The 54,921-nt window shown below is 43.7% G+C and overlaps 1 protein-coding gene across 1 annotated transcript; it reads right to left on the bottom strand.

Moving 5' to 3' along the window:
- Nucleotides 1–7,566: 7,566 nt before the first annotated feature.
- LOC119432756 (neprilysin-4-like) lies at nucleotides 7,567–49,694 on the bottom strand. Its single transcript, XM_037699912.2, has 19 exons — nucleotides 49,599–49,694; nucleotides 46,167–46,328; nucleotides 42,208–42,288; nucleotides 41,759–41,958; nucleotides 38,720–38,914; nucleotides 37,934–38,020; nucleotides 36,052–36,182; nucleotides 34,478–34,703; nucleotides 33,168–33,266; nucleotides 28,122–28,199; nucleotides 26,808–26,917; nucleotides 26,197–26,255; nucleotides 25,028–25,079; nucleotides 21,116–21,183; nucleotides 19,651–19,781; nucleotides 15,868–15,933; nucleotides 10,822–10,908; nucleotides 10,201–10,277; nucleotides 7,567–7,764 (listed from the first exon to the last, which is right to left on the bottom strand). Exons 1-19 carry the CDS (start codon nucleotides 49,651–49,653, stop codon nucleotides 7,659–7,661), a joined length of 2,070 nt encoding a protein of 689 aa, XP_037555840.1. The 5' UTR covers nucleotides 49,654–49,694; the 3' UTR covers nucleotides 7,567–7,658.
- Between the last annotated feature and the right edge of the window lie 5,227 nt (nucleotides 49,695–54,921).

The raw sequence follows: 54,921 nt of genomic DNA, 5'->3' as shown, positions 1-54,921 counted from the left end.
TCAAGCGGCATTATGTATTTACGTACGAAGTAAACAAATTCATACTTGAGTTAAAGCGCAATAAACACAGGCCAGATCATAAAGGCCTGTGTCAGAGACTGTTTCTATAACTTTTCCGCTTTCGGAGCTTTCCGTTTGTTGTTTTTCTGAGCATAGCCACATGACGGTTAACTTTTACAACTTTCTTAAAAACAGTGGGGGGAGGAGGGGGGGGGGGTGGAGCTTACGCAATGATTCACTTTGCTTTTGATCTGTGTCGACTGATAAATATGCCGTGTTTTTTCGAGAATAAACTTTACTTTGAAGTAGCGCTCGTCGTGTTTCATTTTCCTTCTGTGTCCCCGTTTTTTGCGCTTTAGGTCAAGTATGAATTGTGAAAAACTCACCCAAATTTCAGATAAGCAAACAAATTTGCAGCCACTAGCAGATTGAATCCGAAAGCCTATTGCGCATGTTGTCGTTTATCTGGAGACAGCCTTGGAGAATTTCTGAGAGGGTACATTAAAATGATATCTTGAATAATCTTCTCTCGGCAACCCTCTTTGTATACGCCATACAGCAGCCTTATATAGCCGAACGAAGCTACTATGTAATGGTTTCTGTTATGTTTGGGTAACGTTTCATGGGAGCGGTGTGCGCCAGCGTGAAACAAGAAAAAAATAACTAGGAGCCTATTCATAAAGAAAGTGGCAGTTTCACCCGAAAGGCGAAGCATTGCGGGCGAAACTGCCACTTTGCGATAGCAAATTATCAGACAGCTATACGAAGTATTCATAGTAGCTTTATCGGCCGTATAAACTCGTGAACACTCGTTTGAGAACTAAATTAGCAAGCATGGTGTCATGGGCGCACAAGCACACATGAATACATATGACTCGATGACCGCGGACACTCGCTTTCAAAACGCTGAAGTGAGGAAAAAGCGAGACAGCAGCAGCGAACGAATTGACCATGGTGCTGTCTCTCGCTTCAACGCGAACAAAGCGGCTAAAACACAGAGCTGAGTGCTGATAGCTTCGTGTGCACTATGTCCCTATATCGCAGATCGACTTGATGATAGGGCCTGCGCGGCCGTGCCATTCTCAGCAGCCGCCGGTGTATAACCCCCCCCCCCCCTTCTTCTCCTCCCCCCGATGCCTTCCGCGCGACGGAAGATGGCGCGCTTCATCCTCACTTCCCCCCCTCACGCACGCGAGATTGAGCCGCCATCGTTGACACACCCTTGCACGCTTTCACTCGCACATTCAGCGTACGGCGCGCGGCGACGATCTTATCGCCCTTGGACTTCATGCGGAACATTACGGCGACGTCAACGGCGATGGCAGGAATGCGCCTTGAGTGTCGATATAATTGCTATCGCAATAAAACATAAGGAAATGGGCCCTCACCACGTGACATGATAGGCAAGCGGTAATTTCAAGCCGATGAGCGCGCGGAGACTGGAGCGGAGAGATCTGTGGAGGGCGCTTGAAGAGGGCCTATCGCAACTACCGCATATCTAAAGGCTACCACGGCGCAAAAGTTGCCTTGGAAGGTCAAGAAACCATAGAGCGGCTTTTTCCCAAGAGTCGATGCTCGCATAGACCCCGAAGAAGAGGATACGTGGTGCCCTAGGCAGTTTCTTTGCCGAAACATACTGTAGGACGGCATATCATCATCATCATCATCATCATCATCAGCCTATATTTATGTCCACTGCAGGACGAAGGCCTCTCCCTGCGATCTCCAATTACCCCTGTCTTGCGCTAGCGTATTCCAACTTGCGCCTGCGAATTTCATACGCATATGCATATGCTATGCATATGCATGCATATGCATATGCATATGCAGGACGGCATATGCTCCCTCCCAATTCTTTTCAGAAACATGGTGTACTGAGCGAGTTGGGATTACATTCTTAATACAAGTAGTGCGCGATAGTTTAACTCGATTTGAGGAGCAAGCTCCAACTATTTTTCTCCCTTCGTATAACAAACTTATTCGCGATAGTTGCCTCGAGTAGTACTTACCTCTCCCCTTGGGGCGCCAGCAGGGCCACAGAAGGGGGAACGCTGCCTTCTTTCTAAAGCTTCCACATAAGACTGTGCGAGGTAATGTAAACATCATCCAAACCGTAAAAACGATTCAAATGACCGTTTCGATTGAGTAGTTACAGAGCTGAATGAGATCGAGAAAAAAAATTTGCCGCGTATCTGCGTGCTTCGCTGCAAATGTCGTCGAAGGACGATAGTCTTCTGCCGGCCGTACTACATGAGTGCTGGTCTGATCCGCGGCCACCCGTGATGCTGTTCTCGTACCATTTCCGTCCTGGCATGAAGGTTTGTTTGAACAGATTTCATTTTACCGCATTATTTCATCAAGCGGCCATTTATGTTTTTCCCTGCCTCAGACAGCGCTTCCTTTATGTTGAATCGGCCGCATCTGGCTGGCATTGATAAAATTGAGGAGGCGCTGCGCGAGACATGGACGCCATCTGGCAATACATCGGGAAACATGAGCTTGTGCAGAGGGTTTCCTTCCTCCATGGCAGAGGGCGCTCGTCGGCGCGCAGTCGGGGAACGTCGTTCGTCGGCGCGCATAGCATGGCATTTTCAGCGCAGCTTAAGAAACTAGGGTCTTTAGAGTTACGTATCTATGTATTTTCTATTAAAGGAACACACCTCCTAATACTTACCTAGTGATGTTGCGCCTCAGATATGCGTAATATTTACTTTGTGATCGATAACGTTCATAAGTATGAACAGCCGTACCAGTTTAAGTAGTGTGGGCGGTAAGCAAGTGGTCCAACTTTGGCCGGGTGGCTGAATCGGGTGACAGACAGACAAACCAACAGACAGACAGACAGACAGACAGACCAAATTTTCAGCGTTTAAGTTCCCCAAGAAAGACTATCGTCTTTAAAAATAAAAGATACATCTGCGCATGTCAATATACTTATAGATATATGGTCGAATATTGGGAACTGTACTTTTATAACATGAATCATTCGTCTCTTTATTCGTTGCTTCTACTCGCAGCCGGTTTTCAACTGGTCAAAGTGCCGGCTTTTGCAGCCACTTGCACGTGTGCGGCTCATCTAAAATGATCTATTTAAAATTGTGAATAATGCTCTATTTTGCATAGATCGGTCGTGACTTCCATTTTCTCCCTCTTCACGCGAAATAATGGGAAATATAAGAAGTCTTGATTAAAATCTGAAGGAACTCAAAGAACAAAGTAGAACATACAGTAGGGTCTGTACCTGCAGGTAACGCGCGACAGATAAAGGTAGAGAAAAAACGACAAAACAGGTATGCATTTGTCGCGCTGCCCATTGTAATCGTAAATCTGACCCGAATGGTCAGCCAACACGCGTTAATGAAGCAGTAGTCCTTATACTCACCTCTGATCAATCTCTTTGTAGAGTGCTTTACTACAACTGCTTGTGGAATTGCAAGCACCAGAATTACACCCAGTAATGGAGCGTTCATAATGAACCTGCCAATTTCTCTCCGTAACATTCAAGGCGTCCTGTCCATTCGCCCTTGAACAAAAAACAAAACAACAACACAGTCACAGAAGCTGTATACTAATGACACTTTGAAATTATTTGTGTGTTGGTTGCACTAATCTTTAAAGTTTATTTGGTTTCGCGACAATAAACTTGGCAACATTTTTTCTGTTACTTAAGAAAAGACTGCGGAACGTATTTATCTACAGAAGCTACATAAAACTGCATGAGAGGTTCTGATCAGTTTGCTTGGCTTTTAATTACCTTTTTCACGGGTCGTTTATTCCATCCCTTGCGTTGCAGCTGGTTTACGATGAGATACGCGTGCGTGAAAGCGCTGTCGCCTGCCGGAGATTGTAATGTTATTGTGAACGTCTGTACATTTTGGCGCCCTTTATAGCCATTCTCGCGGTGTAGTCGTATCCAACAGCCACAGCTTTCTTCTTAACGATATTACTATACATGATGCATGACGAATAGCGTATCATCGGACCGTATTATGTGCTTATTAAAACGTAAACCTATTGTTAAACAATTCTTGTTCATTATAAACAATGCTTAGAGATCAAGAATGTCCAGAATGTAGAACACATTACATACCAGGGGCACCTCGTTCAAATCTTGTAGGTGGACTGCTACTAAGATCGATGGAGACTAAAGCGGACCACTCGGCACACTTCGATTGAATTATTGAGAAGGCTAAACGCGCAATAAATATTGATGTAACTGGATATCCGCTATAGCTAACAGCGCCTGAGGGCTCTGAAAACCTGTGTTGCGTGTACTGTGCTTGACATAACACCAGCGTGTAAACGTTTAACAAGGGCCCTTGCAGGGCCTTGAAAAATGCGGCACGATATTAAACGTCCTCAGGTCCATGCCAGTGCTAGCCATTTTTACCTTCCTTGCGAACCAATAGCGACTTGATCCTTCTATACCTTGAGTTACGAGACACGGACGGCGTTTTTTTAACAGGAGTGTTATATTTTGACACTTATGCGGGTGGCTATACGCCGACGCGCTGTTTGTTACTTTTGTAATATTATTGACGGCATCGAGGGGGTGATGCAAAGACGTCTAGATCCTTACCGCCGTTGAGTCTAGGAGGTAGGTGAATGAGTTTGTTGATTGCTCTACGTACTCGTGCGTATTTCAATGCATGATAAAAAGGTACACGAGGTCGGTATTTTAAGGCAATGCTGTCGAACGCGTAGTGGTTTAGCCTAGTCTGAAAAGTGGCGCACAGAACACGTTAAAAAAGGAAGAGACAGAGAGACACGTCTCTTCTTGCTGCTCTTTATTTACAAGAACCTTGGAACATGCTTGCCGTGTTGCCAGTGCATACTAAATTAAGTTAGGTTGACAATGTCGCGGGATTTTTGTTAGCCTGTTTGCGTTTAGAGTAGCAGTCGCGTTATCATAATAGGAATTAAAATCAGACTAAAAGCATAATGCACACGCAGCCCTACACATAATATATATATGGTCATGAAGTTGAAGGGTCGTTGCTTGCTGCATAAACTAATTTAGGAAGGGGAGTATGGTCCATTTAGGCGCTTATGTCTTCCACGTTACGGCCAGAGGAACGGCTTTAGGCGGGTAGCCAAGCCCGTTGTAAGCCTCTCATTTCGAGAGGTGTCATAATGACCTGACCCTATCAGACGCTTGGCGCCTAGCTCGAAAAGCCGCTTCATTATTTCTGCTTTATGACATTTGATATTTTGGGAGTTTCTTTTTCATTGAAATCACAAGCATAGACCTGATAAGGCGTTTGAAGATCTGTTGTAAGTGTGTAAGCAATGCGTGCATATTTGAATGCCTCACAACAAGATGTCGATATTCACAGCAAATGAGGAAAGTAATATAGTAAGTCAAGAGTAGGGATACAGGTGTTCGCTTCCGCGTGACACGTTCCGCCGATTAGGCGTGGGCACCGGCGTCCCGTGAGCGAAAATTTTCCGTATATATTCAGGTATATGTATATGCCACGCCTTGCTATATGACATGAGGTGAATGCGGGTTATATTGCCACACCATTCTATCTCTAAAGTTGCTCACACCTTGTCTTACATTCTTGAAAAAGTTATTCCTCGGTATTTGCAGAATGACAGGCCACAAAACAATGACATGAAACAAAACACTGACATCGCATGCCTTTTATGTTAAACCTTCTCAGACTTGATTATTAAAAGTGCGAAACAGTAACAGAAACCTGAAAATTCACCAGCCCTTCCCCTGTCGACAAAATGGGGGTAAGCGAAGCTTGTCGTGTGTGTATCTAAGCTTCGTCAGGGTAACGTAAAGTTCACGACAGGTCACGGTAATAAAACATAAACGTTTATTAAACGTGTGCATCGAGGGAAGGAAACGTACAACGCAACGGAAGGAAAAGTTGCACGAAAGAGAAACAAATGTAGAAAGAAAGGAAACGAAAAGTACCACGAAAGGGAGCGAAAAGTAGTAGGAAACGGAAGGGAAAGTAGCAGGTCAAGTACACACACGACAACCTTCGCTTACCCCCATTTTCTCAACAGGAGAGGGGCTGGTGATTTTCTTTCTCTCGCTCTCTCTCTTTCTTTCTTTATTTCTCTCTTTCGCTCTCTTTCTCTCTCTCTCCTTCTCTCTTCCTTTCTTTATTTCTTTCTTTGCTTCTCTTTCTCTCTTTCTTCCCTCTCCTTAACGTCCCATGTCAAGGCAACATATGCTCGGCATGGAGATGAGGCGAAGTAGACGGCGCTCCGCTCGGTGGTTGCTAGGCAACGCGTAGAGACGTCATCGCCAGGAGCAGTTTTTGTTCACACTACGCGGCGCAACCAAGAGCAGACGATTAAAGAGACGCACTCAAAAATGCTAGAATGACAAACATGTAAAGAATACCTCAATAAATCAAACAGGCTACGCGACCATTTGTCACCGCCCATTTTCACAGGGGATGCCAGTAAATCATCATCATCAGCAGCAGCAGCATGTTTCCGCAGCGCTTGCTAGATGCTGCGCAAACAAGCCCTATACATGCGTCCTAGCGCCCGAGGATTCACGCGATGTGAGATGTGCGCCGCGTAGTGTTGATGCGTGCACAGTTGCATTGCGGTTGCATATTAATGTACAATGTGACATAGTGTACAATGTGTAGATATGTACAATGTGTACATAGTGTACAAGGTGGCACGCCATGTAGCAGTTGCATAGGTAACGGTACAAGGTACATAGATAAATGATGAGGAAGAAAAGTAAGAATAAGGAGATATATACAAACAATGCTAGAATCAAAAACATGTATAGCATGCATGATTAAATCAGGCAGGCTAGGCGACTGTTTGTCTCCTCCACATTTCAAGAGAGATACTAATAAATCATCACCAGCAGGCAGCTGCAGCGTCGTCTTCGTCTGTGACATGTGCGCCGCGTATTGTCGATACCTGTGTCTACTCTTCCGTATAGGTTATGGCGCCTCCTCGCAAGGTACGAACCGCTGCTGAAGAAGCAAATCGTAGAGCTACACGTGCTGATGCAACCAGGCAATGTCGGGCTGCTGTGCGGAGAGCAGCTCAAGCCAGCAGCTCACCGTCGACGCCGGGTGGACAGTTCGGTTGGTTCTCGTGAAAATGACACAAAGAGACTTTGCAGCGAAGAACCTCTAGGGCGTGCTGCTGCCGAAAATGGCACTGCTCCTACAGCTTACGCTGTTACTGTGCTGCGTGTGCCGCGCAGGCCTCTGACTTTTTTCTCACATAACAATTTATACGTTCTCGCTCGAATATTTCAGCGCCTTCGAATTAAGCGAAAAGTCCAATTAACCAAGGTCGAATTAAAGGGTGTCGATTATATAGAATACCTAACTGTTTGACTGAAACTTCCACTCACATGGTTTCCAACGTGTGCTTTGGATCTGCTGTGTTTATTTTCGTGCACAATAGCTTTCCATGTGCAACATAATTATGAAATATACTCACCCATTCAGCGCTATTGTTCAGTGAAGCCATTTCTGCACGTCGTTACGGTATAAAGTTTTTTTTTCTTTCCTTTTTATTTCCTATAAGTACGTTACAGGCTCAGCATACGACAGACAATTTTATTTGGAGGGAATCAGCTTTTTATTAACGAATTGTACCGCAAGGCTGACGCATTCGTGTTTTAGTCGATAGTACTGCCATGCTTTACATCGTGTTCACCATAAAGTACACGTCTTGTTTCGTTCGGGATGCATCGCGGAACCAACACTGCACTTGAACACTGTGGCGAAAGCTGCCATGTTCTTGAATGGTTCATTTATTCTGCAAAGATAAAAACATTTATCGGAGGAGTTGGTCCAAATATTAGATCTATATTGGGTGATACGGTGATTATGTGACCTCCCCTTCTTCTGCTTCCACATTAAATATTATTCTCACTCGGTACCGTGAAAATTGCTGATTCAAGAAGAGTAGGCGTACGCGAAATTTCTAGCTTACAATTACTGAATCGAATGAAGATGCACAGTTTAACACTCCTAGTTCATAATGTTACGCACAGAAATTGTTTTTTTTTTACGAGTGACGCGACCTAATAACCATTTCGTTTGTACATATAGTGATGAACAGCTGGTGTTGCGGCGTTACGATTGCCGACATGCGGATTAACGTATAGCTCGACTCCACATTCGAATGTAGGCGCACTAACATTCGCGATGCAAAAATAGGAGCTCACGACAAACTTTCGGGATAACTCGCTTGAGTATTCCGGCGTACCTGCACGAAATAAATCTTCGCTGAATAATTGGGCTTCTAGTACAAATAATCAACCGTCAACGGTGGTATCGACTTCTACGGAAGCACCAACAGCGCCCAAATGCAGCGATGTTTTGCGTGGAGATTCACACGGGCCAAATAGGTAGCTTGCGATTCAGCTGCGCGTTTGCGGTGGTAGACTGTGGATAGGCTAGGTAGGCTTTAGAATATGAACAGACTTACAAACTTTGATTGTGACGTTTGGTACGCTGTAGCAGACCTTATAGTTACACGTTTCCAGGTAGAAAAACAAGCCGAACGTTGTTTTGATGGCGAGTGCATTTATAACGAACTCCTGTGATAGCGAATACTTCTCCCACGAGGGTTTTCGTTGTTAGCGGGTTTGACCTTGTAACGCAATCTGACGCCAGTGCTTCTGAAAGTGTAACACTTGTTATAATAATAATAATAATAATAATAATAATAATAATAATAATAATAATAATAATAATAATCATGAATTCTTCGAAAGTAACCATTCACGCTAAATGCAATGCGTGTTCGGCAAAGCAGAGACCAGAAAAAAAAAACGGCACTTAGAAGGGGGAGAGTTGAAAAGAAAGGGAGAAGGCATGGATATGTTAACAAGAATAGCAGCTGGTTGGTTGCCCTACGCTAAGGGAAGGAAATGGGGAAAAAGAAAAATGGCAGAGAGAGAGAGAGAGAGAGGAAAGGAAAGACGTGGTGAAATCGCGCACGTGCGCGGACTGGAAGTCAAATGCCGATTGCAAGCGCCCACATCGAAAGCTGCCTCCAGAAACACGTCAATGCCTTCACAGCCTTGTGGTGCCTTCACAGCGACGGGGACGGTGTCCGAGTAGCTCCTGTACGGACAGCGAGTGGCTGCAATTCGTTAGATAGTGCTTGTCTTTGTGGTTGAAGTCGAAGATACTGGTTAAAAAAATATTGATGTTGTCTTCATGGCCTCAGACATTGCACGCAACCCTGCTGCTCATTGCGATTAGTGTATAGTGAACTCCCAACCACAGCCGACACAGAAACCATGGAGCCGTGCGTGGAGGTCGCAGCTGCAGAGAAGGGTCCAGATCGCGTAGTCTTATATTCCGGGCGTTCCATTCTGCTGACGAGAGTGTGCGTGGCCGGTGGTGAAGTTGCTTTGCAGTCTCTGTCCTGGGAAGTGGAATGGAAATACCGTGGCCTTCCTGAAGTGGCATTCGAGCAGCTTTGTCTGTGTGATCATCCACTGGTCCCGCAAAGGCTAGGTGAGAAAACACTACAAGGGAATACATGATGAAGGCTTGGCTTCGGGTGCTGGTGGTCAAATTCCATCAACATCAAGAGGAAGTTTTGAATGCTGGCTACGAGTTTTAAGAAAAGGCTCTATTCGGGAATAAAGCTTGCGACCCATCAGCGCTGTCCATGAAATAATTTGACAAATATAATGCCCTTCGTACGTTCACAGCTGAATTGTTGAAATGCACGTGTAAGTCGTTTCACAAACATACACATCATCAGCATCACCAGCCTATTTCTATTTCCACTGCAGGACGAAGGCCTCTCCCTGCGATCTCCAATTACCCCTGCATTTCGCTAGCTGATTCGCGCCTGCATTGCAGGGGTTATGAGTGAGGTAGTTTCCGAATACTGCACCAGGGAGGCCAATTTCTGTTCTGGTGAGGGAGTGCCTTTGTTGAAGCTTAGGGGACCTTTCTAACTTGGTTGCATCTAGACCAGTATAGCCCCACTGGCTCTCGGTTTTTTTTTCTTTGCCGATGTCGGGCGCCACTACAAGCCTCAAAATGTAGTGGACTGGAGAAGGATTCGAACCTACGAACATATATACGCACCCGCACACACAAACGCATATATTTGTGTGTGTGTGTGTGTGTGTCTGAAGGCAGCACTGTTAATGAAGTCATAAATAACTTTCCTTGTGACAGTGGCACACATAGTTTTCATATTTCTCTGAAAATTTATACTCGCCTGTACTGGGCTGGGCTGTGTGGATCATACTGTATCTGCATCCTGAGTGAAGCAGGAGTCCGTAGGCTGCACCGGGTCTGGATAAGATAAGTATGAGTTATATATATATATATATATATATATATATATATATATATATATATACATAAAGATGAGAAGCACCACTTTGCTTTTATCTGCGCTTTATTTACCCAACAGCCTCCGTCGGTGCCGACCGACACTTTTCGGGAAATACTCCGAAGATAACCGTGATGTGCTTTTCATCTTTCTAAATACGCTTGGCCCAATGAAAAATTCCGACACGCTATATATATAATAAGAGAAGTGCACGCGCACGTAGAAAAGCAAAAACATTTCATTTCGACGTTGCGGCCGGGGTCCAGCCTTCAACAAGGGCTCTTGATGAAGGCCGGACCCCGGCCGGAACGTCGAATATAAATGTTGTTGCTTTTCTACGTGCGCCTGCACTTCTTTTAATTTATGCAGCACCGGATCCAAAGAACTACTTTCATGATATATATATATATATATATATATATATATATATATATATATATTCATTGTATCAAACTAATAATGTCCACAGACCTCTAGGCTTCATACGAATTCAAGGCTTCATACCATCGCCCGTGAAATAAAGAAAAGCTTCTTTCCCGAAATGTGTTCCAGGCTTTTTAACCGGGTGTCGTTATGCAGAGTGGTATACGCCTGTAAAAAACATTTTGCAATTATTTTCCTAATAATATAAGGGTACAACAAATGTATTTCAATCGTCCGTCCAGGCACGAAGGACTTCATGTTTGATACATTGCCAAGTAATTCAGAAAATATTTGCACTACTACAAAATTTTATACGTTATCTTGAACAAAGGAAAAAAAGGGTATGTTGCTGCCTTGTTAAGACACGATGTCGTGAAAGCCAATACTTTGAATTTCCTGTCATCAAACTATCACGACAATAATTTATTGACAGCAAGGTTCTACAAAACAATGGTGTGGCTTAACGTCAGGAGGAGGAGGAGCAAAGAAAGGGAGGAGAAAGGGATGTTAACTAGAAGCTACACAGAGGCGCAGTACACAAGGGGCGCAGTAAGTGGAAGGCTCCGGATTAATTATGACCATGTTGGGCTCTTTGACTTAAATCAAAGTGCGCGAAAGTTTTTCGATTCTGCCCTTGTGAAAACGCGGCTGCAGCGGCCGCCCAGAGTCGAACACGTGACGTCGAACACATGACGTCGATTGTGGACTACAGTACGACACCATAGCCACTGAGCCGGCGCATCGGGTTCACAGCCGAATTGTTTTCGGGAATAAAGTTTTGGCTATCTTAAGATATCTTTTTTTTTTGTAACGTTGGTCAACAGTTTCTCCTAACATTGGCCAGAATTTATCCGAACGTTGCCCCACGTATAACCGCCGGACGCTGCCCGTAAACGGCTCAGATTCACTCCACCAATTGCTTGTAGTTTTGGTTTCATAAACAAGCTTTTTTAGCGCGCAGATACCACGGGCACAAAAGAGATATGACAAGCACAAACGCTAACTTCCGACTAAAGATTTGTTAGTGAGTACATGTGTTTGAAGATGTGCCTTCCTGGCGGCTGGTTATAACTACCATGCCATCAGTCATAAATCTTTAGCCGCCACTGGTTGATAGGGGCGGCAGGAAAAGGGAAGTCTTGCCCAGGTGCTCGACCACAGCAGGTAAACAAGGTCGATTCTACCTTGAGGTAAATATCCAGGCTCCCAAAAGCCCGCGCGTCTCAGAGCTGTAATAGTTTACTGTGGTTTTTTGGCCGCGACACAGGATGCGTTTGCGGTCTCGGTATGCCAGGCGGTGAGGGCGCGAAGCACGCGTCTACTTAAAACTGTCACTTCTCGGGTTGAATGCCGCCAAGTTTTAACTCTATATTTGTTTCTCTGGATTTCATGTCTATGAAGCTGCTGAACGTACGATAGCATTCTATAGCGTTCTGCATGTGTCACAACGAAGGCGCCTTTCAACCTTTCGCTTTTTTTTTCCCTTTCAATCTACAAACTATTCATCTTACCAGAGCTCTTACTCGGATACGTTATTCGGTTGCGTCACTATATGGCATTGCAGTCCTTATCACTATAACTATCAAGAAGTTGGGGAAATCTACCAGAATGGGGCAAAATGAACCTTTTATAACTCTTGTTGAAGTAAGAAAGAAACTTGATTCATTCGAACTCTAATGCTGGCGTAGAGTGTTGGGAAATCTATGAACGCCCAGGGAAACCAACCTCATGAATCATCATCATCATCATCATCAGCCTATATTTTATGTCCACTGCAGGACGAAGGCCTCTCCCTGCGATCTCCAATTACCCCTGTCTTGCGCTAGCGTATTCCAACTTGTGCAAATTTCCTAACTTCATCATCCCATCTGGTTTTCTGCCGACCTCGACTGCGCTTCCCTTCCCTTCTCTTGGTATCCATTCTGTAACCCTAATGGTCCACCGGTTATCCATCCGCCGCATTACATGGCCTGCCCAGCTCCATTTCTTCCGCTTAATGTCAACTAGAACATCGGCTATCCCCGTTTGTTCTCTGATCCACACCGCTCTCTTCCTGTCTCTTAACGTTAGTCCTAAGATTTTTCGTTCCATCGCTCTTTGTGCGGTCCTTAACTTGTTCTCGAGCTTCTTCTTTGTCTCTAGCTACCTCATGAATCAAGTGTAATCAAATAAAAATATTACTTTTATTTTTTGGCTACCAAACAAAAGCTTGTCCGTTTCTCGGCGGTATTGGCTTTGACCAGCAATGAGCCAGTTAAGTTGGACTTCTGCAGCTCGCACTCAAAAAAAGCTCCTAGGCCGGAATTTTTGGCGTAAGAAAAAAAAAATTGCATTCATTAAGAGCGAAGGTGGCGGCAGAGTTCACTTACAAGCGAAAAGCTTTGGGAATTCAGCCACTGAATACCAAGCTCAATTATTCAGCTAAAATTCAAAAGAAAAAAATGCAGCAGCCCAACGCGCCCTGTTGGAATCTATTTACATCGCAGCTTTCAGTAAATGCATAAGGAGCGCTGAAACGTGCGTTCGTGTTTATTCATTGTAAGTGCAAAGTGAAATCAAACCCTTTATTCATGGTGCCGAAGAATGCAATGCCCCTTTGAACGCTACCAGCGTTATAGAGGTTAAAGGAGGCAAGCTGCCTTTCTGTGCCATTTGTATGAGCTACCCGACCTCCCCTGCGAGGCGCAGATGCGACCGACCAGTGCTTGCCAGGCGGAGCAACGCATGCGCAAGGTGAGGTTATCACCCCCAGTCTCATCGCGGCCACCTCGCCTCTCCATCAGCGGCCAACGACCCGCATGCGCAGGCTGACTTCCCTCTCTACCTTTCATTGCTGCGGGCGAAGTAGTTTGAGCCATCGCTCCTAGACAGCACCGCTATCCCGTAGCCTAACCCACAGCCGAGTAAGAAAAATATTACGTAGAATCGTCTCAGGGAGTCATCTGAATGATGCGTAAGTATTAACGACGGGGTGTTGAGTGCTTACTGCTGGTAATCCTATAGCACTGCTCAGCGGCTGCGGTCGTCTTGGCGCCTTTACGGCAAATGCGACAGCGCTGGGGTGACACGAACTGCTGTGGAAGGCGGCGCAACGTGAACTAATGAGGCAAGCAAACTACTGCAGGTGGCGGCGTCAGGTGCGCTGATAATGTTCCGATCCGAAGCCACGGCTGCTCTACAGTTCTGGCTTACTAAAGGTGTGCCTAGTGCGTGCCTGATTGCACACGTCGCGCGGTCACAGAGACGCGCTCGTGCACTGCTCGCGCATTCGTCGTCCTCTTCTTCCTTCAGCTGGCTCCGATGCCGTTGATCATACCAGCATTCCCATAATGGCCCTCTCGCGCTCGTGCCACTGCTCGCGCGTTCGTCGTCGTATTCTTGCAGAGCTGGCGAAAAGAGTGGAACGCGATAGCATTCAAAGATCCTTGACTGCTTCGCACGCTTCCCGGCAACTGCAGCTAATGTAACCGTAATGTTTACCGGGAAACGCTGGCGGTGAACGCTATATATGCACGAAGGTGCGCGTTCAGGTAGAAACGCTGCCTCTTGCGCGGGCCGATCTTTCGTTATAAAGGCGAAAGCCTTATTGTCTCATCCTTCAGTCGACCTTCAACGTCCTTGAGTGAAAACCATGTCGTCGAAGCAAAATTGTGCACGAATTTGTAATTTACTTACTACACCGACCCGGCATCGTGTCTTACCTATAGACCTTTTCGCTGTTTACAAACATGCGCCCTGGATGGCTTCATGGTTGGCTCAAGTGCCGTAGTCCGCTAACTATGGCGAGCAAGGAAGGCAGTGGTGGTGATATAGATTAGAAGGAGTGCGCTTTGTGATCCGGCACAGTAGACTAATAAGGCCCATGACCGGAAGTTTCTTGGGAGCGCACTATCGCTGCTGTTATCGCGCGAGCGAAATCGTCTATATGCAAACGCTCGCGCAACAATTCTGATAGTGCGCTGGTCACCGTCGTCATCGTCTTCTATGATAAGCAAGCAAGGCTCGAGCAACAATTCTGATAGTGCGCGGGTCACCTTCGTCATCACTTTAATGAGTAAGCAAGCAACGCTCGCGCAACAATTCTGATGGCGCGCGGGTCACCATCGTCACCGTGTTAATTAAGATATAGCTAATCAAGTCACTCGAACCCACCGCTTTTGCCGTTAAGGCGAAGTTAATTAAGGCCCTCCAACCCACGACCGTTGGTGGAAGTAGCACCCACGACCTTTGGTGTTAGTTATGGCAAGGTTAATTAAGACATAGTTCATTAATTAAAGTAGCGACAATTTAGGCACTCTAACCTGCAACCTTTAGTCAGAAAAAACAAGTAATAAGAAGTAACAATGCATTCAAATAAGAATGTCAAGTAATTGAATGAATGTATCTTGAGTGCACAGGCGTTCGCCTTCAGCCTCTTTGCCGTATGCTAAAGTGACCGTAAATTTTTGTTTGGCACTTTTAATATTTAGTTTGAGAAGATTTAACATAAACGGCATGACATTTGTTTCATGTTTTGTTTCATGACATTTGTTTGTGGGCTGCCATTCTCAAAATTCCGAGGAATAACTTTGTTAAGAATGTAAGAGAAAGTGTGAGCAACTTAACTGGTAAAACATTGCTGCTGGCTCTATATTCAAAGAGATCGCCTTGCGCGAAGGACGGACGGACTCTCGGACAGTTTTCTCGTTGGGTAACCATAGAAATGCTTACGCATTTAAAAAATATAGAGATGTATACAAAAATGCTCGAACGAAGAATATGTACAGCATCGCTGAATAAATCAAGCAGGCTAGGTGACTTTTTGTCGCCGCCACGTTTCGAAGGGGATGCCCATAAATCATCATCGAGCGTGAGCTATTCGGCGAGAAAGCACGAACAGCAGCAGGCAGCCACGGTCAGCAAGGGAAGCACAGAGGGATACTTTCGCAAAGAGAGCTTCGTTTTAACAAAATTGCCGATTCCTTTGAAACCACCAATTGGAGTTCATAATTGACGAATGACTGTCGCACTCTAGACAACGTTGCTCTAGACATACTGAGCGTGTAACTAGTTGAACCTATGTGGATTACTTACTTGGCATATTCAGTGAAATCTGAACAGGGGAATTGGTAAGAACATGCAACTTACTTTGAAAGCCATTCTCAAGCCGCCATTGTCGGCGATATTTTCCCCCAGCGTGTTGCTTCCGTCCAGCTGTAATTACAAAATAGCTGTATCATCATCATCATCATCATCATCATCATCATCATCATCAATCATCATCATCATCAGCCTATATTTATGTCCACTGCAGGTCGAAGGCATCTCCCTGCAATCTCCAATTACCTCTGTCTTGCGCTAGCTGATTCCCACTTGCGCCTGCAAATTTCCTAACTTATATATATATATATATATATATATATATATATATATATAGCTGTATAAATAAAGCTGTTTCGCTTTAGCGTTTGTTGAGTCATTGTGTAAACGCTATATTCGGTTGCCATTTAACCTATTGTTGCAAATTATAGGCTTCTAGGGTATAGATTATACCTGCAACCCATCATTCGCCTCCAAAAAAGCTACAGAAATTCTGAGAATTGTCTACTAAAACGTAAGCATTGTTTCGCTCGGCTGTGACTTTGTTTTTGCTTAGTTTTGTTTAGCTTACCTTTCCTAGCTTATGCACGTCTATCCATGGCCTTTCCGTTGGCAAAGAGTGCTTAGGCTTTAGTAGACAATTATCAGATTTGCTCACCACATGCGACCCCTTCAATGCAATTATTCCAACTGAGCCGCAACGCCAGGCACAAGCCCTTCTCGACGGATCAGAACTGTCAAAAGGAAACAAAAGCTGCCAGCAGTAGCGCGTGAGGCTTGCATGAAGGGAGAGTGCATCGCCGCGATGGCATGTCAGCCTCGCTGCTGCTTTCGCAAGCCTGTGTTAAGCGCGCGTTCCTTGTCCACACAAGCTCTCGCCTTCGTTCTGACTACACCTCGGTAAGGCGCAATGAAAACGCGCAAAACGTTTCAACTCGCTCGCTTGCCAGCGAGGTGTTCACAACTCGAAGGACGCTCAGCAGCAGTTCAATTGGACATTGGGCCACCCGAAAATCTCGAGTAGGCCCGCACCCAAATTTAAGTTTGCGCGTGAGGCGTTTGGTGTGCTTAAACCCAGCTTAAGTTGGGTGCCCCAGATTTCAACTTGGCCCATCCCCAAATTTAAGCTGGCCCTGCCCCCAATTACAACTTGGCTCATCCCCAAATATAAGTTTGCCCACCCCCAAATTTTAATTTGGCCCACCCCCAAATTTAAGTTGACCTCACCTCCAAATTTAAGTTTACCCCCCTCAAAATTTCAAGTTAGCCCACCCCCAAATTTGAGTTGGCCCACGTTCAAATTGAACGTTCGACCAACCGGAAACTTAAGTTGGGCCACCCTCATATTTCAAGCGGCCCCACACCCAAATTTGAACGTCCAAGTTTGAAGTAGACCCAACCGCAAGTTTGAAGTTGACCCACCCACTATTTTCATTTGGCCCACCCCTAGTATAAGTTTCCGAATGCATTTTCTTACGAGCCCTTTGTATCTCTATAAGTATGTATTTTCATTTTATTTTATTTTTCTTTAAATTGGGCCTTAATCGCTTAAAAAAGCTACCAATAATCTAGATTTACAATCATAACGACTAAAAGTCTTAACTTTGCAAATTACGCATTTTTGTGCAGATACAAGGCATTAGACGTTTCGCGTGACATGGCTGGGGAGCTCGCCAAAGAAACCTTACGCTTTAAAATAGCCTTGCGAATTATAACGTTCTCTAACCTATACAGTCGAAACAGACCTGTTTTTTAGAACTCTGCATGCAACCATTTCCACGTGTATTTGATTTAAAGGTGCACTGTACCATCCATAGCATCACAAACTACCCTTTAACAATAATCTATTTAAAAATACCAATCTCTAGCACTCGATATGCGAGCAACCTAAATTTCAATCTCCCTGGCACATGTAACATCTATGGTCAGTTCTTGTTGCCATTTTATCGACAGAAAATTTGTAATGCTTTGGCGCTTGACATTAAAGCCATTAGAATTTTGTACTTGCCATGAAATACTTGTTAGCTAGGATGTAATTCCATATGTACTACATTTATCAACGCGCACGTTTCTATTATCTCTTAATCTTTATTGTTTGTGATAAGCGAGTGGCCAATATATGGAAGTAGAGGCCTGCACTAGCTTACGCTATTGGGCCAACAGTTTTGTGATGTATTAATTGTTTTCATTGAACTCAATGAATAAAGTAAATCCCTGAAAATCCCGTGCAGAACATAGCCGACAATCGGAACATGTGCTGGGGCAGTACGACATGATGCTGCATGTTAGACGAGGACGTAGTTTCCTTGAATCAAGTCTGCGGAAGACCTTGAGAAAAAAAAAAACGCGTTTGTCGTAAAACTGTCACTACAAGTATGGGAGGAAGAACATAAAAATTGCTTGGCTGAAACATTTGGTGCAATTTTTTGAAGCATTTTCACCGAAGAAATTTTTCAGCAAGGGACGTGCTCATGCTGCATTAGATACAGTTCTGCAGGTAACGGCCATAAGCGTTGACTGAACGGCTTAATCCTGAATTTTAGGTTATAGTACTCTTTGGGTTGACATGAAACTTTCGTTTATACAAATCCTCCTCGCTTCCAGGGGGCACCATGTAGTATGAACACTGACAAAATACAGAGGATACACATACAGCATTATAAAATATAAAGCGCGTGATTTTTATGCTTGGTTTTGTTTTGGCTGCGATAAATAATAACCTTCGACAACTCATCGAAACAGCAAGCTCGTACAATATCATCCATGTTATTACCCAAATTACGTGCTTTTCGTGCCACTCCAAACATTTGCTACTGTGCCCGCACGTACGGCTCACTACTTTTATATTTCTTGAACATTAAAGGTGGAATATATTTACTCTTCCGGTCTGTCCTGCAGATATCGCTTAGCCATCAAAACTAACAACAAGCACTATGCGTATAAGCTGGTTTAATTTAGAATGCAGACTTTTTTAAGCAATGCAAAAGAAAGCAGGGTCCCTGGTATCCACGATTATGTTGCACACAGTACAGTAATAAGTTGCTATCATTTGAGACAGCTACGTTTTTAAATCGTTATGCCAAGTTTAGCATAAATATCAACACTGCTCCTCGCGACATTTTTTAGACAGTTTTTTTTATGCAATCACTAGGAGTTCTAGTGCATCATTTAGCTCACATTTCTTGCGCGCTTGTTGCGATCTGTTCCTATCCACTGCTGATGGTCTTTGGTCCTTATAAAGTGCACATTTTTTTGCGCGTGATACATTGCATTGTTGCGTGAGTGACCAGTTTGTCCTAGTGACGCGCATTGATTATGTTGTCGAATGGCTTTATCGTCGCCATTTTCCAATTCTAACTTGTGTATTTAATTTTTGCCACTGTGCGTGTGGTGTTTAAACTTGGTATGTTGTACTTCCTAGAGTGAACGCTTTGCTTTATATTTGCCATATCTGCCTTCCTTTTCAAGCACATGTTGCTCTTGCGTCTACTTGCAAAGTTGTTTGCACTCGCCGCCGAACTGTGTGGTGTCCTGAAATATGTCAAGATGCAACCTTTCTGATTTTGCTCCGCAATCCTCATTTTTCTCTTTAATAACATTCATTCATTCCTTCATTCATTCATTCATTCATTTATTCATTCATTCGGTCGTTTGTTTATTCGTTCATTCGTTCTTTCATTCATTCATTTGCAGCTCTCCGGACGTATGGCCAAGCTACAGAGTTACCAGACATTCCTATTCTGTATACAGCTTTGGCCGAAAGGTAAGAAAGGTTGCCTCTCGGATTTGGCGCTTCCGTTCTTCAGAGCATAGGAAGTCAGGGGAACTCACCGTCATATTGGCCGTTTGGTCTCTAATGCGTCCATATTGTTGTACGAAGCAGTTAGCCCTTTTTTCAAACCTTGAGCGCGTTCCATTGTTCCACCATTGCTTCAACTTCCCGTCGGCATCGTACTGACGGCCTTCAGGCGGTTTAAAAAAAGTTCATCGCATTATTATCGAGCTGATATAGGCGAAGCATGCATATCCATTGTAATAACAGTGCTTGTGCCGATTATAGGGTAATACATACAGCCCTCCACTGCCTCTCGCACCCAAAAAAGAACGCGCTACTGTCAAAGCGTTATACGAAAAATGCTGTGAAAGATGATGGATTACTGCAGTGATGTGAGGAGCCTGAGTTATCTCGAAAACCAGTGCAGATCCTCAAGAAGTCAGTTGTGTTGCTCGGGAGTGTGACAGCATATTTAACTTCAGTAATAATAGGTTGGTTACCGCAATCCTAATTAGCAATTATTCCTTAAATAAAGCGTATCGAGGCAATCTTAACATTGTTATATTAAATAGTCACAAGTTAACGTTTAATATTGGCCATCTAAAACATATTGACCCGCCGCGGTTGCATTGTGGTTATGGTGTTGGGCTGCTAAGCATGAAGTCGCGGGATCAAATCCCGGCTTCGGCGGCCCCATTTCGATGGGGCGAAATGCAATAAAACACCCGTGTACTAAGATTTAGGTGCACGTTAAAGAACCCAGGTGGTCCAAATTAATTCGGAGTCCTCCACTACGGCGTGCCTCGTGATCAGATGGTGGTTTTGGTACGTAAAACCCCACAATTAAAAAAAAACATAATGACATGTGTACTTGTTCATCTTTCTCGGGTGACCGCGTTTCACCGCGTAACTAATGTTATCGCTCGGCGTCGAACGCGCCTGCATCTTCGGAAGTTTCTCGAATGTTATCGATGGTTCTATCCGCTGTCTGCTGTCACCGAACCTTGTGTAATCTGATTGCCCGCATGCGCGACGCGAGAATTGTGTAGTACTTTCTGGAAGGCACGCTTAGTTTCTCGAATGTTATCGATGGTTCTATCCGCTGTCTGCTGTCACCGAACCTTGTGTAATCTGATTGCCCGCATGCGCGACGCGAGAATTGTGTAGTACTTTCTGGAAGGCACGCTTGCACCACCGATTACTCTGGAAACTTTGATGACTCATGTATAAAAGCCGACAGGCTTGACCGACAGAGCAGATTTCCGCCGATCGCCGGCTGTGTTCGCTGCTATCGTTGTTCTTTGAGTGCTATAGCTTATTTTTGTGGGCACGAAATCGCCCAATAAAAAGCTAGTTTCGTGATTGACAGTTTTGCTGCTGTTTTCTTCGTCGTCACTACTACGTGACCATGAATTAACATAAAAGAAATTTTAAATGCACTTCCACTATCATGCGTAAACCTTTAAACTACCATGGAGCAAGAAAACATACCGCCGCAAGTTATCTGTTGAATACACTCACCTTCGTCGTCAAAACCATGTGTTATTTCGTGTCCAATTATAGCCCCGATGCTTCCATAGTTTATGGAACTGTGGTAACAATAAGTACCGCATGTTACAAGGATTTAGGGTCACCGTGATAAGAAATGAAGAACGTAACATCATGTTGCGTTGCATCGTTAGAGCCTGCACATTTCAGTTCCCAGGACGAAATAATTTTTAATCATCCATGCACTCTTGTTGACGCTGAAATTTGATTCGGTAGGTTCGCGGAAATAAATTATAATTACGGTTCATAAAAAGCCATGCATTATATGATGAAGGCTGCAATGTTGCGCAATATTTTGAATGTTACGTTTGCTGCTAAACACAACGCGCGTAGCGGATCGAACTGCTGTGTCACTAAATAGACTGTGGAAAGCAGGTTGGTGCAGGTTTTTTGCTTTATCGGGGGCAAGTACTGGGAATGGGGAAATCCTATCTCATTTGCCACCTTACTATCGGTTAATATGATTCATATATGCGCGAGTTTAGGCTTTTTATATATTTATTGACATTGATGTGTGCAAGTTGACTTGCGCGTAAACATGCTTTTCACAAAGATTTCGTCTGCTCTCTTCTCTCCTTTCAGCAGGTTTCACGAAGAGATACATCTCAGATGTCACCTTCCGCCGCTGCGTACTATAAGAAAGATCTGATGAACGCAACACGTGATAATGCTCATGCGCTTTAGGAAAGAACGCTGATACGCACTAAGCGCATTAACTTTAAACCAGACTTCGCCTAAAGTCTAGCCACAGTAGTTACATGGAGCTGTGGAAAACGTTTAAGGATAACACAAAAACTGTAATCATTGTTGAACCTCCGGCTAAATACAAGAAGTTTGATCTTCTCGGTCGCTATAGCAAAATATGCTTATGTAGGCCCTTTTCACCAGCTAGTTCACTCCCTTCAAACATATTGTTCTTCCTCTGCGCCTAGCCATTCGTTGCCTCAAAAACCATCGCGTTGTTTCCGCGACGGTTCGATTCCCCGTGACCGGGGGCGCGCTCCAAAGGAAGCAGAATGCAAAAACGCTCTTATACTTAGATTTAGGTGCAAGCCAAAGAATATCAGATGGTTGAATAGTATCCGGGGCAACAGCACTGCCACGTCACTCATAACCCACTGTGCAATTTGAGAATGCTAAACCGAACATTTTATAAAACCTGCTAAATATAATGAACGCGCACACACTTGAGTAAGGCAGTTTCCTAGTTAGTGGATTGATGACTGGTGCATTCTGACATGGACGTTTGTACTAAAAGCTGATCAGCTTATACTGTTTTGCATTCATAATGTAGAAGCATTGAAAAAAAAATAGACCAGTCGTTAACTTTGCTTCACTGTAGCTATTTGCCTCCCAGGTTTTCTTCCCCTCATTTCTGTGTGCCACACCTCCGGAATAAAATCTCGCAACGTCATCTCACTCAATCAATGTTTTGGAGTGTGCAAGCAATTTGGTGATTATTCTTTATCAAACCGTTGCTGAGAAATTATGATAGCCAGATACCAACCCATCTTTATAGACAATCGTTCGTACGTGCTTGTAAATATTATTCTTTTCGGTCTCCACTAACATCCGGCCCCATTCGCTGAAACTCACTGAGACTCCCGCTGACGTATCAGAAATGAGTGCACTCGTCGGAGGGTATGCCAGCACATAAGTAGTTTACACATTCTACGTAAGAATGTTCGTAGCTCAACGCTTACTCACAAGTCACAGCGTAAACGAGTGACGAATGATATCGCGCCTCTTCTCTAAGCTGCTACAAAACTTCAAAATAAGAACGTTTTATACTAGGAGTGACACATTTACGACTGACACATTCACGAGTGATTACATAGAGAATGAATAAAGTAATAACATAGAATGAAAAAAACCTTGCTGAACCGAACTCACGGCAACCCACCTGTGGCTTCCAAGCCATGGTCAATAAATAAACAAAAAAACGATAAGCGAATGGCAGCAATGCTGGTTTAATATTGCCGCTGAAAGTATATATATATATATATATATATATATATATATATATATTGGCACACAACTTCTAGCCCGGTATGCCTCCGAGTACGCCCACCGTATGGCAGTGGGAGCATCATTTGGACAAGGCGTGATGAGCTCTAAAGGATAAATATGCGACATTTGCATGTCTTCTGAAGCTTTGCCCAAAGTATTGGGTCGTTCGCGCAGTCATTGTTGGCGACAAAGGCTGACAGAGTGGCTTGCTGCGCCGCACAAAATTATAGCGCTGCCGTTCTAAACAGAGGCAGCGGAGGCCAGCCGAGGCAAGCAAAGCACGTGTCCCCACGTGATCAAACATGGCGTAGCCCACAGGAGCCCGGTGAAGTGGAACTATAGCCGTATTTTCGCGTGGTGATCTAGAATATTAGAGCGACTCGAGTTTATATTCCTGGCTCAGAAGGGGGTCTGTGTCAAAGTATTAGTGTACTTACATCCTGTTGTTTGTCCTTATCACGCTCATATTATTACTTTTTGTTCTTTCCGTCTCCTTCCTTCTTAGTAGTGTAGGAGGCTATATGTCTTTTACTTAGTACTGCAGGCTTACTTCAATGCTTTTTGTAAAATGAAATTTCACCTCCCTCTCCATAATACAGGCGATTTGTATGTTCGTAGCTTCGTCCCATTACAACTTAATGGTCATTACTTCCTGCTAAGCACTATAACCAAACCAGAAGAGACGAGCAAGGGCTTACTAACTTCTGCCATCATCTTGCCATCAGTTGATATCTGTGAGCATCATAGTAAGGTTATTCCAGCCGTGTTGTTTCATACACCACTGCACACGCCATTTCTTTTGTCAACTCAATGACTATATTAGTGTTCCATACTTATTCCAAAATTTATCTGACATAAGATTTGCGAAATATGAAGCACGAAGCCAGGTTTCGCATATTGTTCGCTCATTCAGTATGGAATTCATGCATGAAAGAAACACAAATCTCTTATTCCCGGCTGTGCCAAGTACAGCTTGAATAATTTGTGTCACTGAGCATCGTAAAATTTTAATCAATCATGTCTAGCAAAGGAGACAAGGAATGTTTGTCATTGGGCGAATTACAATACTTAAGGATAGCTGATACCGTTATTTTGAGAATTCCGGCAGTAGTCGGGCATAAACGAATAAGCGCGATACGTAATTTTTTCTGTGGAACACGGAAATAAAAAGTCGGCGCATTCTTCAATGCTGTAAAGTCTCTCGACACACGTGCTCTGCTGCGCTTTCTGAAGAACTCGTCTTGACCACTAACCTTATTAAACTATTGAAAATTGTATAGCCTTATTTATTTAACACTTTTGCTGACAATAACAGACAAAATATTACCCGACAATAACGATACTCCCTTAAACGAAAGTTCAGCGTCGCTGTATATGTGTTTTCATTTCGCAATATATTGGTTGGCGCGGACAATCTGTATCGTGCGGCACGTTGCAAATGGTGCGAAGTGTGGGCGCGACTGCCTCGATCATCGGGATATCGCGCGTGGCGGCGGGTGGATGACGCGTGAGCGCGATTCACAGCAGTCGCCGCAGACAGACCTTCGCTCATGCAGCGCTTTGTTTCCATACAGGCGACGCTCGCTACTCTGGCGACATCTCGTGGCCATCGTCGCCGCAATGCCCCTCTTGTGTGGCACTACGCTTTTCTTCGCAAGCTTTCACCAACCTCTACTCCTCCACTTTCCGCCTTATAGTTCCGCTGCACCCTCCTCATCCGCTATCCCCATCTTGCGTCTCCCGCTGCGCTCCGCGTTCGCTTTCCTCCTTCGCTGTGCTCTTTCGTTCGGTTACGAGAGACAACGGTCGACGTCCGCCACAGGAATGGGCGCCTAAGATGTGCGCGTTAAAAATCACGTAGAGAAATAGGCTTACCTTGGAAGACCGTGTTGATAGAAAAGGCCTTGCAGGATTCCTGATGGATAAACTGTAGAGAGCATTATTGGTTACTTTTCACGTGTAGTAAACGGCTTAAATCAAATGCACAGATATTTCTAAGACGAGTGTTCTTGAACCTGTTAGTGCTTCGCTCTTTTATATTCGTGTTGGCTTGTATACGAGCGCCCATGATCAGCTGAAGTTCTAGCGCATGCGCCGATGTAACTGCCGCAGTCCACGAATTTGATTTTAAAACTGAATACTAAAAACATTGTGTCTTGCGGTATACCGCCGTTCTATAGGCTATACCCTTGTGACATGATGCGTGTAATTTCTTTTACTGCAATGCCTACAATTACAACATTACACTGACTTTGGGAGAAGAGATCAAACTGATGTTCTTGTTGGCTTCGTGCTGTTTGTAATCTACACTGTGTAAAAATGAACCCTAATATGGGTAACGTTACTCATTCTTATACTTCCTGGAATGTTTTCCTTATCGAGCCATCTAAACAGGAGAGCAAGCAACCATGGGATAGTGCGGATCGTTCTCGTAGCAAGTTCGGCTGGCCGGAAGTTTCTCTACGTGAACAGGGGCACAATGCAGTGCTCAAAAAGTACTCTGTATATATATATATATATATATATATATATATATATATATATATATATATATATATATATATATAACCAATTTGTCATTCTCTGTGGTGTCTGTGACGTTGCCTCGTTTCTTGCCGTGTCTGCAGTACGGCTAAGCATGACCTTCAAGCCCAGTTTTCACTATTTGCTTTATGCTGTAATGCAAACACCAAGAGGAGCTCAGCCAAAAGAAGTTCAGCATTTTTTTTATAAAGTAAGCAAGTATCAGTGCCCAGTCTTATAAAGAACAATCCGGACAACAAAGTGTCATCTTTCTGCTAAAGGTTGCATAAGAGCAGAGCAGCAGTAATCAGTCTCTCTTTCTCTCTTTTTGTACATTGAGCCGCGAAGAACGCCAGTCTCCGATTTAAAGACCTGACGAATCAGACAGCCTAAACAATGACGGTGATACAATCGCTACCGAATTGCTCGTCCGTGCAATGGAACGAAATAAACTATTTTGGCTATATTATTAGGGAGAGAAGATGGTCTAGCTACGAGAAACAGAAAGCGATGACTCTTACACATGTCATTAGTACTCGGATTGTAAAATGCATTCACAACAGCAGAGCCGACTACCCAGCTGCAATGAAGAGGAGCAAAAAAAGTTGTGTTAGTACGATTTCTAACGCTCAGTCACCACTAAAAACAGTCTCCGCCGCAAGCAGTAAAGCCTCGATATGTGTCTTTAGTGGGTACTGCTTGCAAGTGAGGATTAAAACAACATTGCTATATATATATATATATATATATATATATATATATATATATGTAGCAATGAGTGCAACTCAATCTAAATTGCTAAATTAGCTGCTGTTGCAATTCCGCGCCCATGGCTGATTTATTTATTTGTGCTTTTACAATTTCAGTATTGCTGTCTTATATGCTACCTTAGCTGTCTTATGATTCTGGGAGTGTCCGCGGTGAATTATTATTGATTGTAAGCGCTACTAATGAAAACGATGATAATGTTTTTCATCACATGATAAACCTGCCTAAAATCTCCGTGCGTCCGCGTCCTTCGCGTTTCCTGAGCACACATTTTTCTTTGTCAAGTTCTCGCTTGGTTCCCATCCATATCAAAGGAGATCAATCACTCTAACACATGCAAAGCCAAATTTTTTTTTTCTTTTACCTATTTCTGTCGTACGGTGTGCGTAATTTTTCTAGCTGCTTCCGCTCATTGTTGTCCACGATATATCGCCACATTTCTATAAAATGACTGGAAGTATTCAATTTCGGAATCTGTAGAAAAAGAATTTTAGTGGGGTATGAACATCATTAAAGTCACCGTCATTGTAAGCCCAACGCTAATGCTTGCGCATCAACGTAGTCGCTTAGTAGTCGCTTAGTCATAAACCTACAAAATGTGTGTTTTTTTTATCGCTAACACCTGCACGCGACTATATTGCCACCACCATAGGCGTATATCATTTCATTCAGTGGTATTTTTCTCCTAGTGATCACCGCCCCAGTAATTCTGCGTGTTCCTGAATGTTGCAGTGATAACTTGTTATTTCACTGAGCGTGGTGAACCTCCGGTCAATCTAGTGCTATAGATGGTGAAAGGTAACGTTTGTTTAACAATACGTTCGTTGTATATGGGCTGCAAATTTTAGTAATTCATTATTAAATGCATGTATAAAACATTTTTTCACAATATTCATATTGATAGTGTTACAATGCGCGTAATAATTGTAAAACTGTAGTTCTCTGTCACTGTCAACTTTATATGAATCACGACACCACAATGCTGCTTGGTTTACTTCTAAACTGGTCGAATTTTACAAGTAGAGTAAATAAATACGCATAATTGGTTTATAAAGACAAAGTCCCATATGCAAAAAGTTGTGAACACCCAACCTTTATTTTTATTAAATTTTGCACATGAACAATAAGCACTTTTACGTCACTGCGACCTCATGCATTTGATAGAAGTTTTTTTGTTCGGGTCGTTTTGGGCGCCAGAAAAGGTTTCAAAGTTTTACAGGTATAGCATATGGCTGTTATGCTTTTCGTTTAGACTGAATTTGGATAATTTCACGTGGTACTCGCTCCAGCCTCTTCTAAACCAACCGAAACGTCTCTTCTGCACCCGACAATTTGGACTTGCCACAAGATTCGTTACGTTAAATCAACTGCTAATAGTTAGTGTAGCTCACTTAGCGGAGTGACGTATTCTATAGCATCACTCGTACGTTTTATCCCCGACCTGGGACGGTTTCTTTTTCTATTCTATGAGTCGATGTGCCGAAGACATAATCTGGTTTGTTCAGCATTGTAACGGGCTAATAATTAGTACAACTCGGCTCTAAGTTGAAACTTCATGTGGTTTTAGGCTGTTGCCGACTTTTTAAAGTTCTCGCGGTACTTCTTTTTCCTTTTTTGGCAGCCAGCGCACATCTGACGAGGGGGAAATAAGCTGCCGCTTGTGTCAAGTAGTACTTACATATTTGTATCTCTCCTCAAGATAAGTCATATTCATGATTTCTTCCGGATATCCAATCTTCACGCCCATTTTGTTGAGCTGAAAAAGTAACAATACGATGCCTCAAACTAAGAGAGCTCGGAAACTTTTATTGTGGTAGCAGTTAAACCGACGCGCGAAGTGCATTCGTGTCGCCTTCGCCGTATTGTCCAGGGACCGACGCCGCAGCCGCAGCCCATGCGTGAAAGGTTAGAATGTCTCCAGAGATAGTATGTCTCTAGTACACATAGTATGTGTACTAGACTGATTGGAACAGACAGTAAACGTCACGCTAAAATTAACTAATCAGTTCATTGGGCGCTGATAAACACGGGTGGTTTTTCCGTCGGTCTCATCTCAAGTACCATCGACATTTCCGCCACCCTATCGAGGTACGATGCCCGTAACGCCGCTGCCCGCGTTTCTGGTCGCACAAGTTTTGTGAGGCGCCTGGTGTGTGCCAGGGCGATGTTTCTGTGGCGCAGCAGCAGTTGTCTCGCGTGCTGCGTAAGTCCAACATGTTGACTTCGCGTATGATGAGAACATTACGTGGTTCTCGATCGCAACGTCAAATCCTGCTGTCGCTTTCAATACTTTCATTTGGACCGAAACTGACAATTTTAAAATTTCCCAGCCGAAATTTCATCGTCTCGCCTCGATAAAAAAAAAAAGGAGCGCGAGGTGCAAAGTGGAGAGTGTTCACGTCATTCCAAAGCTAACTAAATGTGGGGAAAAGTGTAAGTAAGATGAAGTCTTTCTACTAGTTTGTCTTGCGCATGAGTTCTCAATTGTCCGCAATCAGGGAGTTCTACAGAGACACGAGCAGTTCGTTTGGGTTCAAGAACCACGAAACCAAGTGGGCACTCTATCGGTTCCGCAATGGGGTCAGGGCACCGTTTTGCCTACCGCTCCCGGGAGGAGCACTGTGTGCACACACAGCAGTATTTCGGCTGAGCAGCTGTGGGCATGCCACAGCGTAGTGCATACTGCAGACCCAGAGGGCAGCGAACAGTACACGTCGAGCAAAAGCTGAAGAATCCTCCCATTGCGCAGTGTCAAACGCCGAGAGTTCACCGTCGGTCCCATCTCATCCACAACCTTCACCGAGCACAGGCAGCGAGCGTGATCGACTCCAGCCTCTGCGAGATGACGTCCGCATCGTTTGCTTACACCCCCGTTACGTAGGCTGAGGAATCTGCCATCACCCTAGCCATAATTTGACACCCCAACCACGATTACCCCATCATCTCGGACTTGCAGGCTGTCGGCAACAACTTACTCGAGGTCGCATCGGCAGCAGCTTCTGACCAACACCTTTCTGCATCCAAGTCTTAATCATGCCATTCACCCCAAATGTCCACATTGCGATGAGTATGCGTCACTGTACCATTCCACATGGGCATGCCCTCATGCAGCTTACATCTCCCCCATCCCCAACCCCGCCAATGAACAGCGGGAGGCCGTGCTTTCCAGTTTGGACCCGCTGGACCAGAAGCAAGTGGTGTGGCGTGCCCAACAGGCCGCCAAGTCCGTAGGGGACCCAGCCAAGGACTCCCTCCCCACGCTGGCGCAAGCCGGAAAGAGAAGGTGACGGCAACTGGCATCATGTTGTTTTGTTTAATGAAGCTTATTCCTCCTTCCCCTCTCTTGCACCATGGAGGTGCAGAAATGGGTGCCTGCGGCCGGCGTTCCTCATCGCGGCAGCGTCGTGAGTCGCCTGGTATCGCAAGTGCACCGTTTTTTCTGAGCAACACTAGCTGCCTGGCGTGCTAGATCGCTTCGACATATCGTTCCTCGTATTGTTAGAGGACCAGGCTGCTCGAGCGCCACGCTAAACTTTGCCATCGCTTGGAATGTTTCGCGCTGAAACTGTCAAATTTTTATTTATTTATTTATTTATTTATTTATTTATTTATTTATTTATTTATTTATTTATTTATTTATTTATTTACTTATTTATTTATTTATTTATTTATTTATTTATTTATTTATTTATTTATTTATTTATTTATTTATTTATTTATTTATTTGGATACCCTAAAGGCCCAGAAGGGCATTACATAGGGGGGGAGGGGGGCTGTTGAAACGGGAATAACAAAGTAATCGCACTGCAGGTGAAAATGGCAATTCAGTAGACACAAGAATGCAAGTCCAAATATAGCATGGTGAACAGAAACTAAAAGCAACAAGGTGTAATACTAACACAGACAAAGGACAAGTCCACATTGTATCCTAAAAAAATACAATGTAAAAATATAAAATATAAAAACAATGTATAATATACAGTCAGTTCAGTGTAAAAAAGAAATGCTTTTCAGGTACGATCATGGCAGCACTTAAAAAACAATGCGAGCATCAGGTGGATAACTTTTGTGTCAGGTGGATTTGTGTCAGTTTCTAATGAAAACGCCAACTCTTACTATATACAAAAACTATTGTGGAATGCCTTGACGTTCAAGAAAGGATTGCAGCGTCGACAGAAAAGATTGAGTATCATTGATAGTGGCAATGCTAGATGGCAATGAATTCCATTGATCTATTGAACATGCGAAGCATCATTTCGCTCTTCCCTGGCACTTTGTGGTAGGTAGATCAGCTTAAGTCTGGCATCACTTCTGCCCTCTTGAAATAATAATAGAGAATTCAAGCATCCAGTGGTTGGACCGAGCATCGATCCCTCAAGCATATTATGGCCCGACAAACGCATAAATTTCTCGTGCCAAAGCGCGCAAGCACGTGCCCATGCGCCACCTTTAATGCGGCAAGAGACTCAAGTATGAAACGCGCGAGTGACAGTAAAACTGACTGTAAACCACTGTCTCTCGCGCGCGTCATGTACGTCGCGCGTCAACAAGTTACTTATAAAAGCAACAGAATGCCGATTTTTGTCATTTTTTCTTCGTAGCAGATAGCACTTTCAGACGCTGTAAGACTGAACCGCCCAGGTCCTAACGACACAGATTTTCACGTTTCTTCTCAATACTGCAAAAAAAAAAGCCTTGATGTGACCGCCGTCGTACTTACGTCGTCACAATTGTCGATTTTTTATTCTGTTGTTTTAACGCACACGCTCGCGTTACACACCTACAAGTGTCTGAAGCAAACAAAACGTTTGTCTAGCTGGTAACGCTTTGCTTTGGTATCAGAACATCAAACCATTTGCATTGTTTGCAGGACCATCAAGCCAAACGCTGCTGGATAGCTAGCTGCCTGCAAAATCAACTGCGTAACGTTGTTTACCACAGTGCGTGGCACCTGCATGATTTATATAGTGATATCATTATAGGTGGACTTAACGCACTTTGTAGGTATCACATGCCTCCGAAAAAAAATATAGGTCGATTCCGAAGGCGGTGCAGTCTAACACAGTGTCTCAATGTGCTAGCGCTGACGAGGGCGGATTGCGAGAGACTTGCACGTGACTCATGCGCCAGTCGTTTCAAATAGCAACTTCGTTCTAGCAATATGCATGCACATCACCCACTTCAGAGATATATAACACGTATCTTAACTTTGGTAGGCCAGTGTGGAATGTAAACCAATGTACCATTACGCGCGCGCGCGCAGCTGGCGAGGCGTCACAATCATCACATTCTAAGTATGTTGTCGCATACTTAAAGAGTTAGCGGTATTAGCTGATCGTTCTTTGTTTTTCTGTCTTTCCCTATTTTTGATGTTCAGATTGTTCTTGCGCTTCTTTAATGCCAATCAGTTCAAATCAAAGCTGTTTTTGACAATAATAAAAATTTTCATAGCTCGTTAAGCTGTACAACGGCCGTGAATGTGGCTCTTTCAAAGGTGTTTGAACCCATTCTGCCATGTCGAAAAAAACAACTATTGTTTGTTATAACTTGAAAGCAGAAACACTCCCCCCCCCTTTTTTTTAATGCTTTTTAAGATTTAGTGGCAAACAGTGATACTATCTCTATGCGAAATACTAACGGGAGATCCGGATCCGAAAAGGAAGTTTCCAGAAGAATAAAATAGGTGTTCACATGCTCCAACCCATCTTTATGCTTCTAGAATATTTCTTATCGTCATCTGGCTCTCCTGATCGGCACCTTACATTTCATGATAAGCAGTCGATGACACAGTAATAACGTGTAACTCACCGTTATTCATGAAAAGGGCCTAATCGTAGCATTCTACAGGCCCTAATATTTTGAAAGAAAAACGGTGGTATGGATTATACAGCAAATGGGCGTGATCGTTATTCTAGTTGAGATTAGCTAGTAGAAAGAAATGGGTTTGGGAAAGCCATCTTACTCTTGGAGCAGATAACCAATGGTCTATTGGAGTAACTAAACGGGTTTTAAGAAAAGGGAAACAAAGTCGGAGACAAGCAGCAGATTACGTGACCTTAAGAAATTATAAAATTGTGCGGGCGTAATCACCTGACGCAAAAAAGAGATAATTTAAGAGCCGATTACAGAACGCGCTAGAAACAATCGAGGGATTCCTCTCCGGCAGGGGGCTCGATCTCTCCCCGTCCAAATCGGAACTCTTGCTGTACAGACAATCTAGGCAGGGAGTCAGAAACCTCGAGCCTCTGGAAAGTCTCCCGATAGTTATCAAAGCCAAAAACGGGCAGCCAATACCGAGGGTAGACTCGGTCAAAATTCTAGGTCTGCTCATCGACGCCAAGGGTTTCAACGCGACAGGCTCTTAATAAGCTCTCTGGTCAGGCTGGAAACGTCATCAGAATGATCACCCACGTCTCCAACCGAAGAGGCGGGCTAAAGGAGGACAATCTTATCAAAGCTTTCCAGGCCTTCTTCCTAAGCCACATTACCTATATAACCCCCTACCTATATAATGGCCACAGACGAAAAATGAACTTCGCATGGCCAATAACGCAATATGCACGGCAGATGAGAACATGCACTGCTTTCTTTTATTTCCCCATAAATAAGGTTAAGTAGACTTACCTAACTTACTTACTTAACTTACTTACTGACTTACTTAACTTACTTAATTAGAGAACATGACTTAGAAGAAACATTCCTTGTTGGTGTTTTGGTTTCATACCTTTTCTCTTGCGGCAGTTTTAGTGCTATTATCCATCCACTGGTTCTTTTCGAGGTTATCACGAAAGACGCCTTTAATTTTTTCAACATACTCCAGTACCTGAAAAGTGAGACTTAGTGCTTGGTCAAGTGATAGAGCTGAGGTATAATAGAGAGGTAGAGCAGCTCCTGTTCACTGTGGACTCTGGCAGTAATCATTTGCTAGCAATATCGAACAGAATTGAGAATACAATAATCATCTCTATTGAAAAATGTTCCGTAGAAATGCGACATTCCGTATATTTGAAGAAGGACTTGCTGGGCTTGTTGGGGTTTGCATAACGACATACTGTAGGGCGAAGGCACACTTACAAAGAAGATACGCAGACACATTGTAATTGTGCCTGCACGCTAGATTGTTAAGCGTATATTTGAAGTCGTGCTTTCGTGCAGCAAGGTTGCTGCATTCTAGGATTGTTATTTTGCTCCAGGGAGTTTGAAGCTGTATGATCGTAGCTTATGTTCGAATTCCCGTTTTCTTCTTTTCTTGTCTTTGCTTTTGACACCAAGTATGACGTATTGTGCGTGAAACTGACGCTGTGACTGACTCTTGCCTGGCGATTACCAATTGACACATCCGGTGTTCCACATCTGGCGTTCCAGAAAGTTATTTCACCACGATGTAGGTTCTTCAGTGAACTATGCACCGTAGCACGCACCACACGTAATGAATGTAGTTTTGGTTTGTTTTCATTCCTTCTTTTTCTCACTAATCTACAATCTAAAGTTGCAGACTTCCTTAGCTATTTATGAAAAAACGAAAACTTTCAAACCCCACTCTACCGTCGCAATGGCATTAGATACTTCTTTCATTCTCATAATCTTATTATTCGCCTCTATCCAGCCTCCGTAGAGCCCTGTTAGATCTTCTGCCAGATTCCCTCCCGTTGGGGAACGCCACCACCAAAGCTTTACAGAGAGTTACGACAGATGCCTTCAGAAAGACAGGCAGACTTGCTGCAATCTTGGTGCCACGAAGAATACCCATATTTGCTCATCTATTGGCGGAACTCGGCGTGTTCGTGCTTCTGTTGTGTGATCGAACATACCGTACACTACCACAGGTAATGGTAGAACAGAAGAGGTAGCTGCGGAATAGATAGCCTACACAAGAATGTTTCCATAGTGTCGTTCAGCCAGGCTGTGAGCTCCGCTTTCTCTCAATTATGTCAGCATCTCTTTCTGAGTGTGCTATCGCGAAGTCAGCAACAAAAACTGGCCACGAGACGTTTCAAACGAAACGCGAGTTTAGTTTGGCTGACGTCGTCTTACCTCTGTTTTAGCTTGGGCGCTAAACTTCTTCTGCACGTAAAGGTTGCCAATAGCGTCACGCATAGCTCTAGTTAAAAAACTCATACACTTTGACCACCTGGGCCACTGAGATTGAACACCCCAAGCCACTTTTGTCAGTTGGAACGAAGCGTTGAGGTAGTCTTTTGAAAGGTCTGTTGCCCAGCTGAGTACGACGCGGAGGCCAGCGTAATTGAATAATGTATTTCTGGAAAGGAAGAAAGAAATATGCGTTTTCTGCACTGTGCATTCGACGAGTTAATCTTGTAATGCCTAAACACAGTTCTGCACTAAGGAAAATAAAACAGCTTGTTATCCTTTTATTTATGGTCATGGCGAGTCCGTTTGCGCAAAAAACGAACTGAAACATTAATTGAGTAAAAACGTCATTAGCACAGTAAATATTTATTTAGGAATCCGATTTCAAAAAACTTCGCTCTAGCGTTTCAGCAATGTCACTGGAGGCTCGGAGTTATGTATTCAGTGCCTAAATCAGTGTTTTCAGGTATCAAACTCTGCGTAACATACATGGCGAGTTAGGAATTACAGGAATAAGCTTCACTAACTGGCCACCACAATAACCAAATGCGTTCATGAGGATCAGATTCAGCAAAGTATGCTGACCATTCCAGAAAAGAAAAGAAAAAAAGGACATAAAATATTCGCATAACATCAGACTCATTACCGATGCATTGAGTTTTGAAGAATTGTTCGTTTTAACTCTCTTGAAATTTGCGTACTTGTATCCGTATCATAGCGCGTGCACTGTCTTGCTTTTTGGCTGCGACGGCTTTTTGACAGGATTTTGAGTTATCGATTTCTCACTCGAGAAGCCACAGAGTCTTTAATTTTGTCGCAGATTCTGCAGCGAAAAAGTCTTAATTGAAAAAGTTTTGGGGTATTACGTGCCGAAACTGCGATTATAATATGAGTTTTTTTATATAAAATATAGATTTTTTGCCTATCTCGGTTAATGTCGCGTTTGCACTATGCACGGTAAAGGAGCGTTTTGGATGTTGCCCCATCGCAAAGCGCTCGCCGTGGCTGGGATTGAACCCGTGACCTCGTGCTCAGCAGTGCGATGCCATCGCCAGTGATAAACTACGGCGGGTGTGAAAGATCCTTTTCTAATCAAATTGCACGTGCGACACGAATGTTGTTGTACAGTGGATTCACGAATGTAGGCGAGCACGTAGATTATACTGTAACATGCTGTGATACCTGTATACATAGCGGACGCCTTTGACTGGTGAGACTAAATTTCGACGACTGTCGACCGTGCTCACCACTATCGTTGTGCTCTGAGTACAGCTTGTGTTTCTAGGCATCTGGTCGCACAACAAAGATTCAAATTCTTAGCTCACTCTCTTGGCACTGTTTGATTTCTCACCGTCCCAGCAACGCAATGTTATGTAACATAGAAAATATCCAGCGAGTAATTTTTTTTACAATGATGATGCCTTTACAATCATGAAATTAAATTTTCGACGTCAGGCTTGTATATAAAAGACATGTATTACAAGTCATAAGAAATTCTAGCTTCATTGCTCACTTACGCGTCAACGGTACGCAAAAGGTCATTCGTTCTGTTGTAGTATTCTAATGCGTACAGCTCCAAAGTTTCATTTTTTCCTAACGTGATGTTTGCCTTAGAGAACTCCTTGTTAAGTAAATTCTGTAGAGGAATCTGAAAAAAAAAACATACTTTTGTGATGACAAATCGTTGTTAGTGGGCATTTCCCGTTGTAATGTTTCATATTAAAGCGAACCTGTCCATGGCTAGGATGCCGGGATTTCTTGGGGGCTTAACGTCGACAGAAGACTATCATTCACAATGGCCTATCCCACTATAATGCAGAGGCTAGAAGCACTCAGCAAAATGAAGCGAACAGTACATACATTCTTTGGAACGACGCATACAACATGCAAAAGAGCATACGTTTCAATAAAGAACAAGCTCAAAACAAGGTTCCGAACCACATAATTGATGATAAGGCACTCGCGATAGCAACGTAAATCACGTAGCGCTCCCCGCATACGTTTCCCGATAAAAATTACTGTTGCGACGTGGGGAGTGATGCCCTTAGCCTTTCGTACATAATATTACAAGGCTATCAAGTGATTTCAATGTTGTGGCAGCACCGGTGTGGGCGGCGGCATCCTATCAAGATTACCATTGCTCCCAGTACTACCATTACTCTAAAATAACATTACTACCATTACTCTAAAACCACAAAGCATTGCATACCTCCATCAGTAGTTGTAGTGATGGTTTGTTGATGAGTAAACATGATGCCTTTTGGTTTGTTATGCACGTAATGTCCGCCTATTCCAGTAATCCGGGTGAGTGAGTAGAATGGCGCTCTCTATGAAAGGCGATAACTCAAAAATTCTGCATTCGGTAAATATATGAACCTAGTGTAACTGTGTGGCAGCCGTACTTACCTGTGATTTAATGGCGGCAGTGCCATAGGCTGTATTGCTGCACGGCTATTTCAGTGATTGCAGTAAGTGTTTCAGGAACGTGGTATAGAGCTATACGGGATGCTTTAGAACAACACAATATGTGGCTTATTCAGTTCGTCTGCCACTTCCACATAAAAGTCTTCTCAAAGGCTATTGACATATTTACCCCACATTATACCCCATATTTGAATGCTTTATGGTGTCAAGCAGCTGTGCACTTCATGCTCGTCTTCTCTGCAGCTTTTGACACTGGGCGGCACCGACATTGGGTAAAAGTTTGGTTGTGTTAAGCGGAACTGCGGAAATTAAGATTGAACAGGCTCATTTGCTACGGATATCGCTCTGCCAAGTACTACAATACAGCATCTCGACACATCAGCTGTAAAGTGCATGATAAAAGTCGCCAGCGAGGATGACATTCCGCCAAGATATTTTAAAAGCATCACCATCATCATTATCATCATCAGCCTATATTTATGTCTACTGCCGGACGAAGGCCCCTCCCTGTGATCTCCAATTGCCCCTGTCCTGCGCTATCTAATTCCAACTTGCGCCTGCAAATTTCCTAACTTCATCACCGCAGCTAGTTTTCTGCCGTCCTCGACTATAGTCCTCTTGGTATCCATTCGGTAACTCTAATGGTCCACCGGCTGTCCATCCTACGCATTACATAGCCTGCCCAGCTCCATTTTTTTCTCTTAATGTCCATTAGAATATCAGCTATCCCAGTTTGATCTCTGATCCGCACCGCTCTCTTCCTGTCTCTCTCTTAACGTTAGGCCTAGCACTTTTTGTTCCATCGCTCTTTGTGTGGTTCTTACCTTGTTCTTGAGCTTTGTTAACCTCCAAGTTTCTGCCCCATATGTTAGCACCGGTAGAATGTAATGATTGTACACTTTTCTTTTCAACTACAGTGGTAAGCATACCCGACGTTATATCTTGATAACACCTCATACGAACAGCTCTACTCACGTTAGGAAACTTGGCTTCGAGTTCCCCAATCGTTACCCTGTGGTATATATCAAATATGTTTCGCCTTTCCTCCGGTGGTGTTGTCAACTGAAAATCAAATGAAAGAAGTTGAATTGAGCTTATACGAATCCGTACACAAGTATATATACTACATGGCGGGCTGGAGCCATATGCTTGGTAGGTAACAGCAACTACTTCAGAAGAATTCACCACGGCATTTGCGTTCTCAGCTGCGCGCTAAATCTGCCCGCCCGCTCCGGCCTTGAACAAATTCAGTTATGTGTCATTGTCGAACAGCTTTTTTCTTGGATGCATGGAGTATGCAAAGAGTTTCGTGGATGCCAGAAAACCCGTCAGAAACCACGTGGTTGAATTGAAATGGCACGTCATCTGTTATTTTATGGTATTCAGCTGCACCCCTTACACATGTTTCAACTGAAAAAATGAACCACTCCTTTTGGGACACAGGCACAAAAGGAAGAAAAGACTGAAGGTTTTCGATTATGCTCAGCACTCGCGATAACTTCACATGACATGTGTTCCTCGAAAATGGCCATTATCGCCTTCTCATGAAAAAGGCTAATAGTTTATTAGCGACATTATCATGCACACTAAATTGATACGTGCAAAGTGATAATATCGGTTTAACAGAATATACTTCCAATACGCACAAAATGCTTTTGTGAATTAATATGTTTGGCTTTAACGAGTGCTTTGTCGAATCGCATTTAGGCCATGCAACGACATAGAAGTTGTACGATTGCCACTGGTAATAAAAGGACTCACACTGGCCAGCTGCTGTTCAAGGAGCAGAACATCAGAGAGAAGTTTCCTTAGCTTCACTCGTTTAATTTTAGGCTTCACGAATTTTACAGCTACTTCAATAAGGTGCTTGTACGCGTCCAGAATTGGCTTGTTCGCCTCGGCGTCCGGATTTGTGAGCTGATTTCGTCCCAGCTTCACGAAGCTTGTTTCATCCAGCTGAAAGAACGGGAACACAAGGAGCATGATTGGTAGTCTCCGTGAAATCGGCGGCCATATGATTACGCTGTAATGGCGGTAAACAAATAAACGTTCTCAAAAGTGTTTATATGTGCGCCTACGTTCGAGAATGTACAACCGATAGTAAAAACAATGGTGTCGCAGATATTTTTCTTCGCAGCATGGGCATTGGCTGAAACTGAATGACAGTCTCGTACACGCGTTCGCCTAATGCAATGTAAAGAAGCACTTCCACGTGGAGGAGCTGCGTTAGAATATGTTTTTTTTTTTTATGCTGATGCCGCGGTCAGTAAACTTTTGCTTGCGAGTGCTCAACCGTATTCAAGTAGGACGCGCAATTTAATCTGACAAGCTCTTTAGCTATATAATCGGCGATAACATTCAAGACATTTTGTATGCAGTAGATGCGTCTTGCGCCGAGCAATAGCTTGATAACAGTGATAATTAACACGCCATTCCACTGCTGTGACTTTGGATTACCAGCGAGGCAGTTTAGCACACGACATAGAAGTGACAGGGGTCAGGAGAGGAGACACAATCGCTCCAATGCTGTTTAGTGCATGCTTAGAAGAAGTATCCAAGCTCTTAGACAGGGAAGGCTGAGGAGTGAGGATCAACGGCGAATATCTCAGCAACCTTCGGTTTGCAGATGACATTGTCCTATTCAGCAACAATGGAGACGAATTACAGCAAATGCTTGAGGACCTTAATAGAGAAAATGTAAGAATTGGGTTGAAGATGAATATGCAGAAGACAAAGCTAATGTTCAACAGCCTGGCAAGAGAACAAGAATTCAGGATCGCCAGTCAGCCTCTAGAGTCTGTAAAGGAATACGTTTATCTAGGTCAATTACTCACAGGGGACCCTGATCACGAGAAAGAAATTTACTGAAGAATAAAATTGGGTTGGAGTGTATACGGCAGGCATTGCCAAATCCTGGCTGGGAGCTTACCACTGTTGTTGAAAAGAAAAGTGTACAATCATTGAATTTTACGGGTGCTAACATATGGTGCAAAGAAGCTCGAGAACAAGTTAAGGACCGCACAAAGAGCGATGGAACGAAAAATGTTAGGCCTAGCGTTAAGATACAGGAAGAGAGCGGTGTTGAGGAGAGAGCAAATGGGGTTAGCCGATATTCTAGTAGACATTAAGAGAAAAAAATTTAGCTGGGCCGGCCATGTAATGTGTAGGATGGATAACCGGTGGACCATTAGAGTTATAGAATGGATACCAAGAGAAGGGAAGTGCAGTCGAGGACGGCAGAAAACTAAGTGGAGCGATGAAGTTAGGAAATTTGCACGTGAAGTTGAAATCAGCTAGTGCAAGACAGGGGTAATTGGAGATCGCAGGGAGAGGCCTCCGTCCTGCCGTGGACATAAATATGGGCTGATGATGATGATGATCATAAAAGTGACACAGAATTTAGTTCAAAGGTATGAGCAACTTTTATTTATTTTGATGGCGGTCATCCTGAAGAAAGACGCACGCGCACGCACTTTATTTTGATCGGTGGTCTTGATCGGCCGCCACCTCGGGGGAGCGGAGGAAACTAGACACGCGCGATGGGACCGCCCCGCCGGAAGAGCGGAAGGAAATTAGGCACGCAAGCGCTTGGAACGATGACAAAAAGAGGGCGGTGCGAGCGTACACATGGCCTATGCAGGTCGAACAGCGGCAAATGTTTGAGAAACCCTTATTATCTACCTGAGAGTCAACTGATCTCGACAGTGGTGCCTAATGATAACTAATCTACTCAAAATCCATATCCAAGTGATGAGACATATAAGCTTTTGCATAGAATGACGCGATATTGCATCAAATTTGGGAACTGAGGTTTTGTACATGCAGATTTGTTCACGGACACGAAAAATCAATGGAACCCTAGCCATGGACAGCTTCGCAGTAAAAAACAACTCTGGGGCTTTATGTGTTAAACAATGCTTTTATTATGAGGCACGCTGTAGTGGGCCACTCCTGGTTAATTTTTACAACCTGGATTTTGCGAACGTGTTCTCAAAGCACGGTACACGGGCACTGTTGCATTTCACCCCCACCGAAATGCGGCCGCCGTGGCCGGAATTCGATCCCGCGCCCTCGGGCGTAGCAGCCCAATGCCATAGCCTCTACAACACCATGACTGTCGACAGTGATAATGGTGGAAAACGGCCACCTGGAGAAGCTATAACGTTGTGTGCGGGAGAACATGATCAGCGACCTTAAAATGTCGGGTGCTTACTTGATTATATTGTGTAGTCAAAAACGTTGTCAGGTTATTTGCTTGGGTTATCTCCGACCAATCTTTTAAACGACACCACCTTTTATCAATGTTTGAGGCAAATCTGAGTGTTGCCGCTATTTCAGGATATTTACTTCACGTAGAGCGAAAACAATAAGAGAGTCGTCAACATACGTGTCTTTCCTTTCGCGCTTACTTATCGCGCACTACGGCCTCCGAACCACGCACTACTGACTCACACAGACAACCCCTGTTGCTGCTATCGCGAAGCCAAACGGTGATCTCCCTTTACTCTGTTTAGTGTTAAAATCCTTACCTCCAACTGGGTGAAATATTTCCGCAAGGTTACTTTAGTTTAAAGGCTACTGTGGGTCATTTCAAAGTTGTTAGGAGTGCATGCATACTAAGAATTTAAGGGATAGGTATAAAAATAAAATTATTTCTTCATGAAAATAAAATTTGTAGAAGTCAGTGTTCTTTACCCACTGTCAGTACTTTATTTTGTATGCACTTGCTGTGAACACCATCGAAGTAAACTGTTACCAGTTTCAGAAGACAGACATATGGACGGACGGATGGAAGCCTACCTGTATAATGTAAGAAGTGAGGCTCTGGACGTCTCGGCTTATGTAGAAGTTGAGGATTGGATCCAACCCGGTCACGTTAAGCACCTCAGAGGCATTTTGAAACACCCGGTTGGTGTGCTTAGTTATGGGCCATTGCCCAAATCCAGAGGCTTTCAATATGTCCTGAAGGATGTCAGGCCTGTCCCTCTCTGTTGGTACAGCTATAAAGCAGAGACTGCGATAAGATTCATAAATATTTAGACAGCCAGAGAGCAATTATATCATAAAGTGAGCAGATGGGCTCAGCCGCACAATATCCAGGCCCAGATGTAACCGATGCGCCCAAATGGATAAAGCCGATGTGTATCTCCTCAACTGCATTGCATACATTGTTGAACAAACTTCAGCAGTGTATGCGAAAATAGAAGACACACATTTTTATGAGACTCCAGCGTTGCCATAATACGTACCCTTGCAGGCATTGTATACAACGGCAACATTTCTGATGACGGTGTCGTTCGTGCCAGCCAACGTAATGTTTTCTAAGGTGCCTGAAGAAGAAGCGAAATCGGGATTTCAGAATTGCAGTAGTACTCAAAAAATTATTCTTGCAACAGACTTGACGGCGCCTGTTTGCGTCAAACTTTGTTCGCCGCTAACAGCAAACATAATCTTAGCCACCAGGGAATGTTGTTTCAAACTTTCTGGCACGCTGATACAAGACTATTGTCCCTGTCAAACAACTCTGTAAATTTCGACCCGCCTTTCTTTATAAACCTCGAGTGCAGATGACCCGCTGAGTAGATATTGTCAAGCGAAAACGAAAATGCTCCGACGTCGCTCCAAGCAACAGCTTGCTGTTCCCAAATGGGACTCAAAACCACTCTGAAACTCATCAAAATGACTAATTTCAACCTTCTTTGTCTCAACATTACATAATTGTTGCGGCTAATGTGCAACATATCTGAGCACTATTGCATATTTAAGCGTAGTTGAAATGATGGAATAAAGTCCCCTGTGCAAATGAGAATGTCGTTTGCATTGTTTTCTTTACTGTCTTTCGAGTATAAGTTACAGTAAATGATAAAAGTCTGCCATGTTTAAAGTAGTAGTTTTTTGCAATAGGGCGGAAAAACTATTTTGTACAGCAAATGGCAACGTCTTTTTTACTTTTTTAAGTAGTGTGTGGCCTGTTCCGGCCATCTCTTTCTTATGATCGCTTCAGCATTTAGCAAGAGTGGCAGAACATTTCAAGCAGACGTGGGCCTCCCTGTGGTACAGCTGGGACATCCTGCCGGGCGTTGCTCGCTCACGGCAAAACTGGCAAGTGCTGCCAATACAATTATTTAGTACTCTACGTACAGTGCCTGCCTTTTCGGAAGTGGTGTCGCAAATTGCTGTGCTCGATTGGTAGGCCCCTGAACTTTCAGGTTCACCTATTCCCTTAGTAGGCTTTTCGGCGCTAGCCGGTGCTCGGCGTTTCTTTACCTGCTTATCTTATCCGCGACATTATTTTGGCGTTTTGCATGCAGCCCATCAGTTTATCAGCGCAGCAATCTCGGCTTGTTGGTCAATTATATCAAGGTAACTTATAGCGCAACAGCGTCGCTACACTGCAATACTCAATGAGGGCACAGAGTCCCGTGTGTTTCCAGTGCGACTTCTACGCTCTCCGTTGTTTTTGCTCTATGTTTCATCGCAGTTCTCAATCAGTGCCTTCGTAGTTGGCTGGTCCTGTTGGAACGAACATATTTCTAACTCAAGAGTCTGAATTGCCACATTTTTGGTGCTTACGCAGAAAACGAAGGTTCATAGATGACGGAGACTGAATTAATTAACAGTGGGTGAACAAGAGCAGCCACAGGCTGGAGGAGGCCAGCCTTTCCTCAAGGGGACTTACCCTTGTGAAATGATTTACTGCGGAAACGCAAAATTCTTGTGTAACAAGGCAAGCTCTTAGCTTGCCTTGTTTGCCCACCCTTGATTAACACTCTCGGTCCTGTGATGATTCTATTTTTCATTTTAGAACGTACGTTCGGTTGAGTTACGTCAGCAGTCACCGGAAATTTTTGGGAGGGGCATTGGCGTGAAGGGCACTAAATTAAACGATTTGCAGAATGAGGTGACTAATGATCTTTTTCTGCACAGCTAGCGCAGAAAATTGTCGCTGTCACGGTCGTCGCCGAAAACTGAGTAGGGTGTCCGGGTGTCTTCATAAGAAGAAAACGTGATTGGCCCAAAGTTTTCGCTGATGAGAAAAGCAAACAGTGCTGGCAGTGGTGGTGCTGTCTCAAAAAGGCGAAGATACGCTTGCCAGGTACACGTAAAAAGAAGACAAAAAGAGAAAAACTACTAAGATCGGTCATTGCTGACATGCCCTTCTGTATCTAGCGGCTGGGCACAGCTGTCTCAAGTCAAGGCTCTATCCGACAAGAACGCCCCGTCCGTTCTCAGCCATTGTAGTGGCTGACAAAAATGGCCCTCTATTACCACTTCTGCATGTTCCATGACACAATCAGCATTATCCTGCCAAAATGGTGTGATGGTACTGGCGTTGTCAGTGTTTAACTGGACATGAAAAGCACGTAACTGAATCGTCACCGAGTCAAATCAGTGCGTACAGCGCGTCGTAATTGCAGCCTCCGCGATCAACTTCAGAAACATTTTCAGAGCTAATTGCGGAGGCCACGCTCCGCTGTGCTGAGTACGGTGAACGCCGCCACCTAGGTGGCGTTGGTAGTGCTTCTTGATGCCAGCGTCCCTTCGAATGCTGGCATCGAGGCGTCGTAGTGCTGAGACCACCGAAGCGTTCACTGTCGGTGCGCGTTAGTGTCATAATGCAGTACTTCTCTTTTCTGCTCGTAGGCGGCGGCACCGCCCCGAGCAAGAGCGCAGGTACACGGAGGAGTGTTAGATATATAAGGCGCGTCTGTGTAGCTCTCTGCAAATGCGTTTGTGGCGCAATGGGTTAAACGCTCGGCGATCTATCGTCGCGGACCGAGAGGTCGTGGGTTCGATTTCCAATTTTGCATGTTTGTGGAACTTTTTCTTCTGGTTTCTTTCTTTGTATTATGTTCTATGACGTATTTCCGTGACGGAAATACGTCAGTGAAGTCTTGGTGGACCCCGGCATAAAACACTTTCGTGTTAAAAAAAAATGTTTGTTTTGCATTTCTATTGCGATAGCATTTTACGGACATTATAAAAACGAGGTCACGCCGTCACCATTGCTGCCACCTCTGCCGTGCTTTCCATGACTACAGCAGCGTGTGCTTGAGGCCCCGTCATCTGCTGTAGGTGCGAGGGCGACCACGTGAGGGCTATACAGTGAGGGCTACAGTGAGGACAAGCTTTGAATCACGAAGGCTATACATTCCCGTACTCTACATCTTGTTATCGGCTGCATTTTGGAGGCGCGGCCCAATGATATATGATGAAGGGATTGGCAGTACGTAACATTCGCTTTGGGACAAGCAGGCGCACTTCCTGCTACCAGCCCTCGCCATCGCGCCAACGTTGTGACCGCGAACGCTAACTGGGAAGTGGTTGAACTCTGTTATGTTTTTTGAAGACAAGATCTTCTTTTGCGACTTCACACACGTTTGGCGTATGTGTGGGTATTGGATATCTATGTCACCTCTTGTTCAAAGAACGGCCCTTTCGAGCCTCGAGAGTGTCGAACGTGACTCGCAAAAGATATCAAAATGCAGGTCTGTACGAGAGATGCGAGAATTCTTAGCATGGAAGGTAAAATAATGGTACAGGCGTACTTTATCGCCAATGTAGTAGAAAATTAACCACATGGCACCCTATGACTGCAATATCTCTGGAATTGGCTTACCTGGTCTCTTGGTACGAAAGAAAGTAACTAAATGAAAAAAAATTGACATGAATAAAAGAATCACACGATGCCGAAAAATATTCCGTGTCTGACAGTGGAACAAAGAACATAATGCAAACAATGCACACATATCTTGCAAATATGCAACATTGCGTCATCTTTATTGCCCAAATTTCAGTACGTGTCTACTTTGTCTTCTTTAGCGTCAACATTGGTTGACACTACCTTTCTGGGCACATGACACGGTACATGTTTAGTCAGTGAGCCAACACTTATGGCAAGCTATACTTCCCATAAAAGCACGAGCCTTACTTGTTGAAATATTCTAAGATTTTACTGTCCTGTCGGGGCTTTGCTCGTCGGCCGAAAGCATGGCTTTTTTTCATTATATGTCTTACATTCTGTCCAGTTACGTATTTATTTTGTTAATTACGATTGTCCATTCTGTCGATCGTACCCAATTTTTTAAATTTCAGTATCGCTTTTTAGTACAGGAATGATTTTGATATACTGATTTCATCAATTACAGCAACACACTCCCGGCTGTATGGCAAACTAGCAACTGTAACTTTAAAGAAAATAACTTACTGTTCAATGTCTCCAGCAGTTCGTCTTCGAGTATCTCGAAAATGCCGTAAGATGATGCACTGTCGGGCAATCTGTGCTTACTAATCCATCCGCCGCATGCGTAGGAGTAGAAATCACTGCATGGATCCACGGAAGTATTCAGAGAATCGATGATGAGCTTTGCTGAAATGAAACACAGCGATCAGATCTTTCTTTTTCCTGTCGTGTGAATATCGGGTAACCTTTATTGCAGCTTTTGGCACCGTTTTCCCCGATGAGATACTGATATGTTGGCGTGCCATAATATGATGGCTACAGAGCATGTGCACATTAATTTGCGACGCCATATAGAACCATATCTGCATTAGGCTAATTTCCTCGCTAAAATCAGTGATGTCGAACAAGGATCACCTTGAAAAAAAAAAAGAAATTAAACACCGCACTCAGCACACGGTCGCACAATGACGGGTTGAGTTCAGTCGTAAGATTAAACTGGCTATATTCAAGGTAAATACGTAGACATTTGGATATTTCACTATTTAGTATGTAAACAAATCATTACGTCCTGTTAACATGTATGGCGCAGAAATATAAGTGGCACAGCAATAAAGAGTATCTAATTTACGGCCAGGTGGGGTGAGATGGCGACTTATCAGTACCGAAGATTATCGCTGTTGCAATTCTTGTCGCCAGACTGCCCTCATGGCCACGCCGAAGCTTCTGCCACGTGACCGCTTCTCCCAGCAAGATACCGTACCGTAAAATGTTTTGTACCTTTAAAGGTGCTTGTTTATCTCATAGCTATGAATATGTAACAGGACAGTTCGATCAGCAACAGCTACAAATGTTTGCTTCATGCAGTTCTCGTTTCATCTGTCGTAGGTTCCATCCAGTTTACTTGCCACAGAAGAAGTCTAAAAAAATTAAGAACTAGCTGTTTGTCTCAAACGACGACTTAGTCTAACCCCTTGAGTGTAAAGGTGTAACTATGGGAAGAAATAGCACTGTTTTTTACTGTGTTTTAATGTTTTTCCAAGGCTGCGCATCGCGGCTTGAGGCCTGAACATCATTTCTTCGAAACGGCGCCACAGAAAGACACGAACAATGAATGACACTAAGAACTCAAGCGCTTGTGTTCTTAATGCGGACATGTCTTGCGGTAGATGTCAGCGCGATAGTAATAAAAAGTTGCGAGGGTGTACTTTACGCGTGCATTTCACTAGAATATAACCAGCCTACAGTATCCTATGCCGTGATTGGTCACCTCATCGAAGTGACAGTTCTACGCCGCTATATACGGATGCACTACATTGCTTTACGCGTCAGTCGCCTAAGAAGCGTCATTGAGGTAATGTTCTACAGTTCATTTCGCTTTCTTTCTCGAGCCTGTGTTGCTTTCTTATGCGGTATTGTGATGGTGGACGTCAGGTATTAATCTTTTTGCACGAGAATCTGTCTGCATTTGTGAGAACAGTGGTCGCAATGGTTAAAAAAATCTTTCAGAGGCTTTGACAACTGCAAGTCGGCAGTGTAGAGGCTTACACAAAAAACTGTTTCGAAGCATGAAACGGATAATACAGGAAATTACGTAGGCACTGAAGGCTGTCATGTTGCAGTATTTGCAGGATTTTTTTTTCCAGCAATATGAAACAACTTTAAGAAGCGTAGAACGTCACAGCGAGAATATTTGGATGTATGAAGTTTGGAAAGGAAAATGTAGAAATCTCAAAAAATATTGCCGTTGTTTCTGGGTCACACCTTTTGCATGTTGCAGTTATTCACGCATGACACATATTTTCATGCCTTCAGATATTACTTGCAGATATTTACGTACACATTACACGAGCGAAAACGTTAAAATGGTGTAAAGTGCCAGTGACGCCGCCCACGGAATGTCACTTATCAGTTTTGATGTATAGCTCAGCGGAATTCCATTAGCTCTACAAGATATGTGCCAAAGCCACAAGAAAGAATACAGCTTACCACACTGAGCTTTCGCCGCAAGCTGTTATTGCATTTCGTGTTAGGCAGACTACTGCGCGCTATTGTACTGTTTTTTTTTTGTTTTTTACCAGCTGAACTACCATGGATTAAAAATAGACAATATAATTTATCCTACCGAATTCTTGAAGATGGTACATTATCTACCAAGAGCAGTAAATGGTCAATGATGTTAACCTCTTAATTAGAGAGCGCTATTCCGATACTTTTTATATTTCCTTCTTATTTACGCATGCTTCGCCTTTGAAAAAATCCGAGGACACCTAAGCCCTTGTTATAAGTTGTGAAAGCGAAAGCATTATTGTCCAGTTGAACGCCGCTGAGCGGTCTTTCGCGTTATGAACTCCTCACAGGCAAGCGAGTACGTTGAGACGTTTGGCCTGCGCCTGCTAGCGCTGGATTAACCAACGCTTCCTAAATAGCACAAGGCCGGTGCACTTCGATCCGTGACGCCATGTTACCGTGCCCCACTGCCATAGAATCTCCCGAGTAAGCCGCGTTGATTTTGACGTCACCGCTTTCGTCACGCCGGGCTTGGAAATGGGCATTTCGGTCGAACGGTCCAAGTGGCCTGACGTCATAAGCAGAGGCTGCCATCTACGAGGTGCTTGTTTAACTCAGTTGGTAAAACATTGGCTACTGAGCGTGGGGTCATAGGTTCAAAACTCACTACCGTCAAGGTTATTCCTTTCTAATTTGTTGTTTTTTATACATTTATTTCTTCATGCGATTACCGAGACGCCGATAGAACGCAGGTGAGAGCTTGTGCGGACGAGGAACACGCGGGTAACACAGGCTTCCGAGAGTGAGAGCGAGGGTGACGTGGCGTCGTGGTGATGCCGTCTTCCATCACGCAACACCTGGCGTGCTATCGAGCAGCAGGTGTTACCTTTCGCCCACTCTGCTCCGTCGACGCGCGCTCGTGACGTGGCGTCTCAGCCAAAGGGAATTAAGGGGCCATTTTTCGCTTGTCCAGGGACAGGCGCCGGCTTTTTTTGATTTGATGTTTTTGCATCAAAATTCATTCTATGACTTATTTTAACCGAAGTTCACGCCTCTGAAAATACCACTTTTCAACAGCCATCGTCTAAGGCAGTCGCCATGGTATGAATTTCACGCATCAAGTTTTCAGTAGCTGTACACCTATACTATGTGGAGTAAAGAAAGAAAAAAAAACTTAGCGTAGCTTGCACTGGAGGCGCAATGCTAAAGAGACTGCGGAGGTAATGGGCACCTAACTAGTCCTGGCTTTTGGGCTAGGCTTAGCACTACCAAGTCATCCCCACCATTTCCCAGAATTTATTGATTATTGATCGATTATCGATTAGCTATTGATTGGCTATCGCAAGGTACTGGCCATGTACATTTTCTGTACACGACACATGGACTAACGGTCGGCTTAAACAGCTCCGCTGTTAAAAGAAACACTACAAAACGTTCGGAGTTCCTTACCCCTTTCAATGCATGCGTCGGTATCACACACGGTGTATTTTTCTGAAAAATACATACAATGCTCTTTCAGGTAAGCAATAAATACCAATAGATACGTTTTAGAAAGATTGACAATGATGAATAAGTGACATGTGTAGTTTTACTCTTTGTGGACGTATTTCTGTAATGCATATTGTCCATTTGCAGTAATGCAGGCGAGCACAATATGAAATTGTTTTTTTTTACAAAGTTGACAGCTGAGCGACTTCATAATGAGATCCAGTGAGCGATAGATTCAAGTTAGTGGCAGTTGCCTTTGTTGCTGACTTATGATATGCTATTACATATTGCTCAATCTCAAAGCCACATAGTGCAACGATCAATGTTAGGACTGACATATGATACCTAGGTTTCCACCTTTCTTTATTTAGATACTAGGCAACACTACGCAAGCTAGTCATATATTATGTTTCCGAAAAGACCACGGTGTCACCTAATGATAGTAAACGTATTCAAACAATACAATAAATTATTTATCATGATAATAAAGTGCGTCGCTTGTAATAATCATATGTTAAGTTCGGGCACTTTTCTCCGAAGCGACGAAACACTGCCACGTATGGCTGTGGATAGCTCAATAACCTAATTACACCGCTAACATTCTCTATTGTAGATTTACAAGAACATAAGATTCATAGAACAATAGTTGAAGTCGATATGGTAAACATACTTCACGCAACAAGAATTGGCTTTCGATAATATCTCCGAACTTGTGAAATAACCTGGACAGTTTCCCTCAAAGAAACAGCCTGCATAACGATAGGCATTGTTTTACAGAAAAGGGGAAGCCGTAGAAAATTAAAAGCTAGTTAAACACTGATTCCAATTTTGCGCCAAGAAATGCTATCTCCTAGTTGTGGAAGACCGCCAATGCCATAGCTCTCCCCTCTAGTAGCCCTAAAAAAAGTCACAGGCCATAATGGCACACGCAGCACAGTCACAGCGTAAGCTCGAGGAGCGCCTCCATAGGAGCTCCATTTTAGGCAGCAGGCACTACAGCGTTCACACCTTGCGAACCCATAGCGTGTAGCGTAGAGTGAATACATAAGGTGCACCGAAGACTAAACAAAAGTGTCGAGACTACATTGCGCACAGGTCGCAGCCCTTGTCCCGTGGCATTATACGATGCGGTTGATGATGATGATCAGTTATTTGCATCCCCTTTGAAACGAGCTGGTGACAAATAGTCACCCAGCCTGCTTGAGTTGACTAGCTTCAGCTACATGCAACTGCTGTGATTTCGTGCTTTTGATTTCGAATTGTTGTTCTCACCGCTCCTTGTGTCAGTGCATGTGGTTCTTGCGCCACTGTTGCTGCGAGAGGTATCGTTTTCTGGTATTTAGTGGCATACGTAGCATCTTGTACTTAATGCCAAAATCGTTAAGTGGAATGTTGAAACAAACGAGAGGAAGAAGCCCATTGTCAGCAGCTATAACAAATGTCCTAGGAATTTACGCAGTGCACGCGAACTGGTTGTAGTACGCCCTTCCGCCGCTAGATGTGGCGAGCAGTATGCCTTGTGTATCAGTGTTCTGGCAGCCGTGCAGCTGAGAGGAGGCGTTGTTTTTGGTCAGTGTCATGTTGCCAGGTTGAGTTTCATGGATTTGGCATATTTTCTTTTTTCAACTTGTGCGAATGAACAAAGAATCTGTATCAAGATTTGTTTAAAACTTTAAAAGAATTGCTGCAGAAGCCGATCGTACGCTTCAGCTAGGAAGCTTTCCGAGGTAATGCCATCAACCAAAGAACAACGTTTTTGTCGTACAAACAAGTCAGAATGGCCGAACGTCTGTCGGTGACGATGAGCGTTCCGGACGATTGTCAAGAAGCATAACGCAGGAAACGATAGCAGAAGTTCGAGAGGCTATCATTGAAGAACACAGGCGAAATATCTAGATGTCTGTGATACTACAAGACAGTCATGTTGATTAGTTCATTTTATTTTCTGGAACATCTTGAACCTGAGAGGCATTTATACCAAATTTGTGCCAATAGTGCTGAGCGACCAACAGATGTTCTATTGCGTTTACATCGGCAGAAAACTCAGACAAGTCAGGATCGATCCCAGTTTCATTTCCACCATGATAACCGGTGAAAAATTAGGGGCTTCAGTTATGATCCTCACAAGACGGAGCAGCCTTCGCAGTGGAAGTCTTAATTCACCGCAACTGAAAAAGTTGCGCCAAGCTTGCAGTCATCTCAAGTCCATGATAGTACACAAGCAATTTATAGCTGCTGGGCAAGCTGTCAATAGAAAAAATTTAGTGTGACGTTTTGAAGCACCCTAAGGTGAAGCATTCTACGCAAACCTCTAGAAAAGTGGAAGAAAACGGGAGTCTGCCCCATGACAACGCGCCGCTCACACATCACTCGTTAGTGGACAGTTCCTTACTTCTGAAAACATCACAGTGCTTCCGCACCAGCCCTGTTCGTCTACCCTTGCCCCCTATGACGTTCTTTTCCGCGAAAGCAAACTTTACGCTGAACATAAGGGCGTAACACAGGTGATCCAGTAAGAATTGCAGGAGCTCCTCAACACTCACACTTGGGCATTTCGACGGACGCACGTAATCACGACAGAAACGCTGTGATGAACATATACTTGATCAAGGTGACTACTTTGAAGAAGACAGTACTAATTAAGAAATATAGTGAATACTTTTCTTTCACAATCAAATTTTTTGAGCTTTTAGATAGTGAACAGTCAACAATGAACCGCTTTGCAACAGTGAACCGTCATCATTTGTGATATACTCTCCTGTTTATTTGGAGCTACGTTTAGTAAATGCAAACCTTGAGGCAATTTGATGAACTTGCCTTTCTGTGTTTCCTTTTCTCGTGGCTTGGCAGCTCCCAAGTGTGTGAACCCAAATAAGGTCATCACTACTATGGCCTTCATAGCGTTAGCGTTTCTCTAGAATTAAAAGGTAGCCTTTACTTCTGAAATAAAGAACGTATTTAGTGACATTGTATACAAGGGCGTGCAAAACTGCATAGAAAACTTTTCGTAAATCGCTAATATTTTACTGAACGCACTAGTCATAATATATACTACTACACCTGAATTGTCATTCCCGCACACTGAGGTATAGAATGGCATATAATTGAGTGCTTTTGAGACTGAAAGGCAAAGCTTTACAAAATTCGAATGGACTGATTTCTTATACTTACAAAAGCGTTCAAAACCCGCTCTCAAACTTTATTGTAAACCATAAATTTCACATCGGAGGCTTCAGACGAGTAGATTTTATACACTGAGCGTTTTCGGGTGAGAATATCTCATGTTAATCCACTTTGGTTAGCAACAAACAGTAAATTTTGTCTTCTTCGGTTGTCTATTTAAAAACAGCGTGTTACTCAGTGGGCACAATAAAAAAATTAAGCAGGAGAGATCGTTTGCGGTAGCCCTGCAAGAACCCATCCAACAAGATAGCAGAATGAAATGGGAAAGGCACGTCTACATACGCTGAATTCAATGTAAAATTTTTGTTTTCAAATAAACAAAGTCATGAACTGCCCATGCTTTCTGCCTACCCCGTCTAGTTCTAGATAGCATTTGAGATTTCAGACTAACGTATTGGGATTTTTTTTACCCATTGGTGATGGCTATAAGAATGTGTACCATCTGATGATGAATGTCAAAAGTTAATACAGACTCAGCCAAATATTATGAATACGAAAGGTACACTGTAATGTAAGAAATGTACAGTGATTTTGTTCATTTTCTAACCATTTCGAAATATTTTGCTCTCATCTCTGCATTTGCTTTCACCCACATTTTGGTGCAATATCACATAAATCCGAATGTTGAACAAAACAGTCGACGTTCTTGGTTGCTATTTCAAAGAGAGCGATGCTTAGTACTGGACTTTCTAAATGAATTGGAACCGAGAAATTATTTTCCTCGGCATCCACTGCACCAGCTTGGATGAGCTTTGTTGCATATATACGAAAATATTTGAAAATTGGCGTTTCCAAAACGAATTAGCAGGCGAAGTTGCAATTTGACCTGCCTAGGATGCGAGCGCCATCTGTATATCATTTTTGCCAGTAAAGTACCCGAACGCGCGGCTGTAGATAGGTGTGGTAGAAATGCTGGAAAAGCGGTTTGTGTTTCCTCGTAGCAGAATTTGATTTTCGCGTACATTCAAACAACAATCCGACGGTGAATCCGACGCCGAATGGTAAAGTCATACTTTACCATTTTTCTGACGGATTTCACTGTGAGAAATTCAATTTTTGTTCACCATAACCACGCACCACGTGGAGGGCCTGCGCGGTCGAGGTGGTTGGGGTGGTGGGGGATGATTTTCTCCGCCCCCCGCCGACATCGCACGCCAACGCCGGTTGCCGACGCCGGATTTTCTGCGACACGGAGCCCTTAACGCTATCGCGTTGAAATGTGAACGAGTGCAGGGAGCAGACTGTTTTTGTTAAAGCGAAAGCATTATATGCTTTATCATTCACTACGTCCTTGAGCGAAAATATCGTACACGACGAGGACCCGGTGTAGTAATTTACTTACTACACCAAGCTGGCATCGTGCCTTACCTATATGCAAATGCTCGCACAACAATTGTGATGGTGCGCGGATAACCGTCATCACCGTGTTAATTAAGAGAGTTAATTAAGCCCCTCAAACCCACGACCTTCAGTGGGAGTCGCACCCTCGAGCTCATGTGGGAGTGGAACCCACCACCTTTGGCGTTATGACGAAGGTAATTACGGCACAGTTAATCAATATAGAGCTAATTAAGGCACTCGAGCCCGCAATCTTTGGTGGGAGTCGAACACATGACCTTTGGTGTTAATTAGGGCGATGTTAATTAAGGCACACTTATTTAAGTTAGCGTCAATTTAGGCGTTCGAACTCGCGACCTTTGGTCGGAAATAACAATAAGAAGTAACAATGCTTTCGAATGAGAATGCCCAACAATTTCATGAATGTCTCTTGAGCGCACAGGCTTTCACCTTCACTCTCTTTGGCGTATGCTAATGTGACTGTCAATCTTTCTTGCCATCAGTTTGTTTGCAAAATTGTTGAATATAGCAAAATTTTAAAAAACTTTGAATTGTGGCGTTTACAACTATGTAACATAACGATAATGAGATCACAGTTTTTTAAGCTGCACTTTATAGATAAAATTAAGCGAACAAAATCGGTGCCTTATATGTACACCGATAAACACCTCAGAAATAGTTTTACATATATGAGCTTACAGCTTGCGTATAGGTTGTTTACGACGTTATTGCAGTATGCCTATGATTTTGCACCAATAAACAC

This window comes from Dermacentor silvarum, chromosome 11 (assembly GCF_013339745.2).
Source record: "Dermacentor silvarum isolate Dsil-2018 chromosome 11, BIME_Dsil_1.4, whole genome shotgun sequence".
NCBI classification, from domain to species: domain Eukaryota; kingdom Metazoa; phylum Arthropoda; class Arachnida; order Ixodida; family Ixodidae; genus Dermacentor; species Dermacentor silvarum.
The sequence above is the reverse complement of the archived record's forward strand: the minus strand, read 5'-3'. Positions and strand labels throughout refer to the sequence as shown.

What these genes read in the sequence shown, in the direction of transcription:
- LOC119432756 (XM_037699912.2), bottom strand. Translation starts at nt 49,653, where the DNA reads ATGTATTTTTCAGAAAAATACACCGTGTGTGATACCGACGCATGCATT. An exon ending in TCGAAGCCAAGTTTCCTAAC is followed by an intron (nt 36,183 to 37,933) that starts GTGAGTAGAGCT and finishes TTTTTTTTTCAG; the next exon opens with ATTCCTCTACAGAATTTACT. An exon ending in TATCAACACGGTCTTCCAAG is followed by an intron (nt 21,184 to 25,027) that starts GTAAGCCTATTT and finishes TTGTTACCACAG; the next exon opens with TTCCATAAACTATGGAAGCA.